General features: G+C 37.1%; 1 protein-coding gene and 1 long non-coding RNA gene across 4 annotated transcripts; both read right to left on the reverse strand.

Annotated features, from left to right (window-relative positions):
* Positions 1-1,076: 1,076 nt before the first annotated feature.
* Positions 1,077-35,670, reverse strand: VPS45 (vacuolar protein sorting 45). Of its 3 annotated transcripts, none has more exons than XM_090008469.1 (14): positions 35,482-35,670; positions 26,307-26,502; positions 26,073-26,152; positions 12,483-12,701; positions 12,170-12,295; positions 11,949-12,029; positions 11,643-11,784; positions 11,301-11,479; positions 9,919-10,074; positions 5,760-5,867; positions 5,348-5,469; positions 4,922-5,053; positions 2,584-2,669; positions 1,077-1,478 (listed from the first exon to the last, which is right to left on the reverse strand). In XM_090008469.1, exons 1-13 carry the CDS (start codon positions 35,569-35,571, stop codon positions 2,606-2,608), a joined length of 1,695 nt encoding a protein of 564 aa, XP_089864595.1. In that variant the 5' UTR covers positions 35,572-35,670; the 3' UTR covers positions 1,077-1,478; positions 2,584-2,605. The 3 variants fall into 3 exon arrangements, with proteins under 3 accessions (XP_089864595.1, XP_089864672.1, XP_089864513.1); XM_090008546.1 differs by having other exon boundaries at positions 1,207-1,346; XM_090008387.1 differs by lacking the exons at positions 1,077-1,478; positions 2,584-2,669 and having other exon boundaries at positions 4,773-5,053.
* A 9,273-nt stretch (positions 35,671-44,943) lies between these two features.
* Positions 44,944-46,081, reverse strand: LOC149847911 (uncharacterized). The gene is made up of 2 exons (XR_016432454.1): positions 45,962-46,081; positions 44,944-45,139 (listed from the first exon to the last, which is right to left on the reverse strand). It is a non-coding gene; the product is annotated as an uncharacterized LOC149847911 (long non-coding RNA).
* Positions 46,082-72,089: the final 26,008 nt, after the last annotated feature.

Below are 72,089 nucleotides of genomic sequence, written 5' to 3' on the forward strand. Positions count from 1 at the left end.
CCTTTCAAAACGTTTTGTCACTATGGGCGTAGCATAACTTCTCGCGACAGTCTAGGGTTAGAAGCAAGGTGCTGAGTTACTACATGGCTTTGGGTGTTTGATTAGCAACCATCTAGTGAAACTGTCAGGGTCCATCCCTTCCGTTTCCGTGGAAGGGAAGGCCCTTTTGTGGGAAAGAGAGCTTCTAACAGCTTATGCCAGAACAGCTTTCCCATGAAAGTCCCCTCACACGAGGGGAGATGTAAAGGGATTTTCGTACCGCACATGTTGGCATAACACTATCCCATCTGTCTACTTGGGCGTTTTTTTTCACCTGTGGAGAGGTAAAATAAGCCTTATTTCGCTCATCTGACATCACCAAGTTGACAATATGTCAATGAAACAATGTTGTCAGTATCGGCACTGTATCGTTTGGCCAACGTGAATTGGCTGATACGGATACTCAAGTGAATCGTTTTGAATCAGCCAAAAAATAATTAAAAAAAAATTTGTGTCGATCAAAACGTGACACATGTTAAAGCCACTAAAATGGTATTAAAAATAATTTTAAGTATTTTTACATCATAAAAAAAAGTAAATTTTACATTTATTAAAAAAATAACCGATTCAGGGGGTGAAACGTATCGATTTTCTGCCGATTCAATAGGATGGGCCGATACTGACAACATTTGTCACGAGAGTGAAACCCACAAGGGATGCCCCTTGCTGCAAGGTCGAACCTGGGTGTACGCCCCCAGTATGCAGGGGGAGCTCCCGCTAGAGAATCCTGCCAATGTGCGGTCATTGATAAGGGTTCTCTCTTTGGCCTAGCAAAAAAAATATATATATGCAAGGTCAAAGACTAAACCCACTCCATGACTTTTAGAGTAGAGTTAGTGAACAGTAGATTAGCCAAGGAAAATCGACGCAAGACGCACATGAAAATAACAGTTCACAAAACCAAACTTCTAACTCAAGATCGGCTAAATATCAAGAGTCCATGATCAGGATTTGCATTGTCAAGCATACTAACGGGCTAAATTCCCAAAACCCACATCACAATTTAAATCCCAAACCCTTATTAGATTCTACTATTATAGAGATGTAAAAGAACTTCAGATTCAGAACTTCATTGAACAAGGAAGAAATTTTCTTGTCGCTTACAGAGGCCGAGTCTTAACCCTAGGCTCACATTTTCCAACAGCAGCACCTGATGAGGACAGGCAGTTGGAGTCTTTATTGTGCCATCGGATTTTAAAACTATGAATCAGATACAACAGATTGTACAATCATATTGTTATAGTTCAACCTTAATCCAACTACACCAGGCCTATACCAGTTGATCGCTACCATCAAACCTCATCTTCCTACAAATTCAAAGGAGCAGATTCAAAAGAAAACTTCATATCAAGATGTCGGACGCTTTCAATCAGATGACATTTTGCTCCAATCAAAATCATGTGGATGGCCCATCCACTTCACAAAATAAAACATAACTTCTGCAAAACATAGTCAAATCCATGAACTCCATAAGCACCAACAAGAAACAGTACACATTCGTACAGTTCATGAGCAAATCCATTAACGCATTCAACATCATATTTGGTCCTCATGTGAGACATGACTGGGTCCACAGACGACACAATGTCACACAACCCGGAGGTGTCAATGACCGACAGACAGATGCGAACAAAGTCACAAACTGCAACAATCTCTGGACAGGTCACATTCAGGTAACATGGACACTACCAAATTCCCAAACTTGGTCACGTCCCACAACAGGCTCAAACATCCCCAACCAGACCCGAAGGTTTATACAAATTCCCGACAACTAAGGCAACAAACTTTGTTCAAAGTTGTACTCTGGCCATTAACTGATGACTATGAATGATTGTCCCTAGAAGGGATTTTAGTTTTTGTCACTTCACGAGGGGGAATGCTGGCTCAGGTGGTGGGGTCCAGAGAATGATGACTAGCCATATGGCCCACACCATGGCAGTTAAAAACCCCCACCCACCAGGGAGTCTGCTGCTTGGAGAGACATTTTAGTTCACCAAAAATGCCACACCCAAAGAGGAGTAACCCCCGACCCAAAGACATATGGAATGGAAAGCCTTGGGGTGCTCAATAGGCGTGCACGCGAGAGAGAGAGATGACCAAATCACAATTCGGGAAACCGACTCCCTTGACAACCTAATGCAGATAATGTCAAGGATGCAAAATTACTGCCGGACGACTGGAATATTGTTTACCTCAACAATGAAAGACACCCATAAAGCATGCACAGGCTGCTCTTTGCAAGCTGTCCAACTGGTCATGGACAGCATAAAAAAAATGGTGAGGCCATCTAAGGGACGGGCATTCTACCCATGGTTGTTTGGAATGGCATCCAGGGGACCTCTGATGGTAACCGAGTCAGTGGCACCCCTGGTCTGATCTGCTCTCAACAACCCCCTGCTGCAGAGACAGCTGACCCTAACTTATATGCTTTCCTTTGTGGTTTATTTATTTACCATGATGCACAAGCAATGACGAGGAGGAGAAGCGTCCTGCCTTCACTCTATGCTAAGCAGGCAATGCAGAAAAGGGAGGAGAAAGTCTTACTAGTGACATCAGGAATAAGCTCTCAAACTGGACCGGACCGAGTCATCCTCTGTGCGGCCTGTGCCTCTTCAAGGCCTCTTAAAAACCTGTGGTTTCCAATCACCCCGCAAAAGAACACAACAATAGTCAATGCCACAACTCATAAAATCAACTCCCTTCATACATATATACAAATAAATAAATGTGCACACACACACACATGTTTGGACGAAGCTCAAAATGAGGTGTTGGAAACTATTTTGTTTTGAAAACTTCATTGTGAGCATGTTTGGCCGACACTGCTATCAAAAAATCATTTTGAAAATGAGTGGAACCCGTTTTTTCATAAAGAGAAATATTTTATGGGGGGGGGTGTAGCTCTCTTCTACTGGCACCCCTTCGTTCTCATTCTCACTGCAAGACGGTGACCAAATGATCCCCTTCCATTTTTTAGCACTCATTGGGCCCTAGTTTGGCCAGAAAATGAGAGAGATGTCGTTATTCTGTCTTCACTGTGTTCCGGCCAACATATTGCCAAAATTTTTGCCAGAAAACTAATAATAATATCCATTCTTGTTATGAAACATTTGACATCTTTCCAGCCATATAAGAATGTTGCACAATCCTCGTTATTTCTCGGCAAGATTGTTGTGTATCGGCGGCCCAGCTGAAATTAGGGCTGGGCAGCAGATTTTTGTGTATCTCTGGCTTGTTTCAAGGCAGGTTTGGTAGGGACTTGAGGAGATGGCTTTGGGTGGCATTTTGAGGATGGGATACGACAGGGAGGTGATTTTCTAGCATTTTTCCTGTAAGGAGGAGGCAAGTAGCAGACGTGGGTTTTCAGTGAAGAAGTGTTTTCCGGTGGGTACATGGGAGAAGAACGGCCAGTCACCATTCCGGTCACATTGTTTTATTCAAAACTATGTTTAACAACCAAACATGTCAAAATACAAAATGTAGTTTTATAAAATTTATTTTCAATAAAGTTACTCACAAAACAAGTGTATCAAAAACATTTTTTCAAAAACTGCCATCTAAACAGGTCCTTAACATATTTTGAACTACACAAATATAAATAATACGCACACATACACACATACAATTCTTTTCCATTTATTTATTTAGACATTGTATAGATATCTATATGCTCTTAGCTCTTTCAATACATTTGTACACGGAAGAAACATGTCAGTTCTCCAGTTTCATGGGAAATCTAGTATGATTTCTGGTGGACAAGTCTCACAATAAAATGAATGTTTTTTCTGTAAAATAAATGTTTTTCCATAAAATGAAATTTAAAAAAAACAATTGTCATTTTTACAGTATTCTGACAATATAAGGGAAAAGCTGAAGGTTTAGGTTTTGTGAAATTAGGAAAGCTCCTCAGAAGGGACAAATATAATGCTTACACCAGTAAATATACATTTTCTTCCTTTTTCACGTCAAAGGGAGACAACTATCGGCACAACATCTGCAATGCAAAAGTAGACAAGTGCAAAGAGAGAGAGAGAGAGGGAGAGCACAGACTCCTAACAAGGCATAATATGGCATCTACAATGGAAACATGATGGAACTGTAAAAATCCTCTGCAACTCCACTCATCCTACACTAGAAATATTGCTAAAGAACGTCATCCCACAGTGACAAATACATAGCATAGATCATTTTTACGTTCAGCAAAAGATCAAATTTTGACATTAGACAGAATTGATGAAAACAACACATGCTAGGCACAAACTTTGCAGATCCCAAAAGCAGAAATAGGATTGCACGCTTTAGTGAACTCACTTTTAAGTTAGACGGATGTATGAAGACGAGCTCTTCTACCACTACCAAAAGCATGTTTACATGCAAATGCATATGGCGCACACACTACTACATGGAAAGGCATATATATATATATATATATATATATATATATATATATATATATATATATATATATATATATATATATATATATATATATATATATCCAACACATGCACCCACTCACGCATGCGCACACACACACACACATTAACTTTGATCAACCTCTAGAATGACCAGATGTCCTGAGAGCATCACCACAAAAGAAAATTTGTGACATGACCCGCTCCAATAAGGGAAATCCATCATGGTCACTGGTAAGAGCAATGTTAACCCACCATATCTCCAAGCAGATGGCAAGGATAAGGACAACCCACCACATTTTTATTATGATCACGGGCACCAAATTTATGATTTATATATCATGAAATTTTACAAAAATATACAAGAATCACAGATACCTGTGCGAACTTCTGTAATTCAAAAGAAATTCAGAACTCCATCAAGCCTAAAACAAACTTTGAAACCAAAATGAAGAATGAAAACTTGCCTCTTAGAATTGAGTACAGTGGATCCACCTAGAATGAAGCGTACACCAGAGTTGGTGGTGTTTTGCAAGGCCACTGCACGTGCTTCCTCATATGTTGTGCCACCAACAATGAAGATAATTACATCTTGTGGCCTATAAAAGTTAATAAGCACACATAATAGCTATCAATAACAACCATCAAAGGTCAGAGACTTGGAATAAAACCAAAACTTGATAATTAAGTGAAAACAAGTGCTTCTACATAGTGAGACAGGTATGAGTCTAGTCAAAAAACATACATCATCTGCATTACTATTGAGAATACAACACATGCACCATATCCCAATTGACTTTCAAAAATATGAATACCAAAAGTTCCAGTTAGAATCTGGCCATGATAAAATTAAAAGATCATTTGAGCAGTATTACTAATTAACCGGCTCATACCTGCCCTGCTGAAAATGATTTCCAACAAATGGATAATCAACATCTTTGAGTCGTCCCTTGACAATGCTTTCCATGGTTTGAGATAAAAGCGGCTGATGCTGAGTATACACGTTCTCAATCCCCTGCAATATCCAGAGCAAGCTTAATATCTAAAGATTCAATATAGCAACAGGACACATCCATAAAACCAGTTCGTAATAAATGTTGTAGCAAAGTCTTGCAAGCTAATCACAAACTTTGTTCCGTGTACAACCAGTCAAGCTGACTTAACTGATTATCCAAAAAGCTTAAGCTGACTTATGAGAATGTTTTACCCTCATATGCAAACATCATTACGCATCCTCTTGCCCTCAGAACCCAAAATTTACAAAAAAAAATGTGAACAATTTCCAATGCAAATACAGTGACACACCTTAAGACCACGAGCCATGTTTCGAGCAATATTCAGTAGATCGCGGTTTCCATACAAATCACCAATTCGCTTATCAACACCAGCCTGCTTGAGCAAGAATTGGACAAGCTGGATCCAGTGACAGAAGTATATTAGGTTGGACAAAATAAAAGAAAGGTGAATAAACTTCATATCAAATATGCTTGGAATAATAGGATTGCTATAAAGTACTCAAATCACAAAAATAAGTCCGCAAAATAACAAGAGAAAACAATGCCAAATATGTGTACACTAAATAAACATGCTTTCAGAAAAGAGAGTAATGTGACTGCTCTATCAAAATTGACAAAGGGTGTGTGTGTGTCTGTATGTGCATGTGTGTGTGTGTGTGCACGATGCTACCCTATGTAAGAATAGCAGCAGTAAATTAATGTTGGTGTCTATCTAATCACAGATTCACAAATAAAGCCAAGCAGGAAACTTACGTGGAGAATTCACTAAAAAGAGATCAGAAAAAAGTTTCCACATTTGGACTGAGTTGCAAGTAGAAAATATCTTCAGAAGTTTGGTTTTTATTTTTTATTGTCTGATCTGTCCTATCAACAATAGCAACAAAACCAAAAGGATGTACACATGACTCTTATGGGAGTGCATAGTATTTCATCAAGCACATTCAATGGGTTTGGATAAGCTCCATTAGCATAAAAATTAAACCGATTGGAACTTTCATCAGAAGTGCATGGCACCTCATATATAAACTGATTGGAATATGAAATTAATTCCAATGAATTTTTTATATTCTACAAAAGATACAATTCAAATCATTGCTTACTAGTCAAAAGTGCTAAGTGTCACCTTGGTTTTCGGCCCCTTAAGTGCTAGGCATCACTTAGAGACCCACAAAAAAAGTATAATTCTTTAAAATACTATAAAAATCATAAATGAGGAGATTAAGGAAATCGAAGGATTTGGGTATGGTTAGATGTATCAAAGATGAAACGCAAAGGGTTTTAGTCAAAGATGAGGAGATTAAGGAGAGATGGAAAGATTATTTTGATAAGCTATTTAATGATAGTCATGCTCAAGATCTTGGAGACTTCTCCATTCCTTTTCATGAGATAAATCGTGACTTCATGCGCAAGATTCAAAAGAAAGAAATTGCAGAGGCTTTGAAGAAAATGAAATCAAGAAGGGCAGTTGGCCCAGATGGTATACCTATCGAGGCTTGGAAATGCTTGGGAGAGAAAGGTTTAGAATGGTTGAAAAATCTTTTTAACTTGATTTGGCGAACAAATAAGATGCCTAATGAGTGGAGGAAGAGTACTTTGGTGCCTTTATATAAGAATAAGGGTGATATACAAGATTGCACAAACTATCGTGGTATAAAACTCATGAGTCATACTATGAAACTTTGGGAGAGGGTGATTGAGTCTAGGTTGAGGAAGGTTGTCATGATATCGGAGAATCAATTTGGTTTTATGCCTGGAAGATCAACTATGGAAGCTATACATCTTCTTAGACAACTTATTGAAAGATATAGAGAGAGGAACAAAGATTTGCATATGGTTTTTATTGATTTAGAGAAGGCATACGATAGAGTACCTAGGGACGTTCTCTGGTGGACAATGATGAAGAAAGGTGTTTCTCTCAAGTACATTAGTATAATTAAAGATATGTATGAAGGAGTAGTAACCAATGTCCGCACTTGTGGAGGGGTGACAACCAATTTCCCGATAACGGTTGGGTTACATCAAGGATCTGCTTTAAGCCCTTTCCTATTTGCGATAGTGATGGATGAGCTTACGAGATCAATTCAAGAAAATGTACCGTGGTATATGTTGTTTGCTGATGATATTGTTTTGATTGATGAGTCTAGAGCTGGGGTTAATGCTAAGTTAGAATTATGGAGACAGACATTGGAAGCTAGAGGTTTTAAGTTGAGTAAGAGTAAGACTGAATATATGGAATGTCGGTTTAGTAAGCAACGAAGTAGTGATGGGAGTGTAGTGAAGCTTGGTGAGCAAGATATACCGGTGAATGATTATTTCAAATATTTGGGATCCATCATTCAAAAGTATGGAGAAATTGATGGAGATGTAAATCATAGGATAAAGGTTGGGTGGATGAAATGGAAAAGTGCTACTGGAGTGCTGTGCGATCGTAGAATGCCATTGCGGTTGAAGGGAAAGTTTTATAGGACGACTATTAGACCCGCTTTACTATATGGTACGGAATGTTGGGCTGCCAAGAGACATCATATTCAAAAAATGAGTGTAGCTAAGATGCGGATGCTTAGATGGATGTGTGGAAATACAATAAAAGATAAGATTCGGAACGAAGAGATACGTAAGAAGGTAGGTGTTGCACCCATTGAAAATAAGATGCGAGAGAATCGTTTACGGTGGTTTGGACATATTCGGCGAAGGCCTAATGATGCTCCAGTTAGAAGGTTGGAGAAATGGGAAAATATATTAGTTAAAAGAGGTCGGGGTAGGCCTAGGAAGACTTGGATGGAGATGATAGGAAAGGATATGAATGCTTTGAACCTCACCGAGGACATGGCGTTGGATAGAAATGATTGGAGGAAAAGGATTCATGTGGAAGACCCAAAATGAATTTCTTTTTTGGTTCATATCGCTGACCCCAATTGTTTTGGGATGAAGGCATAGTTGTTGTTGTTGTTGTACTATAAAAATCATAAAAAAAAAACTGAAAAAAATTATTTTTTCCCAAAATAGGCAACCCAAACATGATTGTAATGTTTTAACAAATATAAAAAACATATGCCACATAGGTACAGGTTCAGATGCAGATACGGGTGTGGAGGGTGCGACATGGCAATTTTAAAAAACTGTGGTGCGGGGGTGCATATATATATATATATATATATATATATAATGTGTGTGTGTGTGTGTGCATTTATGTATTTATATATATAATATAGATAAAACTGGACTTGGTTAGGGTTAACTGAATCTCCTTTTGGACAGAAATGGATCTCAGTGTGGTTGACTTCACCTGACACAAAGGAAGTCGTGTCCAAGTGTTGCACCCACATGTAGGGGTGTCAATGGGTCGGGTTTGGTTCGGACCCAGGTGGAACCAGACTTGAGCCAATTTTCGGGTATGGTTTCAGGTCCGAACTCTGGTCTACTATAAGAGAAACCATAACCGGACCCGATAAGAACTACATGAAGCAGACCCGGACCATACCCGGTAAAATAATACTTTTTATCATTTTTACATTGAAAATTTGTGGGTCTTAATCGAAACTCGGGCCGGGGCTGGGTCTGGTATAAAATTTCACAAACTATACCCAGATCCATGTATTAATCGGGCCTTGGGGTCTGGACCCAGGTCTTAATCGGGTCTTCTTATTTATTACCATACCCGGACCCTATAGGGTTTGGTCCAGGTAAACCCGACACGTTGACACCCCTACCCGCATGGGTGCGGGTGAGGTGCCCTGTTAGAAGAGTCTGTGTTACATAGAAAAAAACTAACCTATGTGCTGGCCTAGGCACCAAGCTTGCACCTGAACGCTATTTTAAATACTAAGGTTTGAGTAAATGATAAGTCGTCAGTAAAAAGGCATTCCTAGGGATCTGGGGAGTGCAAATTGCAGTAATTTCCCAGAACCCTCAACATCACCTCTATAGGTGTAACTCTGGTTCTTGTCAAAAAGGCTAAAATCATCCTGCTTTGAAATTTGACAGAAGTGTTCTATTTCATGTCACATTTTATGCGAACACATGAAATGTGGGCTCTGCATCAATTCTTGTTAGTCAGCATTCTCACCAGGTACCTTTATAGAAATTTCCCCATGTATTCACAAGAAGCTAAATATACATAGAACCCAGTAAATTTTTAAAATTTTTCCCTCTCCTGAAAAAAAACTGCCAGAAAGGAAATATGTCACAGTAACATAAAGAAAGCAACAGAAAATGAAAAATGAATTTCCTTTTTTCGTTTCCCTAACCACTCAGAACGCAAGGCTTTTTTTTCTGAAGAAAAGAACGTAAGGTAAATTGCAAATGTCCATTTATCTTTACAGAATTGCAACTTAAAGTCCATGAGTAATTGAATGATCAAGTAACTAGACACAAGTTTATATGTCAAGCCACCAAAATGCATGTCCAGATAAGTAGTGTCCTAAGTGAAGTAGGTTGAGTTACGTTACACCGGGCTTGTACTTGGCAGATCGAGAGGCTAACTTGTTTACAAGCTGCATCACTTGAACTGGACTCTCCTTCTCATATCGCAAAGCATACAACATTATAAGCCGCAAACAGTCCACATCAGAGATAAGCTCATCGTTGAGGAGATTAGTAACAGCCTGTGGCATAATCAGCGAAGGCAATATAAAATTGATTTCTGGCATCATCAGAAGTGGTTTTATGGCAGCAGAAAATGCACATATGCAATTATACATTTGATAAAGAGTAGTGCCAAACATGCCTCAGCAACTCCTGATTTCAATCAAGTTATATAGACTATAGTCCCATGCAAGCTCAACGATCATAACAAAAGTGTGAAGACCATATGATTCAAGCATCCTTCAAAAATCTTGCATTACAATATTCCTAGATTTAAGAACTTTTGACTCGACATTCCCAGGTCTATCTAATATTTCAATTTTATGTCATGGTACAGAGATTGGGCCCTTCATTTGCAGGTTTATTTTGTTTTCCACCCAAGCACACATCCAAAAAAGGACAAGAATAATGATGTTATAGTAATCGCAATATTTCAGACTGTCAAGGCATGTGTAACAACCAGAGTGCTTGCAGAAGACATAATATGACCAAAATCAAATGTGATATAATAAAAAACATTATTTTTCCTTTCCATCTTTTCTCTCCCTTTTACATTTTCATAAGTTATATAGTACATTGAAATTATGAATGTCAACAGGTCAGATTGAGGTCAGTATATCCAACCGAATCTGAATCCATTTAGCCGGACTGGGTAACACAAGCAGTGATCAATTAATAACCAGATCTGGTTTTGGTGTAGAATATTACATCTGATCCCAAATCCCATGGATATCCGATGCTGAATATATGTAAATGCCATATCCGAATCTGAATATATGTAAATGCTATATCTGCTTACTGCTTAGCTATTTAAGCTAATCAGATATCCAGTTTTAGCTTCCTCCATCCAAATCAGGGTCCAACTCCAAAACCCAATCGTGCAATATTTAGTTGGATTCAGTAATGCCTACATCTGAATCGAACCTGACCCGTTTAGAGTCTTTAGACCCTTAATTGAAATCTATCTGCAATCAGTTTAGAATATGGATATGAGAAATAAATTAAACTGCAACATGTCATACTCTAGACTTAAGGGATAAAACATCTTGTAAAATAATGACAAAACTCTTTGCCTTCCCATGTTCTTTCTTCTTTCTGTTTCCAAATAAAAAATCCAATGGCAAGCAGTTTATAATTCTGGTATAAGACATGACCGTATTTTTTTAGCATGTAATGCTACAAATAAATGGAGAAAATAAATTTGATATACATCATAACCGCATCTTTTAGCAAAATCATAAATCACCTCAAAAGCTGTTGCTTGCCCTGCATTGCAAGCAAGATCTTGTTCTGTTTGTGAAACTAACATAAGCTTCTGCTTGTCAACCAGCTTGCTCATTTCCGTTAACATTGTGACATGCTTGGAGACATTTCCATGCATCTTCCGGTACTCAGGGTAGCTGTCAACAAATCTGGCCATGTCCTCTAGAAAATGTCAATCAAAATGTCAGTTATTTTTAGACCTTCACAGTAAACAGCTCAATTTAATCTTAAATATTTCGAAGGAATTACTTGATAAGCATGAATTTATGGGGAATGGAAGACAAGCGAGACACGAACAAAGAGAAAAAAAAATTGCCCAATCCACCTATTGTCTGAATATTCTGGTTACTCTTGGCAATATGCTGGAAATCATCCACCATCTTCTTAATATTCATCCCGAGATCCCCAAAGTTTTCATACATGTTAGCTTTAAAGAACGTGTCTTGTTCGGATGACAGAACCACCTCCTAACAGAAGTAATTTGGTTATGTACTATTGACCTCTACCAAAGAAGCAAATTATTTAAAAAGAAGACGTAACAGGACATAACAACGATAACAACAGCAGCAGTAGTAATCACAATGATGATAATGGCGAATACAGATAAACCAACTACTATAATAGTCACAACCTGCTGATCCTTGGGAAATTTGCCAATGTTCATCAAATCCACCTTGTTGTCCTGAATGCCTATGAGCTCATGGACCATTGCCTGTTGATAATAAAAAAAAAAGCTAGTTAGGAATGGAACCCATAGAGTTATTTAGAAATTGTAATTGAGCATCACAAGAACAAGTTTCATTTACTTTAATACAATATCAACCTGAGCATGAGAACATGAACATCAAATACCTGGTATGTCCATTGACTCAGCAATGGGGTAACAGGATCATCCCTTCTATCAATTATCAATAGAAGTGGAGACATTTCTGTTCTTCTGAAATCAAACAAGCCTCTCTCTTGATCATACATAAGTTTCTGAAATATTTTGCAAATGCAAAAGTAGTAAGATTTCCATATCTATCAAGCCAGATTGGTTTAGTACGTAACAAAAAACTGAGGAACAAGCACCCAATCCCCTCATAGAGGCCTCCTTATAAAGCCATATAACAGCACATGTACTTTCCAAGATAACTGTTGGACTATCCTACAAGAATTCGCTAACCGAGCTCTCTGTTGCAATTATTTTTGCAACATCGGATGTCCGCTGATATCGTATAACAGGCCGACGCTTGAGGGCTAAAAAAACTGCTGCAATCCCATCAACCACTCGTCTACAGAAATGCTGATAACTTGGATGATCCACAAGCATATAAATGTGATCTGAAGTCCAATTCAATGTGAAGTGGTAAGGATCAAGTGCCACAAAATCTGCATAAAATTCCTGCAACGGCATTAGCAAGCAGAATTAGCCAGAATTTCCACGATTCCAAAGTAACAAATCAATTGCAAAAAAAAACAGCAATAGAGGAGCAAAAAAGAGGTGCAGTTGACATAAGCATGAAAATTCCATAACATAAAATTGCTAAAGATGAATAGGGCGGTCAACTGCATGGGTTTGGGCTGGAGTAAGGTTCTAAGAATGCTGTCAACTATATCTGAGCCGAGAGTGTAAAGTAAAACCCAAACCTAACTACATACAATATAATATGCAGGATTTTTCACACAAAGCCCTGTGGCAGTACTGGTTATGTATGTTTTTTATTGTATAGCCAATGCAAGATCTGCTGCCACTTATTTGTGTTGATGGGCGGGGCGGGTAGGTTCAGGTTGGGAATCAAATGTAAATGTATATAATTCAGATCCAATGCAAAATCAATCAGGTTAGGAAACCAATTTGCATGCCCATCTTTATTCAGGTTTTAATTTACAATACTTGACCAATATGGATTTGGGTCAGCTTGGAACTCAACCACTGACAACTCCATAAACTAAACCATATGTCAGTCCCCTAGAACTCTAGAAAAGAAACATCTCGGAAACCAATATCCACCTATATATCATGGTTTAGACACTATGACAATAAGTAACTAAGTAACAGAAAGGAAATAGGACAAAGAGAACTGCCTGAGCTGACGAAGCCCAAGCCTGAGCTGTTCGAGCTCGGGTTGGTGCATTATGCACCGCACTCAATTCTCTCTACTATCTCCTCCGAAATAGAGTGTCTTTCACATTTGTCACTCTTCCCATGAAACATTGTTGTGGTGGAGAAAGGCCTAGATGTGAGTTCACCCTCTAATCTTTCTCTTCCAAGAGTACCCAAACCAAAGCAGCCTTTTTTATTTTTTTGAATCTCTATTATACAAGGGAGGAGGCTGATTTGAACTCATCATCTCTCTTTTGAGAAAAACACCCTCATTGTACTAAAAAGTCCTTTTGGTTAAGCACAATCTTGGATTTTTTATTAAACTAATAAGCTAAAGCCAAGCTTTTAGTGAGTCAGCCCCAGATTTTTGCCTACCCCAAAGGACAGATGGATAACAACACCATTGTTAAGTTGTACATGTGTATATGTATTCACATACATATATATTTGTATCATGGTACCTATATACTGTTAAAATGTATATATATACAACATACATATACATGTATCTATAATGTATACATACTTGAGTGTATATATATATATATATGTGTGTGTATATGTATACATTATATATGTAAATATGTTGTAACTATTTTTCTTCTTTTTCTTTCTTCTTTTTCTTTCTTCTTTTTCTTTCTTCTTTTTCTTTCTTCTTTTTCTTTTTAGTTAGGTTCTTTTTGGATTAGTCAACATAGAGTTGACTAGTCAATAGAGTTGTTGCAACAGTCCAACAACTCTATTTATAGATGTTGGATTGTTCCAACAACTCTATTTGAGACTACCTCTAAGTGTGTATATAAAAGGGTGTTTCCCCCTCTTGTATGTTAATGTTTTTCCTAAGCATTCCATCTAAATAAACATTATTATTTTTTATGTTTCTTGTGTTCTTTTGTGTATGCTCTTTGATTCCGCTTATGATCTCTTGTATTAACCATTGAGTAACTTGTGCATTGTCTCTTTGTGGACTTGTGTCTGTGCACATTTAGGCTCTTTGTAGCCATTGTATGCACTCGGGTGTTTTTGTATTGCCTTTGGCATTTGTATTGTCCCTTGTAAGTCTTGTTCTTGCGCTTATGCACATTATGGTTTGCTTTCTGCTTGATTTTGTTACATAGTATCAGAGCCAAGAAAATCTTCTAGGTGTTTTGCCTCTTTGGGTTTTGGGACTCTTGGGATAGACTTTCGTGAAGGAATCGTGATTAATGTATGGCTTGAATTCAAGGGAGATCTTGACCCGGTATGTATCTTAAATCTTTATATATATGATTATTTGTACTTGAGTTGTCTATTTTATGCTTTACGCATGAGAAAATACTCATTTTGCTCATCTTTGAAAAATTATTTGTTATTTTTAAAGCTAAACCTTTAAATACTTTTTAAATTTATTGTTTATTTTTTTTAATGTTTTTTTATGTTTTATAATGTTTTATAATGTTTTATAATGTTTATAATATTTATTTGATTTTATGAAATGATATTTATACATGTGTATGCTTCTATGAGATCTAGTTTGAAATTTAGGTTTTTTGAACTCTCTTTATTTAATATGTACATATATGATCTAGTATTCTTGAGCATGTGTTTTTGGCACTTAAATGTTTTATTGGAGCACTTTGTGATTATAAATATCAAAACATGTCTTTAAGTATGACTTCAAATTCATGGCTTTTCTTTTTTTAGGGTTGTGATCTTTTGTTGAGGCTATTCCTTGTGAGCAAGTCTTAGAAACTTGTGGTATTTATGTTTGAACTCCTCTGTGAGGTTTATGATTGCATTTTAAATGTGCATTTTAAAAATTATCAAAAATATTTATGCTAGTGTGTGTTCTCTTGTGCCCATTTGTGGCTTGTGTTCTTGCCTCTTGGGAGGTGTTTATTGTGAGTGCACTCATTGAACTTGAATGATTTATGCCTTAAATGCTTAATACATCATAATCATTAATAAAATTATTTATTGAAAAGGTTTTTGTGAGGGTACTCTTTGGAGACCTTAGTGGGATTTGTGCCTTGTGATTGTGCTATATCTTGGTTTGATGGCTCTTTAGTAAACATTATCTTACATTTTTATATCACATGGGAATTTAAGTGTAATGCTTTTTGCATTTTTTGAACATCATATTAATTTTTATATTTTGAGAACTCTATTGTGTGTGCCCTTTTGTGGGCATTGTGAGTGAGCCCCTTTGTGGCTCTTTTGTATGTCCACTTTGATTACTTGGTGACTCTCATTTCCTTTACATGGTGCATAATGTTTTTTGCATGTTTTGAGTGATCAATAAAATATTATTTTATTATTTGAGTTTCCTTTGTGTGTATCCCCTTTGTGGGACTTGTGGGTGAGTCCATAGTGACCACTTTTGTGCTTGTCCACTTTTGGTTTTAGGTGGATTTTTTCTTATGATTGAAGGCTCCTTGATTCTTCACATGCATTAGATCTAATAGGATCATATTGTTCTTTGGATATTATATTTTTCTTTATGCATTCTTTGTGCATTATTGTGAGCTTAATAAAATAATATTTTTTAAAGTTGTGCTTTCCCACCCTTAGTGGCTTATGTTTTCTTGCCTTATAGGCATACGTTTGTGCCCTTAGTGGACTTGAGTACGGATTTGTGAGAATTAATAAAATTAATATTTCAAGTATTGTACCATATTGCCTTAGTGGCATTGGGATTATTTCACTATTGGTTATTTCCCTATTGAATTATCATCTTATTGCATTCCTTATAAGGTTTTTTTTATTTTTTGTGCATATTATTGTGTCTTATATGTGACCTCATGAGATTTTTAGTGACTTGTTTGCATCTTGTCGTATGATTGACATATCGGCTCTTGTTTATAACCTCTTTTTGAAAAGTGTTTTTCGAGGTTTTTCGTGTTGCTCTCTTTTGGCTATAGCCATTATTGTTTTTCAATGCATCCATTATTTTTGTTCGGCCTTTTCGAGGTAAGTTATGTGCACCTCGGTGTTGTGGAGCCAAATGTTTGTTGGGGTGAGTTATGTGGGCACCTCTATATTTTGTCAGTATAGATTGCATGTTTACGAGTGCAATATTGGCACTTGTTTTGGCTTTGACTGACGGTTGTTTGACCTATGGTTCTATGAGTGAGTTAAATCACTCAGTTGCTTATTTGGCCCTAGTTGTTTATTGGATGCTTGTATTGATCTTTATCAGTGATGACTACTATTTTTTGCTTGTGACCATATTGGTCCTTATGGATTAAATCTCATTATTGCAAAATTTATTTGTTTGATTTGAATATTGTTTTCAAATTTTTCTTGCTTATTGACATCTGTTTGTTTTTATTACAATACTTTTTACCTCCCATGGTTTTCTCTCTCTTTCCTCTTATTTGAGTGATTTTAATTTTTGAATAAGAGATTTTGTTTTATCAGTGTGGTGAGTTATGTGCACCTATTGAAGTTGCTAATGTTGATTGCAGTTTTACAATCATTTGTGAGGTGAGGGATGTGCACCTCTTGTGGTTGTAGCTAGTATTGTCAATTTAGATAGTCGTTATTGCAGGTGCATGGTCACTAATTTGGTTATTGCTGAGATGTGTAATTGATCAGTTGTCTTATGCATTGATACACTTGAATTTTAAGGATATTGAGTTGGAGGTCTAAGAGGCGATGATGATTATGGTGAGCAAAGTAGTGTTGAGATTTGCAAATATCATTTTTTTGTTATGATTTGTTCTATGTGGGTTTTTTTAAAATCTCTCTATGTATTTTCTAATCTTTTCAGCTGCCCATTTGCCCTCGTATGGAAAATGTTTATTCGTTGAAATTTTTTCATGCATTATTATATGCATTGAATATACTTTAATTGCATGTTTAATATATATGTTGAGGATATTTAGATTTGTTCTATGTTGGTTATCTTGCATTTTTTGTATGAACTTAATTAGTTCTTCTTTTGTTGTGAGCTCCTTAGAGCCCACACATTTAATATGCATAATTAATTATTTGTACTGTCATTTGAAATGTTTACCTAAACCTTTGGAACTTTATTTATGCACAATTGTTTATGTCTTCTTGATAATTTATATGTGCTTGTCTTTTGGACTTTAGGGATCAAATTTCTACCATGTTCAAAATTTATGTTTCCTTGAAAAATATGCTGTTTTATGGTTATGATTATCTAATCAAGAAATTCTTAAGAAAATTAATTTTGAAGTATATTCCTTGGGTCTATATTAATGACTATTGTACCTCGCTTTTAAAATTGTTTAGTTTATAGTTCCTCCATGTTTTGTTGGGGAACGTAACCATCCTCTCTTCATATATATATATATATGAATTAATCTAAGTTAATATTGTTCAAAATATATTTATTTTGTAACTATATACATGTATCCAATAACTATTTTTTTAACTATTGGGTTATAACTTTTTTTACAATAACTATTTAGTTATCATCTTCCTTTGTGTAGTAGGAACCTGTGTTTTGTGTTCTATCTACAAGTTCTTAAAGAAGATGTGGGTTGAAAAATAAATTCTGCTTTTTATGGATCCCATCATAAAGATGGAGATAGCCGGTGAAGGCAGGGATTTGGTGAAGATCAATGTTGCACCGAAGAAGAAGAAGAAGAATTTTTTCAATTATACAATCAGTTTCTCAGTTATATAACCAGATTCTCAATTATATATGTTATATATTGTGTATATTTGTGTGAAAAACAAATATACATACACGTTAGGACATTATATTTTGTTGTTAATCCTGTTATGCTATGTAGTTTTTTTCAAAGCTATATAATTTGTTTCTAAGCTATATAATTAGTTTCTTTTTTCAGTTATATAATCAGTTTCTTAGTTACTTTTCTATAGTTTTTTTAATCCTGTTATGCTGTGTAGTTTTTTCACAGCTATATAATTTGTTTCTAAGTTATATAATCAGTTTCTCAGTTATATAATCAGTTTCTCAGTTACTTTTACATGTTAATCTCATATTTTTTAGTATTTATTTGAGATTTTTTATTTCTTATTGGTTGTTGTTTCATCAATAAAATCTTTTTTTATTTATTTGTATTTTTAGATTTTTTTTTTAAGTTTTCAAAAAAAAATTTGAGGCTTACGCCTCACCTCAATTTTTGGTGGAGCGCCTCGCTACACTTCAATGCTTTTCACAACATTGGTGAAGATTATCAATGAAGACTTGGGTCATTCCCTTTGTTTTTGTATTTTCAAACTTTCGGTAATCACATGTGAGTTTGAGGGAGTGTTAAGCTATATATATATATGTGTGTGTGTGTGTGTTGATCATTGTACATATATACTGTTAAAATGTATATACATATAATACATATATATACAATAAACATATACATGTATCCATATGTATACATACTTGAGTATGTATACATATTTGTATAATATATACATATGTGTGTACATATACATTATATATGTAAATATGTCATAACTATTTGTAATTATTTTTTCTTTTTTCTTTCTTTTTCTTTTTAGTTAGGTTCTTTTTGGACTAGTCAACGTAGAGTTGACTAGTCAATAGAGCTGTTGGAACAGTCCAACAACTCTATTTATAGCTCTTGGACTGTTTCAATAGCTCTATTTTAGACTACCTCTAAATGTTTTCCCCCTCTTGTATGTTAATGTTTTTCCTACATCTCAATAAAGATTATTATTTTTTATGGTTCTTGTGTTCCTTTGTGTATGCTCTTTGGTTCCTCTTATGATCTCATTGTAATGAAAAGAGGCGGAAGCACCAATAGAGCAAAAGTCACTCCTTAAGAGTGACTACAAAAGCCAAGAACACAAACACCAAATGTGCACACACAAAAACTCACAAATATAGGAAATGACTTAAAGTCATAAGTTGGATTTATTGAAGAAAGGAAGAGAAGGGTGTAAAAACCCATACATTTAAGAGGGGAAGACCTCCTCTATTTATAGAGGAGGGAAGCACTAAAAGGAACCACAAGGGGGGCTCCCTTGTAGTAGTTGGGAGCCCCAACGGTCAGAAATCTGACCGTTGGAGCCCCAACGACTACAAGTGTGGGGCCCCCTTGTGGTCTTTACAAAAAGGGGAAAATAAAGAAAAAAGAAAAGGGAAAAAGGGAAAAAGAGAAAAAAGAAAAAAAGAAAAAGATACATTGTGGTATTACAAGAATACCCTTATTGGGTATTTATCTAAATGAGAAATAGTATATATATACATATATGTATATATATATACGGATGTATATATATATAAGTATATATATATATATATATATATATATATTTTAACACGCCCCCTCAAACTTTACGGGGAGAAGACCGAAAGTTTGCTAAGGAGGAACATAAATCGTGGAGTTGGAAGCGCTTTGGTGAAGAAGTCAGCCAGCTGATATTCTGAAGTCACATATGGTAATGAGATAGTCCCTCTGAGATATTCGTCTCGAACATAATGGCAATCCATCTCGATATGCTTTGTCCGTTCATGAAAGGTGTGATTGCTGGCAATGTATATCGCACTTTTGTTATCACAGCAGAACTTGGTAGGAGTGGAAATGAAGACGCCCATGTCAGCAAGGAGACTTCTGAGCCATACGATTTCCATAGTTGTCATCGCCATAGCCCGATACTCAGCTTCAGTAGATGATAAGGAGACTTTCTGCTGCTTCTTGCATCTCCACGAGATGAGAGATTCACCTAAAAAGATACAAAGACCCGTAATTGAGATACGATCATTGGGATTGCCTCCCCAGTCAGCATCAGTAAAAGCAGTCAATTCAAGAGATGAGGAAGAGGATAAGAAGAGTCCCTTTGAGATGGTGTTTTTGATATATCGCACAATTCTCATTACGGCTGCCATATGAACCGTGGTAGGTGCATGCTGGAACTGGCTTGCTGCATGAACCGCATGAGCTATGTCAGGACGGGTGATGGATAGATAAGTGAGGGATCCAATTAATTGACGGTAGGGAGTTGGATCTTCAAGAAGAACACCATCTTCAAGTCTAAGTTTTGCATTGATAACTTCGGGAGTCTCAACTTTTTTTTCATCAGATATTCCTGATTTGGTACAAATTTCAGCAGCTAACTTCATCTGAGATAAGATGTATCCACGTTCGGAATAAGCCACTTCAATACCTAAAAAATATCGCAAATAACCAAGGTCAGACATATCAAAGGTATCTTTTAGCATAGACTTAACATCATTTACTCCCTTTTTGTCATTCCCAGTGATGATCATATCATCAACATACAGCAGAAGCATAATAATGGAGTCACCTGTTCTTTTCACAAAAAGAGCAGTGTCAGTATAACAAGAAGAAAATCCTAAATTTATTAATACGTTACTAAACCTATCATACCAAGCTTTAGGTGCTTGCTTAAGACCATATAAAGTCTTTTTTAATTTCAAAATTTTTCCATTTAAATCCATACCTGGAGGTGGTTCCATATACACTTCTTCATTTAAATTACCATTCAAAAAGGCATTTTTAACATCAAGTTGAAAAATTGGCCATTTTTTAACTGCAGCTATAGCAATAAGAGCTCGAACACTAGTCATTCGAGCAACGGGGGCAAAGGTTTCATCATAATCTACCCCATACTCTTGGGCATATCCTTTGGCTACCAACCTAGCCTTATACCTTTCCAATGAACCATCACTCTTAGTTTTTACTTTAAAAACCCATCTACATCCGATGGGTTTCTTGCCATTGGGAGGATCAATGATTTCCCAAGTTTGTGCCTTTTTAAGAGCATTAAGTTCAAGTTGCATAGCTTCATTCCAATGAGCATATTGCTTAGCATCATTGTAATGAGATGGTTCATGAAAAGAGTGAAGAGCAAGAAGGCATGCTCGAAAGTTAGGCGAAAAAGAATCATAGGAAACAAATCTATTTGGTATTTTGGAAATCCGATTTGATCTTCTTTGAGAAGTCTCTTCGGTGAACTCATTTTGGAAAAAAATTTCAAGGGCACAAGGAGGATTCCTTTCATTCCTTCTAGAGTAGACTTGAATTTGTCTTGAAACATTTTCTTCAAAGTTTTGATCATCGTTTGGATGTTCAACAAGATCTTCACTAAGAGATTCATTAGAATCAATATGATCATCTATGATGTTTTCTTTAGGCAATAAGTCAAATAAGAATGAATAATCAATATTTTCATTCGGTTGGTGCGAAAAAACCACTTTCCTCTTCAAGGAATGTGACATCTTTAGAGATATAAAGCTTATTTTTAAGTATGTCAAAACATCTATACCCTTTTTGTTTTTCGCCATATCCCAAAAAAATACATTCAATAGCCCTAGGGGAAAGTTTATCATTCTTGTGAGTTAAAACAAAACATTTGCATCCAAAAATTCTTAGTCTTTTGTAATCGGGAGACATATTGTAAAGTTTTTCAAATGGAGAAAGATTTTTTAAAGAGGACGAAGGGGTTCTATTTATAAGATATATAGAGGTTAGAACCGCTTCGGCCCAAAAGGATTTTGGAATGTTTCTTGAGATTAATAACGTTCTTGTAGTCTCTATTATGTGCCTATGCTTTCTTTCCGCAAGTCCATTTTGTTGTGGAGTGTTGGGACAAGAACGTTGTGGAAAATTCCATTTTCTTTTAAATAGTTTTGAAAATCATTGGACATATATTCGCCTCCCGAATCGGATCTAAGAATAGATAAATTTCCCAAAAATTGGTTTTTGACCATTGCATGAAATTCTTTAAAGAAGGAGAAAACTTCGGATTTGCGACTTAGGAAGTAAATCTACGTGAATCGAGTGAAATCATCAATAAATACCACATAATACGAAAAACCTCCTTTAGACAAAATAGGGGAAGGTCCCCACACATCGGAATGAATAAGTTCAAATGGCCGAGTGGTAAAGTAACTTCTTTGTGGAAATGGAATAGCTTTAGATTTCCCAAAAATGCAATCTTTACAAGTCATGTGATTGTCTTTACAAGTATTGTTCAAAAACGGAAAAAGAGACATTTTTACAAAATTTGGATGGCCAAGTCTCTCATGCCATATTCCAATACTTTTGTCTTTTACAAGATTGCATGATGCCTTAGATGGGAGAGTCAAAAAATCCATAAAGTAGAGGTCACCCCTTCTATGGCCTTGCCCAATCAGCTTCCCTGACTGGAGATCCTGCACGGTGCAATCCTTAGGTGAGAAAGAGACTTGGCATCCATGATCGGTGATTTGAGATACTGAAAAAAAATTTAAATTTATTTTAGGAACGATTCTAACTTTAGGAACAAAGAAGTTTTTGAAATCAAGAGATCCAATACTTTCAATTTTTAGTGATGTACCATCGGCCGTTGAAACACAAGAAGATATCAGTTCGGAAAAAATATTTGAAAGAGAATTTTTATGAGATGTCATATGAAAAGAAGCACCGGAGTCTAGTATCCACATACCTGGAGGAGATGAAGAGTAGGCAATGGCGGCCCCGGATGTTGAAGGAGAAGTCTTGAGAAGATGTTGAAGAACTTCGGAGATGTGATTTAGAGTTTCTTTAATATCTCCTTCTTTGGTACTTTCTTCCTTCTTTGGAGAAGTTTCCCCAACCACGGCAACTTTTCCTTTGAGTTTTGGACAAACCGGTCTAATGTGACCCGGTTCATTACAATAATGGCATATTATTCCCCTTCTAGGCCCATTGATATTTTTGTTAAAGTGGGGAGGTCTATATGCTTTAACATTTGATCCGGGCCTATTAACGGCCAAAACTTCATCATTCCTAATGCTCAAGCCAAGTCGAGTTTCTTCTTGACATACCTCGGCAAGAGCATCTTCAATAGGTAGGGCTTTGCTTCTATGGAGAAGAGATGCCCTCACTTGTTCAAATTCCGGGCGAAGTCCATGAAGGAATTGAAAAAAGTGCTCCTTTTCAATTTGTTCCCTTCTTAGTTCAATGTCTTGTGGAGCAACCCATTTGGGCTCAAGAAGGGCAAGCTCCTCCCAAAGGGGAGTTAGTGAGCTAAAATAGTCCCGGACACTCATATCCATTTGTTTGGTGGAACGAATTTTTTCTTGGCAAAAGAATTGCCGAGCAAGATCCTTTTGGGTATACATACCCTTAAGAAAAAACCAAGCCTCATTGGCTCTTCTAAACTTGGCAATATTGGCACAATTTTTAAGATCTACGTTGTTCATAAACCATGCCAAGATTTTGGCATGGTTGCTTTCCCAATCCTCGATTTTGGATTGATGTTCATTAATGGCTTTGATGCGCTCATCGCCATCTAAAGCCTTTTCAACTTCATTTTCAATTTTGGTAAGAACAAGAGAGGGTTCGGGAGTAGTCCCCATAACAAAACCCCAAAGTTTCTTACCTCTTAGATGATTTTCCATAGCGGAGGCCCACATGAGATAGTTGGACCCATTTAGCTTGAAAGAGAGCTCCACTTTAGAGTCACGTTCCATCGGCACCAAATATTCTTCCTTTCTTCAAAAACTTTGGGAGGCACGCTTTCCAAGATGTCAAAAGAGGAGCCTAATCACCAACCGAGCTTTGATACCATGTAATGAAAAGAGGCGGAAGCACCAATAGAGCAAAAGTCACTCCTTAAGAGTGACTACAAAAGCCAAGAACACAAACACCAAATGTGCACACACAAAAACTCACAAATATAGGAAATGACTTAAAGTCATAAGTTGGATTTATTGAAGAAAGGAAGAGAAGGGTGTAAAAACCCATACATTTAAGAGGGGAAGACCTCCTCTATTTATAGAGGAGGGAAGCACTAAAAGGAACCACAAGGGGGGCTCCCTTGTAGTCGTTGGGAGCCCCAACGGTCAGAAATCTGACCGTTGGAGCCCCAACGACTACAAGTGTGGGGCCCCCTTGTGGTCTTTACAAAAAGGGGAAAATAAAGAAAAAAGAAAAGGGAAAAAGGGAAAAAGAGAAAAAATAAAAAAAGAAAAAGATACATTGTGGTATTACAAGAATACCCCTATCGGGTATTTATCTAAATGAGAAATAGTATATATATACATATATGTATATATATATACTTATATATATACGGATGTATATATATATAAGTATATATATATATATATATATTTTAACACTCATGCAATAACAATTGATTGGCTTGTGTATTTTCCATTTGTGGACATGTGCTTATGCAGATTTAAGCACTTTGTAGACATTGTATCCGCTTGGGTGCTTTTTTATTGCCTTTGGCATTTGTATTGTCCCTTGTAGAACATGCTCTTTTGCTTATAAGCATTATGGTTTGCTTTCCACTTGATTTCATTACAACCATAAAAAAATGAATACTTAAAAGCATGTCCCAGGGAATTTCTTTAACTAGGGATTAGATGATAGATTGCAAGGGCATAGAACATAATATATCCAAATTGCCAAATAACAGCTTGTCATACTTTAGTGTATGATTATTGTTGATTTCCTGTGCAAGGCCTTGATATCAAACTCCGATTCATGTTCTTAATCACCAGAAACAACCTGGAGCTGCCAAGACGTGTGATGGTGTTGGCATCATGTTGATTTTCATGCATATCTTATAATTTAGTCTAAGAGTGAGGGAGTTAAGTTGACGATATATCTGAATGTCATGTAAACTCATAATATCTTTTCTGATGACAACATTAGATGTTCTAAAAGTGTTGATTGAGGACTCTCAGGATTATGATATGTAGAAGGAAGATCGATGCACAACCACCTGTGTAGAGAGAGAGAGAGAGAGAGAGAAAGAGAGAGAGTCGGCTGCACAATAGAAAGACTCGTTCAAATGGATTAGGGCTAATCTCTATATTAAATAGAGATAGTCCAAGGAACAAAATTACACCCAGGTCCCTCATTAAATATTAAGATTCAAATAACCTCTAGTTTAGAAAAACTTATTTACTAAAAGCCTCTTAGTCTCAACATGATATTTACAATTTATTAGTTTGGAAGGAAAATTGCATATATCTGCACTACCTTTCTAGCTCTGCAAACAGAAAGGGCTTCCTTAAACTACTCTATTAATAGGAAATAGGGTTGCAAACAGGTTCGATCTAGGCTGAATCTATACTGGTCCCAACTTTTTATGAGTGGTCCTGTTTTGGATCTGGATCTACTTCAGAGCATATGGTAAAATTCCATATTCAGATGTGACCAAACCCCCCATGACACTGGATCCACAAAAACGAGAACTAGATAGGTTTTCCGGTTGGACTCGGTTTCAGCCCGAATCTGATTCTATTTGTCCAATTCCTACCAATCCAACCCTTATTTTAGTACACCTTATCCACCCAAATTACCTTTGGTCGGGTCAGAACCAGATAAAAATCCAACAGGAAGTATAATCAATGTAAAGAGATGTGCTCCACAAGCATGTGATCCAACCCATGGAAACACCAAATTATGGCCTCTGCAAGAAATTTGTATACAGGGTCACCAAACTGATATCATTACCAGTAAGATCACAGAAACAGTGTAACCAAGTTTTATTGGTTATATTCAAACATAAATTTGTGCTTTCTGCAAGGTTATTGACACAAAAATACTGTGTTGTTCACCAGTATTATTAAATCTTTCAGCCACAATGAGTCGAGGAATACAAAATATCTTGTTGAAATAATCCAACCCAATTACATAAATGAGCTTTACTAACAAAATGATCAAAAAAAAGATACACTAATTCAAACAAATGAAATATATAGATTGAGGACAAAATTATTTTTACCTGTACTTGCTGAACAACTTCATGTTCATCTGATGCAGCAAGTGTCTGAATATTTGCAGTCGCCATGATATTAGAAAAAACTGACAAAAAAAGAAAAAAATACCATCACATTTAAATGGTAAAGAGAGTGGGGTGGAAGAGAAACGCAGCCTGAGGCAAATAGAATGAAAATTCAGAATGTCTGAACTAGTACAGGTTGGCCAAGTGAAATGATATGAGACTAAAGAAGCATACACAAATGATACTCTCCAAATCTTGGACTCATGAGCTGTTTTCTCAGATATTGAATATTCTCTGATGTTGGACGAAGAAAGTAAACTGCTTTCAGATGTGACATTGATTCTTTTAATGAAGTGTCTACCAATTCTACCAAAAAAACTTGCTTTTGAAGAAGTTCTGACTGGCTGAATGCTACGCTCACAATGCTTACCTGCAATTATTGGGCAAAAAAGCAGTATAAGGGCATGTAGAACTGACCTGCTAATGAAACTAGTTTTGAGCTCCTTCAACTCCAATTATTAGCCAGCACACCATATGCAGCATAAAGTGAGAAAGATAAAGTTCCTAAAGAGCAATTTTAAATTGATAATTATCTTACAAAAGCATTGACCTGTTCTCAACAGATAACCACAGAATCTCTGCACATGTCAAGAAAAGCCACAAAATCTCTAGAAGGGCAAAGAACCATGACAGAAGTCACCTCAAGGAACTAACATGTACTGCAGTGAAAAAGAAAGAAACTGTACAGAGGTGGTGTAGATAAGCAAGATATCTATTCAGCAGTCAACTACTCATATCTTCTTTATCACTAAATGCTGGACCATCCTGTTAAAATGTACCTATTATATATATATATATATATTCTGTTTATTACATCAATACCCGATAGGGGTATTTTTGTAATTTCACAGTTGTTTTAGAAAACAACTATTTTTTCTTTTTGAACAAATGTAATTTTTATTTTTTATTTTTTCATTTCTTTTTTTACTATTTTTGAGGACCTAAAGGGGCTCCAACATAGAAGTCGTTGGAGCCCCCAACGGTCACAAATGTGACCGTTGGGGACTCCCAACGACTCTATGGGAGCCCCCTTTTGGCTCTCCTTTTGAGGCCCTTTGGCCCTCCTTTTTCCTCCTCCTTCTCTTGTATAAATAGGGGTGATCCCCTTGTGTATTCTCATCTTGGAGAGCTCCTCTCTCTTTTCAATAAGAGGCTTTGTATATTGTTGCCTTCTTAAAGGCTTGTGCTTGTATTGTCCCTTCGTGGACTTGTGATATTTTCTCTTTTATTCATTGTTGTATGTGCTTGTATGCACTCTTTATATTTCCGCAATATCTCATTACATGGTATTAGAGCCACTCGATTCTTGAAGGAAAAGTGTGGTTCGTGTATCTCTTATTTTGGTGGACATCTTCTCACTTCTTGGCAACATCATGGAGACAAAGATTGATCTTTCTTTCAAACTCAATGGAAAGAACTATATGATGTGGGCATCGGCAATGGAGAATAATCTCAAAGGGAAGAAGCTTTGGGGTTATGTCATGGGGACCGTTCCGGAACCTAAGCTTATGCTCACAAAAATGGAAGAAGATCAAGAAAAAGCTCTTGAGGGAGATGCTCGTCTCAAGGCCATTGAAAATCATCAAAAGGAAGTAGAAGATTGGAAAAGCAATCACGCAAAAATCCTTGCGTGGTTTATGAACAATGTGGAACTTAAGGTATGTGCTAATATAGCTAAATTTCGTCGAGCCAATGAGGCTTGGTCCTTTATGAGGGGTATGTATACCCAAAAGGATCTTGCAAGAGCATACTTCTTGCAAGAAAAAGTTAGAACCACCAAGCAAGGTGATTCTAGCATTCAAGACTACTATAGTGCCCTTAACCCACTATGGGATGAATTGGCTCTTTTAGAGCCAAAGTGGGTTTCTATGGAAGATGTTGATTTAAGACAAAAACAAATGGAACAAGAGCGATTGTTTCAATTTCTTTTTGGGCTACGCCCCGAATTTGAGCAAGTGAGATCCTCACTTCTCCATAGATCTATTTTTCCTCCTATTGAGGATGCTATTGCCGAAATCACTCAAGAGGAGACAAGGCTTGGCATGAGTAAGCATGTTGATGAAGTCCTTGCCGTATCCAAACCGGGTAACAATGTTAGAACCTATAAGCCTCCTCATTTTGGGAAACAAGGGAACTACAATGGAGGAAGAAAAATGATTGTTTGTCATTATTGCAATGAGCCGGGTCACATTAGAGCCGTTTGTCCAAAGCTTATGGGAGCCTTCAAGCCTAAAGTAGCCTCTCTTGAAGAAACCACCTCCAAAGAAGATGAAGGCAAAAACAATGACATTAAAGAAACTCTTGGACAAATATCTATGGCTCTCCAACAAATGGTTAAAGTTTCTTCCTCCACATCGGGTGCGGCCATTGCTTCAACATCATCACCCGGTACGTATTCTTGGATCCTTGATTCCGGAGCTTCTTTTCATATGACCCCTCATGAGAATGCACTTAGTGATGTTTGCATCAATTCAAAGGACTCTTGTGTCTCAACGGCCGATGGAACCTTTTTGAAAATTTCAAGTATTGGCTCTTTTAAAGATTCTCAAAATTTTTGTGTTCCAAAAGTAAGAGTTGTTCCCAAATTAAATTTAAACCTTTTTTCGGTTTCTCAAATTGCCGACCATGGATGTGAAATATCTTTCTCATCTAATGGTTGCTTTGTGCAGGATCTCCGGTCCGGGAAGCGGATTGGGCAAGGCCATAGAAAGGGAGACCTCTATTATATGGACCATCTTGATCTCCCTACAAACTTTTTTTGTTCTTATGTCCAAGAAAAAAATATGGAAACTTGGCATAAAAGACTTGGTCATCCAAGTTATTCCAAAATGTATCTCTTTCCTTTTGGAAACAAATTTTGTAAGGAAAAAGAAATTAATTGCAAAGATTGCATTTTTGGAAAAATGAAGTTTATTCCTTTTCCAACTAGATCTTTTTTCTCATCAAGGCCTTTTGAATTGGTGCATTCGGATGTTTGGGGTCCTTCTCCGGTTATGTCTAAAGGGGGTTATTCATATTATGTTACGTTTATTGATGACTTTACTCGGTATGTTTCGATTTATTTCCTTAGTCATAAGTCGGAAGTATTTACTTTCTTTAAAGATTTTCATAAAAAGGTTCAAAATCAATTTCAAAGTAACATATCTATTTTAAGATCCGATTCCGGTGGTGAATACTTATCTCACGAATTCCAAAACTATTTAAACCAAAATGGCATTTGTCATCAAAAGTCATGTCCTAGGACTCCTCAACAAAATGGCCTAGCGGAAAGGAAACATAGGCACATTATAGAAACCGCTAGGACATTGCTTGTGTCTAGAAATATTCCAAAAAAAATTTGGGCGGAAGCCGTTCTTACCTCAACCTATCTAATCAATAGAATGCCCTCTTCTAAGTTAAAAAATGCTTCTCCCTATGAGAAACTCTTTAAGTTTTCACCCGATTTTAATCGACTTCGTATTTTTGGTTGCAAATGTTTTGTCCTACTACATAAAAGGGATAAGTTATCTCCCAAAGCAATTGAATGTGTATTTTTTGGATATGGTGAAAATCAAAAGGGGTATAGATGTTATGATTTTAAGAATGATAAACTATATGTTTCAAAAGATGTAACATTTCTCGAAGAAGAAAACGGTTTTGATAAAATAGAAGAGACAAATGAAATCGATTATGTATTCTTATATGATCTTATTGATGACATACAAGAAGATTCTCTTGAAAACATAGATGACACTCACGAGGTATCCCCTCTTGACATAACACTCTCAAATGATAGTAATTCAAATACAAATGTTCATGATAGCAATACCAATGTAAATGTTTACTCAAGAAGAAATCAAGAAAAACCTATTAGTGCCCTCGAAAAATACTCTCAAATTTCTGAATCCATTGAGGAACCACAAGTTAGGCATTCTTCTAGAATATCAATACCCCCAAATAGGTTTGTCTCCTATGACTCTTTAACTCCCAACTATCGGGCATGTTTGATAACTCTACACTCTTATTTTGAACCAACTCACTATAATCAAGCTAAATCTATACCTCATTGGGTTGAAGCAATGCAAGTTGAACTAAATGCTTTAAAAAAGGCCAATACTTGGGAAGTAGTTGATCTACCCTCACACAAAAAACCTATTGGTTGTTGTTGGGTCTTCAAAGTTAAAACTAAAAGCGATGGCTCTTTGGAACGATATAAAGCAAGATTGGTTGCTAAGGGATACTCCCAAGAATATGGTATTGATTACGAAGAAACATTCGCCCCCGTAGCTCGTATGACAAGTGTCAGAACCTTAATAGCTGTCGCATCAACAAAAAAATGGCCTATTTATCAACTTGACGTAAAAAATGCTTTTTTAAATGGAAGTTTGAGTGAAGAAGTTTATATGGATCCACCACCCGGAATAAATATTAAGCAAGGTCAAACACTTCGGCTTTTAAAGGCATTATATGGTCTTAAACAAGCTCCTAAGGCTTGGTATGATCGTTTTAGTGATATCATGATAAAATTAGGATTTCATTCTTGTTATACTGACACTGCTCTTTTTGTTAAAAATGCAGGTTCTAGTATCGTAATTTTGTTGTTTTATGTTGATGATATGATTATCACTGGGAATGATCAAAGTAGTATTATTAATGTTAAAAATATGTTAAAAGATAATTTTGATATGTCTGATTTAGTTTCTCAGATATTTTCTTGGAATTGAGGTTGCATATTCTCCTAGAGGATATATTTTGTCACAGATGAAGCTTGCTGCAGATATATGTTCTAAGTCTGGGATTTCTGATGATAAGAAGGTAGAGACTCCCGAGGTTATTAATGCCAAGTTGCGGTTAGAGGATGGGGTTCTTCTGGAAGATCTTACACCGTACAGACAACTCATTGGGTCTCTTACATATTTAACCATCACCAGACCAGATATCACTCATGCGGTTCACTCAGTCAGTCAATTTCAGCATGCTCCTACAACCGTGCATATGAGTGCGGTTCTCCGAATCATTCGCTACATTCGGAATACCATCAATAAAGGGCTATTTCTATCCTCCTCTTCCCCTTTGAATCTTCTTGCTTATACTGATGCAGATTGGGGAGGTAATCCCAATGATCGAGTCTCAACTACTGGTTTTTGTGTCTTTTTAGGGGACTCATTGATTGCCTGGCGATGCAAGAAGCAGCAGAAAGTTTCCCTATCATCCACTGAAGCTGAGTACCGGGCAATGGCAACCACAACAATGGAACTTGTATGGCTTCGCAGTTTGCTTAAAGATATGGGAGTTGATATTACTGAAGCCTCCAAGCTGTGTTGCGACAATAAGAGTGCCATCTATATTGCAAGCAATCATACTTTTCATGAACGTACGAAACATATCGAAATGGATTGTCACTATGTTCGTGACGAATTTTTACGAGGAACTATTGCTCTGCCATATGTCACTTCAGAATATCAGTTGGCAGACTTCTTCACTAAAGCTCTCCCGGCTCCTCGGTTCATGTTTCTTCTCGACAAACTTTCCGTCCTTCCCCCGTAAAGTTTGAGGGGGGTGTTAAAATGTACCTATTATATATATATATATATATATATATATATATATATATATATATATATATACATATATATATATATATTCTGTTTATTACATCAATACCCGATAGGGGTATTTTTGTAATTTCACAGTTGTTTTAGAAAACAACTATTTTTTCTTTTTGAACAAATGTAATTTTTATTTTTTATTTTTCATTTCTTTTTTTATTATTTTTGAGGACCTAAAGGGGCTCCAACATAGAAGTCGTTGGAGCCCCCAACGGTCACAAAATGTGACCGTTGGGGACTCCCAACGACTCTATGGGAGCCCCCTTTTGGCTCTCCTTTTGAGGCCCTTTGGCCCTCCTTTTTCCTCCTCCTTCTCTTGTATAAATAGGGGTGATCCCCTTGTGTATTCTCATCTTGGAGAGCTCCTCTCTCTTTTCAATAAGAGGCTTTGTATATTGTTGCCTTCTTAAAGGCTTGTGCTTGTATTGTCCCTTCGTGGACTTGTGATATTTTCTCTTTTATTCATTGTTGTATGTGCTTGTATGCACTCTTTATATTTCCGCAATATCTCATTACACATCCCACATAAGGACTTCCTAAACTTGAAGTGACTTTTACCCTCATCGCTCTTACATAACCAAAATGATCTAAGCATCCCTGGTTTGGATTAAGGAAAAGATTTCTAAACATCACTAGAGATGGCGTATTGCAGAGATTTTTCAATTGGAATTTATTAGATGGATTCTTAGCAGAGACGGTTGTATCAAGCAAATTCAGAGTATTTTTAGTGAGGTGCCTCAAATATGAAAGCTCAAGAAAATGGAGTAAAATAGGTGCAAAATTAGATTGTAGTCTGCATATATGTATGTTACATTTGTTGGTACTGCTTTAAGAGATGCATGGTGCAATTTTGTCTCCTCTAATTACACTTGTTTTGATTTTTTAAGGAAAAAAAATCATTAAACAAATATAAAAGGTGATGAGAAATCACCAGACAAAGTACAGCAAAATGAAACAGCTAGAGTACAGAAAAAGAACCAATCACCAAATCCAAGCCAAGTCCAAATCCCCTTAGACCAATTCACACAGAAAATGCCAGATTGAATCCTTGTGTTAAACCACCTAAAAAGAAGAAACCAACTCTTGAAAGATGCAACTGTTCCTATCTTTCCACACAACCAAAGTGTTCCATCTGTTAGAATATATATATATATATTATGTACAGTCTTGTTTTTTACTATGCCCATCAGGGGTATTTTGGTCTCTATTTTTTATCTTTTATTTTTAATGTTGTATTTATATAAAAGGGGCAGGGCTCTATGGTCCTTTAGACCATGGAGCCGTTGGGAGAGCCCAACGGTCATATTTATGACCGTTGACTGTTGGGAGCTCCCATCGACTCTATTGGGAGCTCCCTCCTCTCTCTTGCTGTGTATATAAAGGGACTCCTTGTCCCTTCTTTTTCGCATGCTTTTGCAGTTTTGCTTAAGCATTTTATCAACAAAGATTATTATTTTTACATTTTGTGCTCTCTTGTGTTAAGCCATTGTTGGCTCTTTGTATTGTCCCATAGTGGACTTGTGCTTGTGCACTTTGTATTTGTGTGTTGTATGCCCTTAGTGGCTCTTATTTTGTACTTCCACTATTTCATTACCCCAACTTCCAATCATTGGTCATTTTTTTATATATGCAGTGTGGTGTCCTCATTGTTACACAATGAAATAAGCTTGTTCCCTCAAATTCCTCATCATACATAGAAATGAAACCAGGGTTAAAGATTATCAGCTGAGCTTATTAGATAGTCGACTGTGACTTACTGGGTTGTCACCCTGTCCAGCAACGATCATCATTGTCAGCAGCCAAGGTGGCAAACAATAAAGATTGAATGCATAGCTGTCAACCATATGTACTTTTGTTAATAACCAGTAAATGTTTAAGCCTCTAACTCATACAATTCAGAACCTTAACAAATGCGCTGCATTTCTTTCTTTGTTTCCATTTTCCTTCGCCAACAGTTGCATACGAGCTCCAGATCAGCACAGGACTCCTTTTACTGATGGAGCGCCAAGAATGTGACCACTCAATGCCAACAATACATTATTCTGTTGGCCTATCTGCCTCAGTAACTTCCTATGTTACCTTGACACTTCTGGAGGGTCAACGTGTCAGTGTCCGACACTTGGACACCTGGACACCAACACTAACACTCCTAGACACTTCATTTTTTAACATAGAAGTATGTGTGTCCAACAATTTTGAGTGTCTTAAACACAATGTGTGATGCCACACACTTCGTGTTAGCCTTGTTTGAACTTAATTTGTCTCCATATATTTTATTGGGTCTCAACTCCATAAAAATAAGTCATCATGCCCCTTTACTATACAGAAAGGTCTCTCTCTCTCTCTACATGTTTCTAGTTTTTTAAAACCCTCAATGTCTGGCACTTCGTACCCGTGTCCCGACACCAACACCCGTGTCAGTGTCCAAGTAACATAGGTAACTTCGTAATATTACTTCTTATCAGAATATTTTGACCTTCTACTTGCTACTTTTGTTCCTGTTATCTTATGAGATTGCTTGGTCTTCAGTGTCATGCCATTTTTTTCATATTTTGTTTTTTACAACAATTCATCTCTTTCTTCATTCAAATATAAAACCATAGATCTTTAGCTCTTTCAATCGAAAATCAGGTGTACACCATCAACTCACTAAGTCATAAACCATAGTTGAAACTTGTTTCAGTCAATTTTAATGCATTTAATTAGATGTTTCATGAAACATCACTTCGATGAAAAAAAAATCTACATTGTAGTGATGGAAAATTGTTGGAGCTTCTTAAGATGGGCTGTCTAGTATGGATCGTACTTGTGATCATGAATCATGACAAGTATGAAAGCAAGAGCAAGTCTATGTCAAGCTGCTGTCAATGCGGGTATGTAGCAGGCCAAGGGTACAGCTGATGCAACACGGTTATTTCCCAACTCTCTCTCTCTCTCTCTCTCTCTCTCTCTCTCTCTCTCTCTCTCTCTCTCTCTCTCAAACATACATGCACACATGCACGCACAAACTCACTCTTAGACAATCGATGATCTTTTTCCAAATGTTTGCAAATTGAGCCCTCTTCCCCCTAACCGTCAGAGATAGACAAACAGGGCTTCAAAAATTCCACAAAAAGTACAGAAATCATAATAATTCTCGTAAATCCCTGGAGGGCACCTTTGCATCACAATTTCCATCATAACCCTACAAAATCTTGAAATTAAATGAAATGGAACAAAGAGCGATCGCTATATCCGAAAAAAGTTCAGATCGAACCAGAATTCTCCCAGACTACTTCATTCTGGCGACGGATCAAAAAATGAAAGGAAATACGAAACCAATCGATGATCTTTTTCCACATGTTTGCAGATTGAGCCATCTTCCCCTTAACAGTCAGAGAGAGACAAACAGGGCTTCAAAAAAATCCACAAAAAGTACACAAATAATAATAATTCTCCTAAATCCCTGAAGAGCACCCTTGCATCACAATTTCCATCATAACCCTACAAAATCTTGAAATTAAAAAAAAATGGAACAAAGAGCCATCGCTATATCCTAAAAAAGTTCACGATCGAACCAGAATTCTCCCAGCCTACTTCATTCTGGCGACGAATCAGATATGAATACCCCCTTTGCGTCCTAGGCAAGACATTTAGAGACTGATTATCCAGACCTCATGGCCGGATACACAGATCAGAAAAAAGAACGATAATCTGAAACCTTAGCAGGAAAGAAAGAGAAAAGCAAGCGAGAGAGAGAGAGAGAGAAAGACTGTGTGTACCGTCTGAGAGTCCAATATGAGAACCTTCATACCGGAGATGTCCTGCAACATCTTCGCCACATACTCTTTGGCCAACGAAACCAACACCATCTCTTCCCTCACACAAAAACAGAAGAAATCCGAAAGCTTACCCTAACCTTACTTCTTCTTCGTCGCCTTCGTGCGCCCGGTAAATCTCTTGGCAAATCTGGGTTCCGGTTCGATCGGAATTTGAATCCCATCCTGTCAATAAATCGGGTTTGTTTCGAGTACCTGACCTGAAAATCGGGGTATGGGCATAAAAAGATGCTAACCCAGACCGGAGTAATATCTGGGCCGGGTTTGGGTTATGATTTTTATCAGTTATCTTACTTGACCGAGCTTAACCCGAATACTTTATACCAAAAATGATCAATACGGGAAAATTGACATGTTTCTCACACAATTTCAAAAATTTGCCTCATGCCTAAATTCGGAAATACCTGACTTTCAAGACATGTTTACTCTTAGTACTAGCGAACCTCCTAAAGGTGGCAAATGTGGTGATATTTGCATACATGTATAGACCGATATTAGGAAGTTATCATGTCAATCTCCTTTATGTAATTGATGGTCAAAGAGATTTGCAATTGTGTAGATATAGTATCATATTGGCAAGTTACAAGTAACTAATCATCAAGAAAGTCTACAAATATATGGGAACACTCACTTATATAGTTCTCAAATGTTTGATAACACTTGCATATATATATATATATATATATATCAGTGGCAGAGCTAGAAGTTTTTCGTTGGGTGTGCAGACTTCGGGTCTCGGGGACAATGCTATGGTCTTGAAGGACGATCCATTTTTTCGAACCAGTGGCGGAGCCAGAAATTTTTTGCTGGAGGAACAGTCGTTCGTGAAGAGATAAAACTTAAATAAGCCTTTAAATTAAAATAACAATTGTTACAAACACAAACAACTAAATTTATGAACATAATAAGATAAAACCTTAAATTGTACTTTTAAACTAAAATAAAGATTGTTCACTTAAGAAATACAAACAACTAAATTCATGAAAATTTTACAACGGGCATCTTCTATTTTTCATATTTTGAAAACAATTCATAATTACATCATCACTGATGATATCAAATGTCTCCTTCTCTATGTAAGTAACCAAAGCATCATTGATCCATTCATCTCTCATTCTATTACGTAGATGACTTTTGATATTGTTCATAGCTGAAAATGCTCTTTCAACACTTGCTATTGCAACTGCAAAGTTAATATCAACTTAATCAATAGATACACATGAGAAAATACAATGTGCTTTTGAGTTGCTACCATCATCTCTGCTAAAGATTTTAAACTTGAAAACTGATCAATGTTTCGCATTTCTACAATATATATATATATATATATATATATATATATATATATATATATATATATATATATATATATATATATATCCAATTGATTTTCAAGTCTAAATGTGTTTACTCTAGAAAAGTCCTTAGGGTAAAGCCCAACAAGACGAACCAACTTATCTTTATCAAAAGCAGAAAAAGAATTCTTTGGACTCAAGCATGCCATTGAAAGGAGGAGCTCTGTATTATATTTGAAATGCAGAGACAAAAGCAAGAACCACAGGGACCCCTTTGTCTCATGATTTGTCTCATAGCATTGGATTTGCTCAAAAAACATACATTGAGCATGATATTTTCTCATTAAACAAGAGAGACATCAACTCGTACAACTATTCAATAGGTAACACACATTGGAATGGTTCAACGAGACCTATAGATGATATAGATCCACATTTGTCTACCAATTTGCTTTCATAGTTTAGAATTGGACTCAATAGCACCCGAACAATCATAAAAACTCCATATTATTTGATATTCCAACACCACCAACATCCTCATCCTCATCTTGAGATACATCATCATCGTCATCAACACTAGGTCCAATTGTTATGGACTGAGGTAATATTTACCTACAAATATTTTAAAAATAATATTAAAAAATAACACAGTAAAAAATTTAACACATATACTAAGTAAATAATAACTAGACTTTTAAAAAATATATACATACTAACCTCGATCTATTTTGAATGGATTTTTTTGATCTTCGTAATGCACTTTTCACCGCTTTGGAATCATGTGCTGACCCTTCCCAACCTGCAAGCACATAATGAAAGCGCATATCTAAACCAACAGTTTCCATCACATTTTGAGTTATGTTTTCATCTTTGTCATGATACCACATTTGGTCTTTAATTGGAACCCACATTGGGGATATGAGTGCCATCAATCGCTCCAATACAATCTTAATAATAAAGAAAACAAAAATATGATTTCTGTTGATATATGATTATGCACAAAAACAACTAAAAATTATTAGCATGCACATGGACGCTTCCTTCGCCTATTGTATCGGCTTGGCTTGACGAAGCGATTTTTGGCTTTTGCCTCTCTAGGCTTCGCTATTGCTCCCCTATATGTAATAAATAGAGTGTGGTCCCTCCCCCCCCCCCCCCCCCCATCCCTCACTCCACTATTTGATTTCCGCGGAAGCTTCCTCTCTAAAATTCATTATGGTAAATTGATCTTTCTTCTTTTTTAGACGAAGATTCTTGAGGATCTCTTGGTGGTTCCGAAGGTCTTAGGCAAGCAAGTAGAGGGGTGTTCTCATTATAAGAATGATTCATCATATCTTCATCCTCTTCGATGAAGTAATGAAAAAATTGATCTCATCAAGCTCCACCTCATACCCATCTTGGGATAATAGCAATCTCTGTTTGCCATTTGAGACGGATTTTTCTCAAAGAATCTCCATTAAGAATGAACCCCTAAAGATGCATGTACCTTAAAATATAGATAAAATTGTGGATAGCCTTTGATCTTTGCAGGAATCTCATTGTCTAGTAGTTCTATATAATCCTTTGCAAGGTCACATATATCTTCCAATACTAAATTAAAGTATACACTATTGTGTCTCCCAAATGTTGAAATATATATTGCACTGCACAGTTTCTTTCATTATGAGCCATTGTTATTAGAAATATGACCACTTGTTCATCCACTTGCGCAAACCATTTATCATGCAACAATCCTTCATTCTTTAATACAGTGATAAGGTGTTCAAATATTTTTGGCTTCATTTGCAATAAATCAAAGCTATTTAGAGTATGTCCTTCAAGACAGTCACACACAAAATGCTTTTCACTATGAACTGAATCATGAACATGATTTTTAACAAATTGCTGCTTAAATATCATTGTAGAGATGATCAATACAATAGCCATGGTTGTGCAAGCAGCCTTCGCTATCTTGTCATCATAATCATCATCATTCATTTTTTCACAAGCTACAAAACTTTGTTAAATTAAACATTGATAGCAACTGAACATGCCCTAAACACTATAAAAGCATCAAGCATAGGAAATAATAATTGAACATACTAATATGAAGATACAACATAAAGCATACTAATCAACTTTGATAAAGTAAACATTAAACACCATAAAAGCAGGAAACCCAAATAAAGTAACATAAGATACTTATATGAACATGCAACATACAAGCATATTCACCACAAACATGTAAGATCATATTAAAAATCCAACTACATAATATAGAAGTAGCATGTGCAATTATATAATAACAAAGTTTTAAAATAAAACATGTCATAACCAAGACATGTAAATTGGCATTCCCATAAACCCAACTATTCATCTAAGAACCACAAATTACTTCAACATCTTCAATAACCATCCAAGCTGCCTCATTCATACCTTTATGAATTCTCTCCTAACACTACCTTCAAAAATTAATTTTCTCTTTTCCTCATTCCGTCCAAACCCAGATGTATTCCGCATTGAATGCATCAGTTCATGATGAATCCTCAAAGTTTTTATCCTATTTCTTGACTTGTCAGTTGTAAATTCTAGGTTAAACTTATCTACATCTTTGTCTCCATTAATTTCTAAGAGTGATCCCTAAAAACCTTGCCTTTTTTACGACTGTATAATTGTTGTTCAATTAAACCGTCAAGAAAGCTTTTGTCAATTGCATGATTCCAAATATACAATCAACCTTTTTTTTGCCTCTGTTTTTTGCCATGACTATAATATGCAAACGATCACACAAATAAAGTTTTTGAAAATCTTGAGTTTTTTAGCAAAATATCGGCAATAAAAAATAATAAAAATAAATAAATTTTAAACATTTAGATAATTTCTCATGATATTTTTGAGATATTTTTAGAAATCTCATGATATTTGTCACATTGGTTATCACAACACCTCCACCACTAGTGGTGGTTGGTAGCTCTAGACCACCTCGCCACCACCACCACTAACACTCCCCTGATCCTTAGACCCCACTCTCCCCCCTCCTCCCCCTGACTCCTCAGCTACCTCCCCCTTCGTCGTCGATGTTGCACTTGCTTTCTCTAGCATCTTGCCTCCCCCTCCCCCCTTCTCTCTGTTTCAGCTATCCCCTTGTCTTTCTCTATTTATTTTGCTCGAACAGAGGTTAAGCTCCTCCACCTCCACCACCCATATCCCCCTCTGCCCCCTCAACAACCACAAATGGGTCTCCTAGATTTTGGCGAGCTCCTTTATAATGCCCCAAAATTTTAACCCAAAAAATATGATTTTTTTTAAAACAGCGAAAACCTCGATTTGCTTTTGGTTAAAACTTTAGGCGAGTTACAGATCCTTCAATCATCACAACTGAATTAAAATATGAATAACATTCATCAATTAAATTTAATTCATTCTCAATAACTTAACAATTAAATCAGAGAATCTCAAGTTCAAAATAAATAATTATTATTTTTCAAAACAATCATAAGAAAGAAAAATGAGTAGCTCTCGACATTGCCGCAACATCCCATCATCGCAAGGCTTCTCAATCAATACTTACATATTTATATTTGGTGTTAGACTCATCGAGTCTCAGTAAGAGATACTAAAGTACAATACATGTGAATAGAACTAAGTATACATGTGATATGCATTCATTTACATACAAATAACAATTAAGCATTTATTAAAATATGATTTCAATTTTAAAACACTTAAGCAATTATTTATTCAGGACATGATTTCAAGTACAAGTGCATTTCCCAATTTAATTCAGATGCAAATATCACAATTATGCATGGACAATTAAATAATGCATGTATTTACCAATGCAAACCAGATATCTTCTTCATACATGGGTGACTTTAACATCTTTTATTTATATTTTCTTTCTTAAGTGATGCATGCAATGCCTAACTAAATGCACAATCAATAATTATTTCAATATCCAAAATCTGTGGGTATTAACATTGATCAGTTTCTTGGATTAGGGTACAACTCAAGGGTAGATTCAAACAAACTATGATTTTTTAACTTGACTGTACACCTTTCACCAATACTGGATGAGGGGTGACCATCGTCGAGAGAGAGTTTTCAACACCTCTAACCTGATATATCATATTTCACTTATGAGTTACAATATATACTACCCCGTGGTTGAAGTGGCAGCCACATTCCTTATCTCCGTAGCTGAAGAGAAGCAACCTTTCATACTTTAAATAGTATATCACAAAGCCAGAAGTATCACTTACCTTCTCATTGTAAACACTAATAGAATTAATGTTCACGTCATTCTTTATTTCATTATTTTTATTGTCATACATGTTGTAACATAATTGACCATTTTATTAAGGTCATCAGCCTCCAATTTGGGTGCATGCATGTATGATTTCAGTTAACCAGTCACAAGTTATCAGCCTCCCTTGGGCACAGTCATGCATAAATCATATATTAATGCATGCCAACATATCATAATATTATGCATGAGCATAAATCAGTAACATTCATATGCATATTCAGTATCACACATTGACATATCATTCAATTGCATATTTTTAATAACATGTATTGGCATAATTCAGTGCATTGGTATCATTCAGTCATGCATTGACATATCATACATTTCATTCATTTGCATGCATGTACATTACATATTATCAGTTGACATATCATCATGGCATTCAGTGTAGCATTATCAAATGCATACACTTCAATCATAATAACCAGTTAGTTTCTCAATATGGGTTTGATTGAGTAGAAAATATATTGTTGTTACAACAGATGCTCACCTATATACAATATGAGTTCGGCTCCCAAATTTTTATTAGAGTTATCTACACATGTAAGCTTTCAAACCACACAAACCTCATGTTAAAATTTATTATAATTTGAAAATTACGAACCAAATACCAAAATATGTTTTTTTTTAACTACACATGACAAATTCGGTTCATAGCACCCGACTGTTAGAAAGATTTAGCCACTGTGAATTTTGTAGACAAAAATAAATCTTATTTTTAGCTTTCATACATCAAAAACCTTGTGTCAAAATTAATTTTCAATAAATAACTAGAATTCTGGAATCAAACACTACTCAGAAATTTAACATAACTAGTTTTCAGAAAAATTCAGATTTTTACTGAACTTCCGTGATTTTTTGGTGCTCACTGAAAATGAAAAAAAATTTAAGATTTTTACCACTTATCATACCATGTGTGATCTGACATGTGTAAAAATATTATCCCCGGATCTTATATAATTTGGGAGATAAAAATCAGATACTACAACGTGTCAAACAACCTCGTAAATCAAGCAAATTTTTTATCTCATTTTGCGGTGAGCTTTTCTCTTAAACTGTACCACTCACGGGTCCCATTTTTTTTAGATCGTTTTCTATCTGTACAAAATACTCTTAGAAATTTTGATGGCCATCAGGTTCGCGGTTTGGGAGTTTCAAGTCCATTTTCGAAATCGCTAAAGTCTGAAATGTGAAATCGTAAAATTTATTCTAATCATGCCAAAAGAAACAATACAACTCATATACAATCATAGTTACATAATTTAGACATGACATATTCATGATTGATTACTATTTAACATCATATGGTCATGTTGCAAGCAAGAGTATAAATTGTCTAACACACATATTACTCGATTAACATATTTTTTTGCATAAGGGATTTCTAAAATGTTTTAGTGCATCAAATATCATTCAAACTAATTTATAAACATCATCATGCTAATTACCTAGGTTTATTACTCACCGAGTACAATACTGGGGCATACTGATTTTAGTAAAATGAAAATGTTAACTCACTTAATAACTTAGCAATACCATATAAACATTTTTCACCAAGCAATTCTTTTTTTTTTTTTTGAAATCTTATAATAGACCTACATATAAAATCTCAGATTCACTGTGAATATAAATTTTATATGTGTGCAAACGGGTTCTTCATAATACTACATTACATATACATTCAAAATCCTATACGACCTTTCCATAAAAAAATGGTAGATGGTTTTCTCCAAAACCAAATTACTCGAATTCAGTTTTGGAGCCCACACCACCTTAATACATAGCTGGTTTAGGCTGACATTACATGTAGGGTCTATAGGTTGACCCACACAATACGAATCCACTAACAACCTCTAAAAAAAATGTAATGTCACCCTCAGTTCCAATGGGGTTTCCTGGCTGATCCACATATATATCAGATCAGCCAAAATTGTTTCTTAAGAAAAGACATGGTTTATTTTAAAATATTTGATTTTTACTCAAAACGTTCTTTAGAGCTTTTTTACTTTTGAAGTTCTCATTTAGTCAGTCATAACTGATACATAGTTTAATACTTTGAACTTTCACAACATGCCTATGTATAATAGTCCTACTACGCACATGCACATAGGCTAAAGTACCCTTACCTCAAAAATTGAAACTGAAGCCAGGAGTCGATTCACACGAGTACAAAGGTTGGGTTGGATGGATAGGCTGGTCCTCCTCCTATCAACAACTTCACCACCTCCAATGGAAGTCTCCACCACTTAAGGAAGAAGGAGAGGCAAGAGGGAGAAGAGAGGAAATCAAAATTAGGGAAGAGAGTATAGAGAGAAGAGAAAGTGAATAAAGGGAGGAGGCATGTGAGACCCTGTAATAATTATTTAGGATTACTAAATCCCATTAGGTAACTTCTAATCCCCTTTTACACTCCCTAATTTTCAGACCTTAGTTGCTTATTTGTTATCTCTCAAAAATCTTAGGCTCTTTTTGATTATTTAGTACATTTAAGGAATTTGTGAAATATCTTGTCTTACAATCCTATTTCGATTTTTAATAACTTTTGATTTTATTTATCTTGCTTCATTATAGAAGCTCTAGCCACACAAAGAGGGGTCTACTAGAAAGGGGCATCCCACCTTAGGGATCCTTCTTACTATTTGTAAATCAAATTCCTTTCTTTGTTAATTCCTTTGTTTATTAGCATAGGCTTTAATTTTGGAAACTAATTGATATATGTTGACTTTTATTTCAAAGTAAAAATTTCTTTTAAAAAATTCAGAATTTATAAAGTAGATGGTTATCAAGTAGGATAGGCCCACATAGAGGGACCTTCCACCCTATTGAATTCATATTTGTTCTATTAAATCTACTTAAATTCTAATTTTTCATTCCATTAAATTTCAAATTTCCTATTTAAAATTTTCATGGATTTTATATAGGATTCCAAATCCATTGTAAATCCAAATTAATCTAGGTAAACCCACATCCAATCCATTAATCTAGGTAAACTCATATCTAACTCTAAAATCCAAATCATAATTAAAAATCTAAATTCACATTAAATTGAATTCAAATTAAATTGATTTCTAAATGTAAATCTACTCTTAATTAACTAAAAATTCAAATTCAATTTAAATTTTATATTGAACTAAGGTTTAATTTCACATGTAATTCAAACTTGAATTTATATTCTAAATTCTACCTAAATTCAAGTATAAAATTTATATTTTAATTATTTAGTAATTACAAAAAAATATAGTTATTACATCTTCCCCCTTCGCTACTTCATCAACCATGAAAAAAAAAACAGAAAAAAAACTACTTACCTCTAGGTTTTTCAATGAGCTTCCTTCCTCCTCTAATATCTTCTCTCCTTTGGTGACTTCCTTCCTCCAGTGACATGGTTCATCTCACCTGTCACTACAACAGAGCAGTAGATTAGCGACGACCACCTTCCGTCGCTAATCCGTCGCTAACATGGTTAGCGACGGATTAGCGACAACGCGGCGACAATATGCTTACGTCACGAATATTTCGACGCTAACTGGCGACAGAATAATTCCGTCGCTAATTGCGACGGAATAACGAGCACTATATTCCGTCGCCAATCCGCCGGTACTAAACGGCGACCACGGCGTGGCGACGGATTTAATTCCGTCGCTAGATTAATATGAATAGCGACAGAATCATCCGTCGCTAATCCGTCGCAAAAACGAAAAAAAATAAAAAAATTGTATTTAAAAATTAATTACGGAGAACTGTACAATTTATATTTCCTGTACAATTTATATTTCCTGTAAATAAAAAACAAACCACACAAAAAAATTCATATAACAAGTATCTATAATAATTAATCGTTCCACCTTAAAACTAAGAAGTTTAATTATTTACAATTCAACAATTACAATTAGGAAAAATAAAAAAAATAGAACTTCTTCAACACAGTCCTCTAATCATCGCCAAGATTTTGTGCGTCTTCTTGTTCATTGTCTTTATCTGTCCCTTCAGCTCCACTACCCTGATTATCGCTAGCAGCCTACACAAGAAAAGAACAGTCAGTATTGATAAACAAAATATAATGAAATAAATTACACACTATATGTGATTCTATCATGTGCTCATGTGTGATCTAAGGCAATAAAAAAACTCTATATGTGATTCTATCATGCTCATATGTGTGCTAAGGCAGTCAAAAAATTGAATATGTGATTATAGCATGTTCATATGTGTTCTAAGGCATATAAAAAAACTCTATATGTGATTCTACCATGCTCAGATGTGCTTTAAGGCAAGCAAAAAACTATATATGTGATTCGATCATGCTCGTATGTGTGCTAAGGCAGTAAAAAAATTGAATATGTGAATATAGCATGCTCATATGTGCTCTAAGGCAGGCAAAGCCAAAATTTTTATATGTGATTCTATCATAAATGATATATAACATGTTCATATGTGTTCTAAGGCAGTTAAAAAACTCTATATGTTATTATAGCATGTTCATATGTGTGCTAAGGCAGTCAAAAAACAGAATATGTGATTATAATATGCTCATATGTGTTCTTAGGCAGTAAAAAAACTGAATATGTGATTATAGCATGCTTATGTGTTCTAATGCAATCAAAAAAACTTTATATGTGATTCTATCATGCTCATATGTGCTCTAAGACAGACAAAAAGTTAAATATATATATATGTGATTCTATCATGCTCATATGTGTGCTAAGGCAGTAAAAAAATTGAATATGTGATTATAGCATGTTCATATGTGTTCTAAGGCATCTAGAAAAACTCTATATGTGATTCTACCATGCTCAGATGTGCTTTAAGATAGTCAAAAAAACTATATATGTGATTATACCTGAGAGGGACCTGGAATCGAAGATCCCCTATCCTGAACAGCGGCCTTGATCTCATTTCGGAGAAAGGGGGCGACGGTGTATTGGAAGTAGTTATTCAGTGATTCATTAATGATCTCGCGTACATCATCATCGGAAAGAATAGTCGGCTGCTTGGAGCTTATGTCGGCGCAAGAAGTTGGTGAGCCGTAACTGGAAGAACCAATAACTGGTGAAGTGTTCATATTACTCCCAAACCCGAACACGCGACCTTTTTTGGGTTCACCTGCTGCAGTCACCCATGCTGTAGGATCAAATGATGGATGCTGAGTAGCGTCTTCACCATATCGCTCTACCATTTGTTGCTCATATGCCTCCTACAAAATAATGTTTAAAGTATTCATTAATAATTAATGATAACATTATGATGACTTGCATATATATTGCAATGATTATTAATAGAATTAATACATACCGTTGTCGTTCTCGCCTTCTCTGATACGAAGACTCCCGTGGTCTTCCGTTTATGTGTTTCTACAAACACATCCTTATATGGTACACTGCCTCCTTTTTCTGCTTCCTGCGAAGTTAAATGACAAAAGATTTAGTACACAAATTTGCAACTATACTTATAAAATTAATATTATATATTGATGAGTTACCATTTTCTTTAGGTGGCTCCCAAATGTCTTAGATCCACCTGTGTGTAGATGGGCTTCGGGCATCTTCGATCGATTTTGTGAAGCCTTCGCAGAGCGATTTTTAAATGCATCTCCCGCCCACATATCGCACATTTCATCCCAGTAATCTCTCCTGATAGTAATAGGACCATGGCCCTTCCACAGTAATGGATCATCTACTACGCCAGATGCTTTTTTTGCTGCAGTCTTCATAGTGTGCAGCATGTCTGCAAATCGATTGGCAGCCACCTTCTGCCACACCTTCCTTGCATCATTTTCTTCCACCGTAGTTGCAAAGCGATTCGAAGCCTACAAATATTTTCAGAAAGTTAGTAGACATTGCTTAAATAAATTAAATATGAAACACATTAACTATGAGGAACAACTGTATACCATGAATGAGGACCACAATCTGTCTAATACCTCCTTTGGGTACTCTTTCCATTGAGCAACTGGTCCTGGTAGATGTTGAAGAAGTGAATTCCTAATCTCCCGTACTACTTCTTGTGGCTCAAACCTCGTGCTGCACATGAATTGTTACACAGTAAATATCAATATAAAATATTTAAAAGATATGCAATAATTGAAAACAAAATACTTACGGTCGATTATCGATATACACTATTTGAATGAGTCTTCTTGTGCCAGCCTGTGAAGACCCTGTTTCCTGTGTTGGCTGTTGACTTGTGCGATCAACTGGTGTAGGTGGGTCGTATACAGGCGCAACATCATCTGTAAAAAAATACACACCAAGTTCTCAGAATGTGCATTTGAACTAATCAAGCATCTAATTAGTTATATGATATACCTATCACAGGAGCCTGTGAAGATGAAGGTTGAGCCTGGCTACTACTGGATGAGCGACCACTATAACCTCCACGAACCATATTCTAACAAATAACATATGTCATACAATACATTCAAATAATTCACATCAAGTATTACAATGCATTCAAGTCATTCACATCAAGCATTGCAATGCATTCAAATAATTCAAATCATTGACATCAAGTATTGCACTAATTCAAATCATTCGTTAATTGCATAAATTATAATACATTCAGATAAATTACAATGCATTCGAATCATTCGTATCAAGTATTACAATACATTGAAATAAAATTTTTAATCATTCACACCAAGTATTGCAATACAACTCACATCAAGTATTACAATGCATTTAAATAGAGGTTTGTAGTATAAGATTTTTTTCACTAGCTTGAGAATTCTTCCTCGTCACTAGTTTGACTTTCTTCTTCTTCTTCTTCTTCTTCTTCTTCTTCATTGTTTGCCCATCCACTTGGTACATCATTTGGATCACATTCCTCTATGAATGTTTCATCAGCTAATGGAGATATGACATGCATATCATGCGCAACATCGTGACCATAAGCGAAGTCACAGACATCATCTGATTGATAGTAATCACTGTTTTCAGCTAACTCATCTTCTTGTAACTGATCATACTCGGGGTATAGTTTGGATTTCACCTTGCAAACTGCCCACCATTCATTTCTATCTGACTTTTTTATACTCAGATATGAAGTATAATAAACTTGTTGAGCTTGCGAGGCTAATATGAATGGTTCATATGTTCCAAACCTGGATTTATGATTCACCTCCACAATGCCTGAAGCTTTGTCGAGTCTTGTTGCAGTTGGATCAAACCAATGACACTTGAATACCGTAACCCTGTTATTCATGCCTAAGTAAGTCAACTCTATTATTTCCTCTATAACACCGTAGTAATCATGTTCATTTTCACCGTAGCTGCTACCCTTGACACACACGCCACTATTTATCGTTGATTTGTTTATACCGTAGTCTTTTGTATGGAATCGATAACCATTTACGATATACCCGTTGTAGCATTGCACAACTTTGGTCGGACCATTTTCTAAATCACATATTCCTTGATCTTTAACATCACCATGGCGAACCTACGCACAGACATAAACAATTATTGTGATCACGATCAATTAAGTAACTTAGTGTTGTTTATAAGTACAAAATTTATGTTAGCTTCTTTACCAACTGTTTCAACCACTCCACAAACTTAGTTTCACGTTCTTTTTGTACTTCTGCATTAGTGAGATGTGAAACTTTGCTTTGCAACTCCAGATCAAATCGTCTGCAAACCACAAATACTTATATTACAGAGCCATGTATCCACATATAGAACATAAAAGGATTTATAATTGAGTTGCATATACATATACTTACTCGATGTATGGGTCGATCGCTGAACAATTAAAAAGAATATAGATGTGTGCTGCATCTTGCTCTCGATCTGTCAATAGCCTTGATCGGCAACTACCAAATGCATGCCCAAGTCGTTGAAATATCGACAGCTTGTCAGCTACAGTTACTTGTTCTCCATCATCGTTACGGGGCGGGCATGTGTAACGTGTTGAAATATGAGGTTCGAAGTACATAGATGAGAAATTTGAAATCTCTTCTAAAGTGTACGCCTCACAAATAGAGCCTTCTACTCTTGCTTTATTACGAACCTTTTTTTTTAGGTCGAACATGCATCTGACAAGAATATACATTTCAAATTTTAAATATCTGTCATTAAAGAGACAAATATAAAAAAACATATACCTTTCAAATGGGTACATCCATCGATATTGCACAAGGCCACCAACCCTTAGTTCATATGGCAAATGTATGATCAAATGTTCCATAACATCGAAAAATGCTGGCGTAAATATCTTTTCTAACAGACAAACAGTGGTGATGACAGAGTCCTCGAGATTCTTTACATCTGATACAATGACCTCCGATGCGCACAATGTTCTGAAAAATCCGCTCAACTCAGACAATACCCCCCATATAGGTTTGTCTAACATATCATGGAATGCTAGGGGTATCAATCGTTGCATAAAGATATGACAATCATGGCTCTTCAACCCATATAACTGTCCATCGTCAATCTTCACAGCCCGAGCAATGTTAGAGACATATCCATCTGGAAATCTCAGTTGTCTCAACCATTGACATACATGTTTTATTTGATCAGGTCCGAGCACGTACTTCGCCTTTGGTTTCAGTACTTTGCCATTATACTCTTTGAGTTCCAATTCTGGTCTTTTACATATTAATTTTAAATCCATACGGGCCTTCGGATTATCCTTCGTTTTTCCTTTAATATTCATTACTGTATTGAACACATTATCAAACACATTTTTCTCTACATGCATCACATCCAAATTATGTCGTATCAATAGGGTCGGCCAATACGGTAGTTCCCAAAAAATAGATTTTTTCGTCCAATTGTGTTCCTTCCCAAATCCACGGAAGGGTGTAGGACTGCGGGCATCTGTTAATACATCTGGAAAGTATCGCAATCTTCTTAAAATCTCTATGCCAGACAATCTTGAGGATGGACCTTCCATTTCAGTTGTGCCTGCTGTAAATGCATTCTTTTGACGTCGGAACGGATGATCGCTGGGTAGAAATCGACGATGGCAATCAAACCAGCAAGGCTTCCTTCCATGCCTCAATCTAAAAGCTTTGGAATCCTCCATGCAGTACGGACAAGCCAACCTCCCATGTGTGCTCCAACCAGATAACATACCATATGCAGGGAAGTCACTGATTGTCCATAGAACAGCGGCCTTCATGTTGAAATTTTGTTTTTTGTGGGCATCATACGTGGTAACACCGTCATCCCACAGTACTTTTAATTCATCAATCAATGGCCTTAGATATACATCAAGATTTTGGCCAGGTGAGGTCGGACCAGGGATCAACAGAGACAAGAAAAGATTTGGACGTTTCATACACAAGCTTGGTGGAAGGTTGTATGGAGTTACAAATACTGGCCAGCATGAGTATGGAGTTGATCTACCCCCAAATGGATTAAATCCATCTGTACATAGACCGAGTCTAACATTTCGCACTTCCATTGCGAAGTTCTGATGAGTACGATCAAAGTGCTTCCAAGCTTCATCGTCAACAGGATGCGTGATCTTGTTTTCATCGTGTTGAACTTTATTTGCATGCCATCTCATGTGTTTAGCTGTCTTTGAAGACATATACAATCGCTGCAATCTAGGAGTGATAGGAAAGTAGCGGAGCGACTTGTATGAAACTTCCTTTGATCTCGTGCTACCATTGCCTCTTGTCTTTGGCTTGAACCGAGGATGCCCACATGACGGGCATGATATGTCGTTTTCCTGCTCCTTGAAATACAACATGCAGTGATTTGGACAAGCATCAATCTTTTTGTAACCCATACCTAGAGCGTTGACCATAACTTTCGCACGATAGAAATTTTGTGGCAATTTCTCATCTTTAGGCAACATACTCTTCACAATTATGCACAACGGTCAAAACATGATTGACTCAAATTATACTCGGACTTCAAATTCATTAGTTGAAGAACTGCAGACAAGATAGTGTGACTCTCACAACCGTTCCAAAGTGGCTCATCAGCATCTTTAAGTAAATCATAAAATCTACTAGCTGCATCGTTTGGTGATTCTTCATCTACGGCAGTTCTTACATCACTAGAACTCATAGCAGAACCCAGTTCTGTTCCTGCAGCATCAAATATCAAATCCGTATATGAATTATCGTGCACCACATTCACCCGTGCATCAAAATCGTTTCTAAATTCTTCTCCATGAAACGTCTAGTTCTGATAATCACTCACAAAACCCTTCCTGTATAGGTGATGTCTAACGCCATGAGGTTCTACAAATCGATTATTCTTACAAATCTTGCAGGGACACCTAATTCGACCTGTGGGATCTACCGTACTGACACTTGCCGTTGCAAATTCAATAAAACTGTCGACACCATCCATATATTCATGCGATAACTCATTGTCCACTATCCTACGGTACATCCATTCACGGTTTGCAGTCATTCTGTCGTATGATGTTACGAATAGTATCCTAACCAGTTAAAAGAGAACCATCAAAATGCTATGATGAAGAAAATATCAAATTTATCATGCAATATATGATGTCATACAATCACAAGAATTATGATGCATGCATTGATAACTTAATATTTTCATGTGCAAACTATTAATGACACGATACATTCATTTGAAGCATGCTTTCAGTATACAATTTCACATGGAAGACATAATCAAATTGAAAGTAACTACATGTAAGCATGGATACAATCACATCAAACATTGCAATACATCGAAATAATTCATATCAAACAAATGTCAAACATGTACCTGCAGCAAACACACTTCAATATCCCACTAACTACTACCACGCATAGCATGGACTCCGTACTCCAAAAATAAGAACACTTCCATATTCATACATTAAAATCATGCTCAGCATGATCTCCGCACTCCAACAAAGCAGTCCTAGATATCAACAACTAAGTGAGTGTGTGAACAATAAAGTGTTACATTCAATAAATTAAATAACATGTGATGCGCTTGCCTCACTTACTCACCACGGGTATTTACCCGATTTGCATTGTTTTTGTCACTTACTTACCACGGGTGGCGGGGCACAAGCGAGTTCCGTTGAGAAATCTGCACAAAAAAACAATTTTTTAAAATGAAGTCACCACGGAAAAAAAACTGTTCTGACAAGGGGTCGACTCCCCTGCTGTTCCGACAGGGGGTCGACCCCCTGCCCGGGTCGACCCCCTACCGGAAAGGCAAGGGGCAAGGGTCCTCTGCCGAAAAATGCAGGGGGTTAACCCCCTTCCGGAAAACGCGGGGGTTAACCCTCTGCCGGAAAACGCGGGGGTTAACCCCCTCCGTTTTCCGGAAGGGGGTTAACCCCCTGCCGGAAACGGGAGGGGGTTAACCCCCTGTGAACCGGGAGGGGGTTAACCCCCTGCCGGAAACGGGAGGGGGTTAACCCCCTGTGAACCGGGAGGGGGTTAACCCCCTGCCGGAAACGGGAGGGGGTTAACCCCCTGTGAACCGGGAGGGGGTTAACCCCCTGCCGGAAATGGCAGGGGGTTAACCCCCTGCGTGAAAATGGGGGTTAACCCCCTGCGTGAACCGGAAGGGGGTTAACCCCCTGCCGAAAACGGCAGGGGGTTAACCCCTTACGTCAAAACGGGGGTTAACCCCCTGCCGGAAACGACAGGGGGTTAACCCCCTGTGTGAACCGGGAGGGGGTTAACCCCCTGCCAGAAACGGCAGGGGGTTAACCCCCTGCGTGAAAATGGGGGTTAACCCCCTGCCGGAAACGGCAGGGGGTTAACCCCCTATGTGAACCGGGAGGGGGTTAACCCCCTGCCAGAAACGGTAGGGGGTTAACCCCCTGTGTGAAAACGGGGGTTAACCCCCTGCCGGAAACGGCAGGGGGTTAACCCCCTGTGTGAACCGGGAGGGGGTTAACCCCCTGCGTGAACCGGGAGGGGGTTAACCCCCTGCCGTTTCCGGCAGGGGGTTAACCCCTTGCGTTTTCCGGCAGGGGGTTAACACCTTGCCGGAAATGGGAGGGGGAGGGCGTTACCTTTCTCCGGGCGGCGAACGGTAGGACCAGCGGACGGTGGGACCGGCGAACGGCGGGACCGGCGAACGGCGGGACCGGCGAACGGCGGGACCGGCGAACGGCGGGACCGGCGAACGGCGGGAGCGGGACCGGCGCAGGAGCAGCGAAAGAAGAAAAGGAAAACCTAGTTGGGATTAGGGTTATTCGAAAGTTAGCGACGGCTCAACATAAAATCAAATTCGCGAAAATAGCGACGGATTATATTCTGTCGCCACATCCGTCGCTAGTTAGCGACGGACTAGTTTCCGTCGCTAACGTCGTCGGTAAATGGTGCGATCGTACCGACAAAACAATCTGTCGCAACATCCGTCGCTAATTAGCGACGGACTAGGCGACGGACTATCTTCCGTCGCTACTTTCATAAGATTCAGTGATAATAGCGACGAATATTTGTCGCTCGCCAATCCGTCGCTAACTAGCGACGGAATCTTTCCGTCGCTAACAACCTATTTTCTTGTAGTGTGTGAATCATGGGTCTGCAAAGGTTCACGAGCCTGCAAATCTTTTTTATTTTGAATCCTTTGATTCAAAATCATAGGGCATCTCATGAGATTCAAAATCTCATGGGATATTGTGATTTTGAATCAGAGTGATTCAAAATCACACTTAAAAGGAAGCTCATGTTCAATTGAACATGAGCTTCTAGCTACTTTTAGAATCACTCTATCACGGTTGTGAGAGAGTGATTCTAAAAGGGTTGAACCAAACATATCAAAAAAGTACTCCATTTGAACCTTTAATGATGAAGGTCACTGTTGTGATTTGGTTTATAATTTAACATGAGTTAAGGACAATAATAAATGCAGGCACTTGTTTGACAATTTAAAAAAAATAGCCCATATTTGAAACTTCAAAAACATGTAACCTATATTTAGAATTAGGGACAAAAGGTTGTCCCACAAATGAAAATTTCTATTTTTTTATTTTAGTTTTTGTTTTGCTGTGTCAAAGGAAACCTCTGCCATCATCAATTGCACATTGTTTTCTTTATGTTTTTCCTAGTTCTCATTTTTTGGGGTTCTTAAAAAAAACTAGCAAACACACATAAAACATAACTAGATCCAAGGAAAGCAGCACTGGATTTGAGTTTAATCGACCAGTTCATGGCCTCAAGGGTTCTCTATTAGGCACGATTTACCAACTTGCATACGGCCCAACCTAAAATGAATGGCAGCAAATATTGAGAATTGCCTAAGAAGAAGTGGCTGGAGAATCATTGACAAAGGACTTAGACATGTGCAGGTGGTGGCGAGGCAACAAATTGAGAGGAGGGGGGTCGAATACAGAGATGAGAGGGAGGAAACAAGAGAATGAGGAGCATCAAGTGCAGAGATTCTTTCATGGTATCAGAGTGGGTCGATACCTTGAGATATTGTCATTGTTTGGTCCCTGTTGTTGTGTTCCCAAGTTGCAGATTGATCTGAAATCGTGACCGTTGTGGTTATTGTTGCCACCAACGACAACAAAAGCCTTGTAGCTTGTGCACTCTCGTTACCATCTCATCCAGGAGAGTCCAGTGGTCTATCACAGCAAAGCCTCTTCGTCAGCATCCAGATGTCCATCTTCTATGTATCTGAGAAGGCATCTAAGGCCTAGTTTTCATGGCTTTTAGCGACAACAATGGTGACCAAGTCAGGGTGACATTACATTTTTTATCCACATATATATCAGATCAGCCAAAATTGTTTCTTAAGAAAAGACATGGTTTATTTTAAAATATTTGATTTTTACTCAAAACGTTCTTTAGAGCTTTTTTACTTTTGAAGTTCTCATTTAGTCAGTCATAACTGATACGTAGTTTAATACTTTGAACTTTCACAACATGCCTATGTATAATAGTCCTACTACGCACATGCACATAGGCTAAAGTACCCTTACCTCAAAAATTGAAACTGAAGCCAGGAGTCGATTCACACGAGTACAAAGGTTGGGTTGGATGGATAGGCTGGTCCTCCTCCTATCAACAACTTCACCACCTCCAATGGAAGTCTCCACCACTTAAGGAAGAAGGAGAGGCAAGAGGGAGAAGAGAGGAAATCAAAATTAGGGAAGAGAGTATAGAGAGAAGAGAAAGTGAATAAAGGGAGGAGGCATGTGAGACCCTGTAATAATTATTTAGGATTACTAAATCCCATTAGGTAACTTCTAATCCCCTTTTACACTCCCTAATTTTCAGACCTTAGTTGCTTATTTGTTATCTCTCAAAAATCTTAGGCTCTTTTTGATTATTTAGTACATTTAAGGAATTTGTGAAATATCTTGTCTTACAATCCTATTTCGATTTTTAATAACTTTTGATTTTATTTATCTTGCTTCATTATAGAAGCTCTAGCCACACAAAGAGGGGTCTACTAGAAAGGGGCATCCCACCTTAGGGATCCTTCTTACTATTTGTAAATCAAATTCCTTTCTTTGTTAATTCCTTTGTTTATTAGCATAGGCTTTAATTTTGGAAACTAATTGATATATGTTGACTTTTATTTCAAAGTAAAAATTTCTTTTAAAAAATTCAGAATTTATAAAGTAGATGGTTATCAAGTAGGATAGGCCCACATAGAGGGACCTTCCACCCTATTGAATTCATATTTGTTCTATTAAATCTACTTAAATTCTAATTTTTCATTCCATTAAATTTCAAATTTCCTATTTAAAATTTTCATGGATTTTATATAGGATTCCAAATCCATTGTAAATCCAAATTAATCTAGGTAAACCCACATCCAATCCATTAATCTAGGTAAACTCATATCTAACTCTAAAATCCAAATCATAATTAAAAATCTAAATTCACATTAAATTGAATTCAAATTAAATTGATTTCTAAATGTAAATCTACTCTTAATTAACTAAAAATTCAAATTCAATTTAAATTTTATATTGAACTAAGGTTTAATTTCACATGTAATTCAAACTTGAATTTATATTCTAAATTCTACCTAAATTCAAGTATAAAATTTATATTTTAATTATTTAGTAATTACAAAAAAATATAGTTATTACATCTTCCCCCTTCGCTACTTCATCAACCATGAAAAAAAAAACAGAAAAAAAACTACTTACCTCTAGGTTTTTCAATGAGCTTCCTTCCTCCTCTAATATCTTCTCTCCTTTGGTGACTTCCTTCCTCCAATGACATGGTTCATCTCACCTGTGAATCATGGGTCTGCAAAGGTTCACGAGCCTGCAAATCTTTTTTATTTTGAATCCTTTGATTCAAAATCATAGGGCATCTCATGAGATTCAAAATCTCATGGGATATTGTGATTTTGAATCAGAGTGATTCAAAATCACACTTAAAAGGAAGCTCATGTTCAATTGAACATGAGCTTCCAGCTACTTTTAGAATCACTCTCTCACGGTTGTGAGAGAGTGATTCTAAAAGGGTTGAACCAAACATATCGAAAAAGTACTCCATTTGAACCTTTAATGATGAAGGTCACTGTTGTGATTTGGTTTATAATTTAACATGAGTTAAGGACAATAATAAATGCAGGCACTTGTTTGACAATTTAAAAAAAATAGCCCATATTTGAAACTTCAAAAACATGTAACCTATATTTAGAATTAGGGACAAAAGGTTGTCCCACAAATGAAAATTTCTATTTTTTTATTTTAGTTTTTGTTTTGCTGTGTCAAAGGAAACCTCTGCCATCATCAATTGCACATTGTTTTCTTTATGTTTTTCCTAGTTCTCATTTTTTGGGGTTCTTAAAAAAAACTAGCAAACACACATAAAACATAACTAGATCCAAGGAAAGCAGCACTGGATTTGAGTTTAATCGACCAGTTCATGGCCTCAAGGGTTCTCTATTAGGCACGATTTACCAACTTGCATACAGCCCAACCTAAAATGAATGGCAGCAAATATTGAGAATTGCTTAAGAAGAAGTGGCTGGAGAATCATTGACAAAGGACTTAGACATGTGCAGGTGGTGGCGAGGCAACAAATTGAGAGGAGGGGGGTCGAATACAGAGATGAGAGGGAGGAAACAAGAGAATGAGGAGCATCAAGTGCAGAGATTCTTTCATGGTATCAGAGTGGGTCGATACCTTGAGATATTGTCATTGTTTGGTCCCTGTTGTTGTGTTCCCAAGTTGCAGATTGATCTGAAATCGTGACCGTTGTGGTTATTGTTGCCACCAACGACAACAAAAGCCTTGTAGCTTGTGCACTCTCGTTACCATCTCATCCAGGAGAGTCCAGTGGTCTATCACAGCAAAGCCTCTTCGTCAGCATCCAGATGTCCATCTTCTATGTATCTGAGAAGGCATCTAAGGCCTAGTTTTCATGGCTTTTAGCGACAACAATGGTGACCAAAACAAGAAGGTTGATGATCCAGTCATGTCATACCCATTCTACATCTATCATTCAAACAATTCGAGCGCTATGCATGTGTCACAAGTTCTCACTGCGGAGAACTATTCGATGTGAAAATGAGCGATCTCTATGGCATGTAGTGCCAAAAACAAGATGGGATTCATCAATGAAACCATCACAAAACCTGCGAATCCACCAAAGATGGTTGTTGTGTGGGAGAGGTGTAACAATATGGTTCTGTCATGGCTTCTCAATGTCATTCACAAGGACTTGGCAAAAGAGCGTAATATATGCTCAATTTGCAGCAAAGGTGTGGATAGATCTTGAGGAGTGATTTTCTCAATCAGATGCATCAAGGATCTACCACATCCAACACCAAATTATCAACATGAAGCAGACACAAAACTCAGTTGCAGATTACTTCACAAAGATGAAGGGACTGTGAGACAAACTTGATTCATATGTCCTACTTCTTGTATGTGCTTGTGGTGTCATGAAATCCATGCATGATAGACTACAATTAGATCATCTCATCCAATTCTTAATGGGATTAAACAACAACTATTGAAATGTTCGTAGTCAGATCCTCCTCATGCAACCGCCTCCCACTGTATTAAAAGCATACAGATTGATAATACAGGAGGAACGACAACACGAGATACGTGTCATCCCTAATGCCACAGTTGAGATGCCCTTGTTGCGGTGGCTGAAACTCAATACTGACAACGTCAAAATCATGGTCGACCCCAATGTGACCATTGTGGGAAGGTCAACCATGTCAAGGCCAAGTGTTTTCATTTACATGGGTTCCTGAATCGGTCGAACGAATGGAACGTGGGTAGAGGAAAGGCAGGAGAGGGGACGTCCAATGCTAAGCTGACCCAATTAGCTCTTGTGGCATTCTCTTCAGGCGAGAAACTGGCATCTAATCCATAATATACCAAAGAGCAAGTCGAACAATTTTTTGCCTTTATCAATCAAGGTAATTAGGCAGGACCTCAAGTGAACTTGGTAGGTAATGCTTGGAACTTTGCCGTGTTGCCTCTATGTCACAACCATAGATCTTTGACGCTGGTGCCACCGATCACATGACAGGTTTTCTCTCAAATCTCAAATCACCTACACCTGCATCTTTTCCTCCTATTCACCTCCCCACTGGAACAGTTTCACATTCGAGAACGTTACATTGACTTCAAAGATTCATCTGTTGAATGTCATGTACATTCCCGACTTTAATTTTAACATGATTTTTATTAGAAAGCTTAACCGAGACTTGCATTGTATAGCATGTTTTGACAATGACCTTTGTTTGTTACAAGACCATGATTCAAAACGGATGATAGGAGCGAGTAAGTAGCAAAATGGACTCTATTTCCTTGAAACAACTAATGAGATCGCCTTGGATGCCATCACACCAGCCATTGTTTGACATTGTAGACTTGGCCACATTTTCAATAAGCGTCTACAAACCTTAGTTTCTTCCAATAAAATTAATACGTGTTTGTTTGATGATATTATGATATTTGTTATTTGCCAAGCAAACTCGCTTACCTTTTCTTATAAGTTTCATTTTCACTCATGCTCTTTTTCAGTTCATACATTGTGATTTATAGGGAGGATACCAAACCCCATCTACTTCAGGTGCATATTATTTTTTAACTATTGTTGATGACTTTTCTAGAAGTATTTGGGTTTATTTGATGAAATATAAATTCGAAACCATGCAACTCATGAGAGTTTTTTTTTATGATAAAGATGCAATTCATAATTCAAATTCAATGCCTTCATAGTGATAATGTAACCAAATTCTTTTTCAATGAAATACAGTCTTTCCTTCGTGCTCAAGGGGTTGTGCACCAATATAGTTGTGTCTCCACACCACAGTAAAATGGGGTAGTGGAATGCAAGCACCGTGATATTTTGAACATGGCACATGCCCTGCATTTCTAAAAAAATCTCCCTATCAAGTTCTGGGGAGAGTGTATCCTCACAAATGGACATTTGCTAAACTGTGTTCCCACAAAAACCCTACTAGGTAAGATGCCATATGAAGTTTTATTTGACAGGAATGCAAGTTATGATCATTTACGAGTGTTTTTATGTCTATGTTATGCATATAATATCGACCATTCACACAAATTTGATTCTCGTGACAAAAGATGCATATTCATAGGGTATCCTTTGCCTATCGAGTTTACGCCATCAATAATCACCATATCTTCATTAGTAGGAATGTCATTTTTTATAAAAAAAAAATCCCACTTCGCAAAGTCTCAAGTGCATCCGAAGAAGATAGTGGGGTGGTTTTACCTCTACCTCTCACTAATGCATTTCATGAAAATGGGAAGGATCATAATTTTTTGCCCAAAACCATGGATTATGTCCCACAATTAGCTCATGGACAAGACCTTGATCCAGATCCACTGCCCGATCCAGTTACCTCATCAAACCTAAATCCAAGTATAGAACCCGATCCACCTTCGCTTATGTCTTCCGACCAATATATCAGACGATCCACCAAGGCTTGATCTCAGCCTGGATATCTCAAGGACTATAGTTTCTATACCACCGTATATGCTTCATCATCTGTGTTGGACACCTTCAAAGGCATTTAGTACCCTCCAACTCATTTTCTATCTTATGACAAATTTTTGGATTCTTATAAAGATTTTCAAGTAGCTATTACTCAAACCATAGAGCCAAGAACTTTTTCACAGGCTAGCCAAGATCATAATTGGCAAGAGGCAATGATAGCCGAGATCAAGGCTTTAGAGGCTAACAACACTTGGACTCTTGTTCCGCTACCTCTTGACAAAAAGCCTAATGGATGAAAATGGGTTTATAAGGTCAAGTATCGGTCAGATGGTTCGATCAAGTGGCATAAAGCTTGCTTAGTCGCTAAAGGATACACACAAGTAGAAGGCCTCAACTACAGTAAAACATTTGCACTTGTTGCCAAACTTGTCACCGTGCGATGTTTGCTTGCCATTGCCGCTATGTTCAAATGGCCCATCTATCAATTTGACGTCAACAATGCCTTTTTGCATGAAGATTTAATATAGTGTATATAAACCGACCATCGGGATATTCAAGAAAGAGAGAACAAACAGTTTGTGGTTTAAACAAGTCAAATTTTGGACTTAAGCAATCATCTCAGAATTGGTTTGCAAAGTTTTTGACATCCCTTAAGAAAATCAGGTTCAATCAGTCGAAAGCAGACTACTCTCTATTCTCCAAGATCACGCCAGTGGCCGGGTGTTTCTTCTTGCTTATGTCGATGACATCATAGTGGCTGATGGCATCATAGTGGCTGATGACAATACTGAATATATTGAAACTCTCAAGGTCACCCTAAACAGCTTGTTCCGCATCAAGGACCTTGGAAGAGTCAAATATTTCCTCGGCCTTGAAGTGTCACAGCCCAAACACTGCATCTTTCCATCCCAATGAAAGTACCTATTAGACATCCTTGGAGATAGTGGCTACCTTGGCGCCAAACCTCTCGACACGCCAATGGATACCTCCCTGAAGCTCACCATTGAAGAGGAAGAACCTTTGGTTGGTGCCACTTTGTATCGTCATCTTGTGGACAAACTTCTCTGTTTGACCATTACAATACCAGATATCGTGCATCTAGTCCACATCCTCAACCAGTTTATGCATTAGCCCAAAGAGCCTCACATGAAGGCCGCCATGTGTGTTTTACGGTGCCTTAAAGGCACATTCAGTCAAGGCATCCTCTTTTCATCTTCATCACAACTTCATCTAAATGGGAATTGTGATTCAGATTGGGCATCTTGCCGTATGATGCATCGATCCACATCTGGTTACTTCATCATGTTTGGGTCCGATCTCATGAAAAACTAAAAAGCAAGTTATTGTGGTTCGTTCATCGGCCGAAGCAGGATACCGGGCCATGGCCTTAGCATGCTGCGAATTGACATGGCTCAAGTTATTACTCATCGATTTTGGAATCCCGCTTTCCAAACCGATGATGCTTTTTGCGATAATCAAGTTGCCCTCCACATTGCTACTAATTCAGTATTCCATGAGCGGACAAAGCACATCAAAATTGATTTGTGACAAGATCCAAAGTAGCAATTTATGTACTCAGTTCGTTCCTTCTTACTTACAGTGTGCCGCTATTTTCACTAAGCCTCTGGCTCGAGATCCTTTTCATTGGCTAAAGACCAAGTTGGGGGTGTTGAATCCACACGCCCCAACTTAGGGAGAGTATTAGAATTTTGATTGTATACCCTGTATGGTAACATGCTAATGTAGATTTGGTAACCGTACATGCCTTATCTGGTTCTACCATTTTTTGTAGTAGGCAGGTTGGGTGCTGTTAAGATTAGATTACGATCTTTATCAGCTCGTTGTATCTTTTGTATATGGAAAACAATGTGAATGAAGATATACACATTGCAATATGCACCCTTGGCTTCTTTCAATGACAAATTTAGGATGTATAGCAAATTATAAAGTATATTTTTTGAAAATAGTGCTCACTATACTGTTGCAAATATTAGTCAACTCCACCAATATATGCAATAGGTCAGAGAAGAGAGGGACCACATTCACATATCAACAATTCTAACAAAGAGAGAAGAGTAATTCTTAAGGAAGAAAAATATAGTTGAACATGTCAATTTATTCCTTGATGGAAAACTAACAGAAGTAACTTACAACTTCTTTCGAAAGGAAAACAATGAGGGAAAAAAAGATGCAAACCACATATGATATGATTAAATACTATGATCAATAAATTTTCTCTTGCCATGGGTGTGGCTTGATTATACACCATGAAAAAGAGTACAAGACAGAAAGTTAAGAGCATAATTTTAAGATTGTGATAATTATCTTATGGCACTCAATGTTGTAGTGGTCCTTGACCAACAAAAACCAAGTGCGGTCAAGGATACAACATCATGTACCTTATTAAGAGGCTCAAGTTTAGGTACCAATCCGATATGAGCATAAGCTAGCAACAAAATCTGACATTGTCTGTCTGCAAAAGCAAACAAACATATATCAATCAATAGAAAATAGCATCACCTTAAATAAGAAGCAAAAAAAAATGAATTGGTCTAGAATAGGTCTAAACTAATCTGAAATCCAAACATAGCTTTGAGCCAATCAAGAATGTCAAAATCTGATTTTTGCCTGTGTTGCTCAAACAAAGTGGGCCAGTTCAAAACATGAGTGTTCTGCAAAGCAGCAACTGCTGCTTTATCTGTATGTACATGAAAACACTATTCATGCAGTTATTCTAAACTTATTTAAACTTATATCAGCTTCTGATGAAAGAACACCACAAATAAAATTCAGTAGATGCTGCAGAATCAGGTTGAATATCACATGAAGCTGATAATAGTTACATGGATCAATAAAAGGATGTCTTCCAGTTTCACCTGCTAATCTTTTTTAAATGCATAAAATTGCAGTGTCCACCTCTATTGCAGGTGTTCACATCATACTGCCTACAACACCACGAAAATCAGTCACCCGAGAGAAGTCTACAATGATGGGAAACCTGAATTTATTAGCCACAAGAATGACAACAGGGTGAGCATGAAACATGCAGAATCACAAGTTCTGCATTGAAACATTAGGGATGTGCTAAAATTAGCAGACCTGGATTATATCACCCTGTGAGATTTCTTGTAGTGTTGGCTCTGGGCCGGGAGCCAATCCAAACACTGTTAGCTACACCTATTAAACCCAACAAACTATGTTGCGCAGATGTTCTAAAAAAAAAACTAATTTGGCATCCCAGTGACAATATCAAATTACTTTCATTAATATCATGGAAAATGTGATGTTCTGGTAAATGTTAAGAACATCTGATAACATTGTGATATTTTGATGATGTCATGATTTTATTGCTATATATATATATATATATATATATATATATATAGTCACTAGAATATGAGAACTAGAAATATGGGCATTTCCTACATTTTTTTGCAAATCCAATCATGTGGATGCCGGTGAATTTGCTTGGAATCAACCATTGGGTCGTGTATTTTCGTGTGATCTTTGAATGCTTGAATATTTATGAAGATTATGAGCCATTGATTTTAAAGCCTTAAAAAAATCTGGTTTATGCATAAAAATCGGATTATTCAAGAGCAGATTCTTATAAAACCAAGCATGTCCGTAGGGTTAGATTCAAGAGAAAAGAACAAAAAAATCATAAAAATCATGTTTCACACATTAGTTCTCATATTATAGTGATTATATATATATATATATATATATATATATATATATATATATATATATATAAAGAGAGAGGGAGATGCTATGGTGCCCAGGGAACACTTACTCCCACATACTAGAAATCATAGTTGTAGGTTACATATTCTCAATCAGACCTTATAGATGTTCTTAATAGAGTTTATTTGATAAGAATCACCTTTTGGATCATGTTTTTTTGACATAAAAATTGTGAGCAGTTGAGTTTTTAAAGATCTTAAAAAACCTACCTGTGTGCCATAATCACATGATCCAAAACTTGTTTTTCACTAAATAATGATTGTAGACCATAACTATAGGGTCTGATCAACAAAAAAATCTCAAAATTTTGAAATTTTGAGGTTTCTAATAGGTGACAGTAAGTGCCCTGAAGAAACCCGTCTCGTCAAATATGCAAAGTGTTTGTTGATATCAGACGGTTTTTCATCGCTAATCATGCAAGATCAGGGATGATTTTTTTTTTAAATGACACTTTAGCAGCAGTCACTACTACCGCTAAAGGGTTGTAAAATTAAAAGAAAAAGATACATGGACGCAGGGTGCGTCAGACGATATGGGTAATGCTATATATAGGGAAATATTTGCTACTTCATTTAAGGAACTAATGTGCTAGAAATCATAGGTGCAAGTTACATGGACTTAATCTAAGCACATAACGTGTTCAACATGGCTTGTTCGCTAAGGATCAAGCCTTGAATCATGCTTTTGTAATGTAAAAATGTGATCTTTTGAGTTATGAAATTTTATCACATTGTGTTTGATAATAGAATTGGCTTTGAATTAATGGAATTTCATCATCCATTTCCTTGTCGATAAAATCAGAATACAGAGATTTGTGACACTGATGCAGGCAAAGACACTGGTGTGTGTGTGTAGTCGCAGAGCTCAGAGGACAAATTAGACCATAATTTGCAAGCCTAATTGGGTAGTTAGCTTTTCCTAGTAGGCTTAGACTAATCCATTCTTGTTGGTAATGGTACTTTGGTCAGACTGGGTAGGCCCTTGTTTTACTCGATTAAGTGGTGCTGGAAAAAAAAATCAGTCAAATGCTCAGTCAAAGTAAATCCGAATACGGGTCTTGATCCAAATCCACTTTTTTCCTCCCACATGCTTTGACTCACGGACGGACTGGCTCACCAACAGGCAATTGTTGAGTAAAAAATAATCAGCATACACTTCTCAAGTCAAGGGTGTTGGGTTCCGATCCCAAAGACCCAAGTTTGCAGGGATGGCAGAAGAGATGTGATCATGTTAGAGTGTGCTCTGACGGTATTTCGTCATAGCATTTATGCATGCCGTTGATCTCAAGATGAACAACATCTAAATTCTGTATGCCCATCACTTGAATGGGCTCACTCTTTTTTCCGATGTCGTTTGTGTTTTGGATGGACGGCATCGAAATGATTTAAAGGGAACGGCTCACAATGAGGTTATTCACTGTTTTGATGGGTGTCCATTTTTTAGATGAACATCCAAGGCGCCTCTGACAGTGTTATCGTGCGTCATAGGTGCCTCTGATGTGATCCTCTCATGGCAGAAGGACCCACCATTAGGGGTGGCAAAATCTGACCCGACCCGCCAACCCGCTTCTTAGCCGGGTTTGGGTTTGGCAAAAACGGGTTCATGTCGTAAACGGGTCGACCCGCCTAACCCATTTATTAAACGGGTCGGGTTCGTGTTAGGGGTATGCCAACCCATCTGACCCGTTTAATAAACGGGTTAGGCGGGCGAGTCAACCTGTTTACACGAACCCGCAACCCATTTATATATATATATATATATATATATATATATATATATATATATATATATATATAAAGTTATTAACTTATCTAACCCTAACTCCTAACTTTACAAGCTGCAACCGCAGAGCCCCAGACCTCTCTCGTTGTTTTGGTCGAGCCCTGACTGAAGCTTGCTCCTCTTCCGCTCTCTCTCCTCACATTTCTCTCGTCTCCCTCTCCTCGAGATGGATGAGAACCAGTCGTCTCCTTCCTCAGAAAACCCTAACCCTAAGAAGTCCATTCATCGATTCCTCGGTGGGGGGAGCAAGTTCTTTTCTCGAATCTTTACCACATATGCAAAAATTTTGTCTGCACTTATCACGATTTTCAATCGGCCTTGTGCTTATTGATTTCGCTGGTTTCTCGCTCGATTTGAGATGGAATTAACCAGAGTTTTTGTGGTTTTGGGTGCCAATTGCTGATCAGAGATAGGGTTTTCTCTTGCAGTTGCTGATATCCTGTTATGGAAGCGACGAAACGTCTGCATTGCGGTCCTCGTGGAAGCTTCGGCCTTCTGGCTGCTCTTCGGCAGAGCCGCATACAGCTTCTTGTCATTCATCGTGAACATTCTACTTCTTCTCGTCTCGATCCTCTTCTTCTGGGCGAAATCTGCTGCTCTTCTCAACAGGTGGAGGTTTTCTTCTTTTTCATTTCTCTTTTTGGATTTGGATTTCTTCCTTTATTTTGAATGGGAACTGGTCTCTCTGTTCCATCCAGACCCCTCCCGCCTCTTCCGAATCTTGAATTATCGGAAGATCGGGTCTATGTTATCGGGTTGACCCGTTTAATAAATTGGTCATTGTGTCGTGTAATCGGGTCGTGACGACCCAACCCATTTATTAAACGGGTTAACCGTGTCGTGTCGGGTTAACCGTTTAATAAATGGGTCGGGTTCGTGTTGAGGTATGCTGACCCGCCAACCCGCCGACACGACCCGCCAACCCGACTCGATTGCCACCCCTACCCACCATGTCCTGACGGGACAGAATCAGGTCAGAGGCACCTCAGATGCCGTTCATCCATGTGATGAACAACAACCAACCCAAACAGTATGGGTGGATAATTTACTTCTCAGATAGGTTCCACAAAAAAATTTCAGAGCCATTCATTTTGTAGATGAACAACATCTAAAGCACGAAAAATGAACTGCTGAAAAACAAAGAAAAATAGTGGTGTTTGGATTGCCGTCCATCTCATGAATGAACGGTATCCAAGGCACCTCTGACGATATTATCGTGCACCTATAACCTAATACGGCCTCCAAAATTACCCGTGAGACCCAATACGTGGACTCAGATTTTGACGTGAATTTAAAATTTTCATTAGATGAAGGTGCCCATCGAAACAGAGAATCTGGTTCTTTCTCCCAAGCCAGAGCCACACGCCAAGTCCTCCGTTTCAAACACATCCTTATCAGAACCGAACCAAGCAGGCGCCGGAACAGTGCATCCAGTAGAAAAAACCTCTATTTTTAATAAAAAATTTGATATGTTTATATATAAAAACTATTTTTAATTACATTATTATTAAAATATAAAAATAAATATTCAAAAAATGGGTGTCATAACATGATCAATCGTGTCATCCCTGACACGCTCTAAATGGCGCATCGGCACAACAAAGAAGTCCGATACTTCAATCAGATATCCAACCAAACCTTAATTAGATTAGTCTGATTTGGTAAAACAAGTAAGATCAGATTAATAATACGATTCGGATTTGGTGTGCAGATTTGCATCTAAATCTGAATTTGATTCCACATGAAATCTGAATCCAACAGTTAATCTGACACGATTAAATCGGATCTGAGTTTTGTGTCCTTTTTTTTTTTCATCCGACTCCAAATTTGTATCCAGACCCTATTGGGCAAAATTTGGTTAGGTTGGATTCAGTATTACCTGGATCCGAACTAAAACCACCCTGTCTACCTTCCTACAGGCTTGACTAAGTAAATAAATATGGTTCTAAACAATGTTGGGCAGAAAATCGATACGCTTCACCCTGAATCGACTATTTTTAAATAAATACACAAAATATAAACAATTAATTAATTAATATTTTAATGGTTTTAACACATGTCACATTATGATTGATGCATACTAATTTTTTATTATTTTCTGGATGATACAGAACGATTCACTTGAGTATCAGTATCAGCTCGATACAGCTGAATGGGTGGCCCAACGATTCAGGGCCGATACTGATATTGACAACATTAGTTCTAGCCCACAACATGCTCTGTATACCGACCATACTGAAACCATTTTTCAAGTCAAGTCAAGTCGTTAGTACCTTACTATGTATCAGAAACTCTCTCTCTCTCTCTCTCTCTCTCTCTCTCTCTCTCTCTCTCTCTCTCTTTAAAGGCAAGTTGATGTTAGGCAGACATTGATCTTGTGGGAGTTTTCTCATATGAGGCTTCTTGACATGTTGGACTAGTAGAGTTGTATTCATCTTAACAATGGTTACCTAACTGATTGAATGCTATTGATGAAGATCTAATACTTAAGATCCTCTGCATAGTTAATTGATGTTTCTGTTTGGTTATTTTTTCTTGTTTTTCTTGTTGATACTGAAGCGCTAGCTGGTTGACAATGAAAAGACTCAGAAAAGCCTGCTCTTGGGTGGAAACATGCCGTTGGGGTGACTTCCACTTATGAAGCCAAATCAATACTTTAAAAAAAATAAATAAATATTAATCTCATTAACTATTTCATAACCAGTCGATTCTCGCATTGAATTAAAAATGAAGAGAGATCATGAAAATTGTATGAGAACCCCAAATAACTATAAAAAATGGATCCAATTTAGGATGGCAGAGGACCGAGGTGGGGTTGGGGACGAGGCCTTCACCCTCGCCCTGTTTCAAAATCATGCCTTTCATCTCCATCTCCATCCGCGCATGGGTTTTGATTTTAACCTCCATCCTCGCCTTCATCCCCGTTTATGTCCTTCATGACCCGATCCAAACGGGGCAAGCCGGGGCTTTCACTCGATCCATTGTCATTCTTAAAGAAGGATTGAGGACGGGGCGGGGCAAGGTGGGGATCGGTACGGAGACCAGGCAAGATTGAAGAAAGCGTAAGTCCATCCCTGCCTCCATCCTCATTTCATGTCCTCCACTTCAAAAGAATTGAATGACTAGCCGTATGAGGTGAAAATCAGGTTAGGTAAAGACTCAGGAAGTAGTTTTTCCTATGGTTTAGGGAGCGGCCTGTTGGATTTCAAACTCAAGGAAAAACTTATTTATGCATCACAATGACGCGTTCGAAAACCAACAAACTATCTACATGATAGATCCACACATTTGCATGAAAATATTAAAAAAAACTGTAGGAGCTACTCGTTAACGTATCGACCAAATACTTGTTGGGATTAGGTGCAATCACATTGCACAATTGCAATGTGCCCTTGCACCTGATCGTCCCTACTCTGACAGTTGTACAGAAGATGGAGGGTGAGGAGCAGCTAGTGCACGTTGTTGGGTCCAACCCTATCCCTCATTAATGGTGTGGGGAAGTGGAATAGTCACCCACTTCCCATTAATGCAAGAAGTTGAAGGGTCAAAACTCCTTCGGTTTCTGAAATGAGTCTAGAAGGCTCACATCTAGAAGGTTCACATCTAGAAGGCTCTATGCTATCTATAAACGGGTGCAAAGGCTGTGTGTTTTGGTGAGAAGAGTAGAGTACTGTGAGCAGAGTGGTTGTGTGCAACTTGCAGAGAGAGAAGAAGTAAGAGAGAGAGAGAGATAGTAGAGAGAAGAATAGAAAGAAAGAATGTTCGTCACCACGCATTGATCCTTAGAGAGAGGTGTTGGTTGTGGTGTGGGTTTTGACTCGGGTTGTGCACCTGAGAGGTAATCTTGTATCCCTCTCTTCCTGTGATTCCTTTGTTGTTATTCTCTTTAGCTTTGGGCAAGTTATTGGACGTTGTACTCTCTACTCTTATTATAGTGGAATATTCTCTCTGTGCCCCGTGGATGTAGGTCATGTTGATCGAACTACGTAAAACCTTGTGTTGTGATTTGATTGTGCCTTTATTAGATCCTATATTGCTTCCGCATGAATTTTTGTTACCCTCATTACTCGACAAGTGGTATCAGAGGCAGGTTCATGGAAAGTCATGTCTTCTAAGTCAGTTAGCTCCAAGTTTGAGGTGAAGAGGTTTGATGGCAAAGGAATTTTTTTTTATGGCAAAGAAGGGTGAAGGCTCTACTTGCACAACAAAGGTTGCACAAGGCTCTTGTCGAGAAGACGAATAAGCCAGAGACCATGACCGATGATGAATGAGATGATCTTCACTTGAGGGCCGCTGATGTGATTGAGTTGTATCTATCAGATGAAGTCATGTGTAACATGATGGAAGAGCGAACATCAGCGGGATTGTAGTTGCGGCTAGAAAGCCTCTATATGACCAAGAACTTATCCAACAAGTTACACTTCAAGAAACAACTTTATAGTCTTCGTATGAAGAAAGGTACTACCATTCTTGACCATCTCAGTGTGTTTAATAAGATTATTGTTGGTCTGTTTAGTCTGGATGTTAAACTTGAAGATGAGGATAAAACTTTGTTGTTACTAACATTATTGTCAACATCTTATGAGCATCTTGTGACAACCATAATTTATGAAAAAGAAACATTGAATATGGAAGAGGTCACAAGTGTGCTCATTTCAAATAAAATTAGGAAAAAACCATCACTAAATGAGGATTCTGGTGAAGGATTGATGATGAGTTTATCCAAAGGCAGGGATCGGTAAAATGACAGGAAAAATGACCGCAGATATAGGAGCAAGTCCAGGTTAAGGAAGGACATCACTTGCTACAATTGTGGAAAGAAAGGACACTTCCAGAATCAGTGCAAAGAGCCAGAGAAAAATCAGAAAAAGGGGAAAGAGACAGAATCATCAGAAACCAAAAAAGATACCACAACCACAATTGAAGGTGAGCTTATGATTTTGTCTACTACTAATGATCCATGTATATGTGTGTATCAGGATACAGATTGGGTCATAGACACAGGAGCCTCATACCATGCCACACCACGGACATAGTATTTTAGTATATACAAGACCAGTAATTTTGGTGTTGTCCGAATGAGAAACATAGGAATGTCAAAAATTATAGGGATTTGAGATATTCATCTCCAAACCAGTCTTGGGTACATGTTGGTGCTCAAGGATGTCAGTTATGTTCTAGACTTGAGGTTGAATTTGCTTTCAGTAGAAAAGCTTGATGAAGATGGCAGAAGCAGTATTTTTATCCAAGGACAGTGGAAACTCAACACCGGGTCATTAGTTCAGGCCAGAGGAAAGAGATGTACTCTTTACAAGATGCAAGGAAAGGTATGCAAGGAACAATTGAATACAACTGGCGACTAATCTATTGATTTGTAGTACAGTCGATTAGGCCACATGAGTGAGAAGGGCTTGCAGATTCTTACTAAGGGGGATCAACTTCTAGAGTTAAAAGATACACATCTAAACTCGTGTGTTCATTGCTTAGCTGGTAAGCAACATAGAGTATTTTTTGTTAGAAATGTCTTTCATAGAAAATATTACATTTTGGAGCGAGTTTATAATGATGTTTGTGGTCCTCTAAGAACAAAATCGGTTAATGATTTTACTGATGTGAAAACTTTCAGTGATGCACTTTATTTTGTTACTTTTATAGATGACTTCTGTAGGAAGGTTTGGGCATACCTTCTAAAAATCAAAGATCAGGTTCTTAATGTATTCAAGAAATTTCATGCTATGATTGAGAGGGAAACAAGAAAATAGCTGAAATGCATCAAGTCAGATAATGGTGGCGAATCTGATATTGGCCACATCCTATTTGAATCCAAACTGTTTACACTAGCTGTGTTTGAATCCATCCTATTTGGGTCAGGCTGGAGTCTGGGTACGACTGCAAATAAAAACGTGTGATGATTATGAACGAGGTACTTGCTTAGTACATTGGTCTTGTTTTCTCATTTTTTTTATACTTTAATGTTTGCTTTATTTATGTTTTTTTAATTTTATTTATTCCTTTTTACCAATATATTCTTCATAAAAGCCAATATTGTGTAAATTTTGATGAGTTTTTTTTTTCAATGATGGAAAAAATGGAATATAGAATTAGTTCTTATTGTTCTTCTATTGATATGATCGCCTATCGGTTGGTGGTTATTTAAGCCCCTATTTGTGGTAACAGATGCATTATTGGGACCTATGGTCCATATTTGATAGTTTTTGTAGATTTATATGCAAAGAACAAAAATCTTTGGTCATTTGCATCAGATCCAGATTTTGCATTTGGATCCTTTGAGACTTGGACTTTTGAGTTTGGACTAATTTGTTGTATTAGATTCAGGTTTAGATCTTGTTGCTTTGTAAGTTTGCAATGTTGGGCAGATAGTTGTTTCCTTTTTTTTTGGTATATTATGAGTCTAATTTGGATTTGATTTGATTTAAGCGTGGGTGTCTATTTGCATCCATACCCAAATGTTGTTACCTTGGGGATTTTAGTGAAAACAATACATATTCTTCTTGGGGTGTCATGTTTACCTAATTCTCCATGATTTCACCATTAATATAGAACAATAGTTTGATCTATTGATTGACACTATAAAGAC

This window comes from Nuphar pumila, chromosome 1, assembly GCF_984573655.1.
Source record: "Nuphar pumila chromosome 1, dmNupPumi1.hap1.1, whole genome shotgun sequence".
Classification (NCBI taxonomy): Eukaryota; Viridiplantae; Streptophyta; class Magnoliopsida; order Nymphaeales; family Nymphaeaceae; genus Nuphar; species Nuphar pumila.

Excerpts from the sequence above, each read along its gene's own strand:
- VPS45 (XM_090008387.1), bottom strand. The coding sequence starts at position 35,571 with ATGGTGTTGGTTTCGTTGGCCAAAGAGTATGTGGCGAAGATGTTGCAG. Across the intron at positions 12,030-12,169 it reads TGAGTCAATGGACATACCAG|GCAATGGTCCATGAGCTCAT; the intron begins GTATTTGATGTT and ends TATTATCAACAG. Across the intron at positions 5,470-5,759 it reads ACATGGCTCGTGGTCTTAAG|GGGATTGAGAACGTGTATAC; the intron begins GTGTGTCACTGT and ends TGGATATTGCAG.